This window comes from Podarcis pityusensis (genome assembly GCF_964106645.2).
Source record: "Podarcis pityusensis genome assembly, chromosome: 9".
In the NCBI taxonomy this organism is placed as follows: domain Eukaryota; kingdom Metazoa; phylum Chordata; class Lepidosauria; order Squamata; family Lacertidae; genus Podarcis; species Podarcis pityusensis.
The window spans coordinates 29,709,274-29,781,362 of record NC_138034.1 but is presented as its reverse complement, the minus strand read 5'-3'; the positions used below and the strand labels follow the sequence as shown (position 1 = coordinate 29,781,362).

The 72,089-nt window shown below is 40.6% G+C and overlaps 1 protein-coding gene and 1 long non-coding RNA gene across 4 annotated transcripts; one reads left to right on the top strand and one right to left on the bottom strand.

Moving 5' to 3' along the window:
• Positions 1 to 29,137: 29,137 nt before the first annotated feature.
• VEGFC (vascular endothelial growth factor C) lies at positions 29,138 to 69,958 on the bottom strand. 3 transcript variants are annotated; one of them, XM_081021734.1, is made up of 7 exons: positions 69,024 to 69,958; positions 44,293 to 44,515; positions 39,162 to 39,352; positions 37,023 to 37,174; positions 34,866 to 34,975; positions 34,282 to 34,615; positions 29,138 to 29,661 (listed from the first exon to the last, which is right to left on the bottom strand). In XM_081021734.1, the coding sequence occupies exons 1-7, from the start codon at positions 69,168 to 69,170 to the stop codon at positions 29,547 to 29,549; spliced, it is 1,272 nt and encodes a 423-aa protein (XP_080877860.1). In that variant the 5' UTR covers positions 69,171 to 69,958; the 3' UTR covers positions 29,138 to 29,546. The 3 variants fall into 3 exon arrangements, with proteins under 3 accessions (XP_080877860.1, XP_080877861.1, XP_080877862.1); XM_081021735.1 differs by having other exon boundaries at positions 44,293 to 44,512; XM_081021736.1 differs by lacking the exon at positions 69,024 to 69,958 and adding an exon at positions 66,422 to 66,475 and having other exon boundaries at positions 44,293 to 44,512.
• LOC308485780 lies at positions 29,658 to 51,994 on the top strand. Its single transcript, XR_013990767.1, has 3 exons — positions 29,658 to 30,323; positions 32,635 to 32,741; positions 50,890 to 51,994. It is a non-coding gene; the product is annotated as an uncharacterized lncRNA (long non-coding RNA).
• Positions 69,959 to 72,089: the final 2,131 nt, after the last annotated feature.

Here is a 72,089-nt window from a genome sequence, read left to right as displayed (position 1 = left end):
AAAGTACCAGTGGGGTTGCGCTGACCTAGGGTGTGGTGGGTGGGGGGCTAGTGGGATTAGAGTGAGATTTGGGTTAAAGAGTAGGGGGTAAGTTGTAGGGAGTTTCCTATATGTAGTCATATAGGTGTTTGTTTGGGGTATTTTGGGCCATCTGGCATTTAGCCGGTTGGTCCTAGGTCTCAGCTGGTGTGGAAGGCCATGTTCAAGGACAGGCCATCCCCCTGTTGTTTGCGATAGGGGGTGATCAGCGAGACAGTGTGAAGTGACTTTGTATTTTTTTTTTTAAATAATTTTTTATTAAGGTTTTAAACAAACAAAAAAGAAAAACAACACACACAAAAAACAATACATAACTTAACAATAAAAACACAAAACATAACAATTAAAAACAAACTCTCTTTTCCATTTCCAATTTTAAATTACTTATTTTCTGGACTTCCTCATACCTCCCTCTTTTGTATTCCAATCCACATTATTTGTCCAGCAGTTTCTTTTCCACTTTTTTAATCTCAATCTTTAATTTAATAAAACGTTAAAATATATAACTTCAACTTTTTTAAACCTAATCCTTGATCTTAATGTCATATAGCTTTAAATTTTTCCCTTTTATTATCAAATTTCCATTTCTTTAAACATCTTTAATCTTGATCTTTAATCTTAATCTATCCTTAACTTTAACCTGTACAGCTGGAAACCACTTGTTTTCAATCCAACATCACTCTAACATTCCTTAATTTTGCAGTGTTTCTGAAGATAGTCTTTGAATTTCTTCCAGTCTTCCTCCATCGACTCTTCTCCCTGGTCACGGATTCTACCAGTCATTTCCGCCAATTCCATATAGTCCATAAGTTTCGTCTGCCATTCCTCCAGTGTGGGAAGTTCTTGTGTCTTCCAATACTTTGCGATGAGTATTCTTGCTGCTATTGTTGCATACATAAAGAAAGTTCTATCCTTTTTTAACACCATTTGGCCTACTATGCCCAGGAGAAAGGCCTCTGGTTTCTTGGGGAAGGTATATTTAAATACCTTTTTTAATTCATTATATATCATTTCCCAGAAAGCCTTAATCTTTGGGCACGTCCACCAAAGGTGAAAAAATGTACCTTCAATTTCTTTACATTTCCAACATTTGTTATCGGGCAAGTGATAGATTTTCGCAAGCTTGACTGGGGTTATGTACCACCTGTATATCATTTTCATAATATTCTCTCTTAAGGCATTACATGCTGTAAATTTCATACCTGTGGTCCATAACTGTTCCCAGTCAGCAAACATAATGTTATGACCAACGTCCTGTGCCCATTTAATCATAGCCGATTTTACCGTTTCATCTTGAGTATTCCATTTCAGCAGCAAGTTATACATTCTTGACAAATTCTTGGTATTGGGTTCTAACAATTCTGTTTCTAATTTGGATCTTTCCACCTGGAAGCCAATTTTCCTGTCCAATTTAAATACCTCCATTATTTGATAATAATGAAGCCAGTATCGCACTTTGTTTTTTAGTTTTTCAAAACTCTGCAATTTCAGTCTATCTCCGTCTTGTTCCAAAATTTCCCAATATTTCGGCCATTTGACCTCCATATTGACCTTTTTCAAGGCTTTCGCTTCCATTGGTGACAGCCACCTTGGGGTTTTATTTTCTAGCAATTCCTTATATCTTATCCAGACATTAAACAGCGCTTTCCTGACAATGTGGTTTTTAAATGCTTTATGTGCTTTGACCTTATCATACCATAAATATGCATGCCATCCAAATACATTATTAAAACCTTCTAGATCCAAAATGTCAGTGTTTTCAAGAAGTAGCCATTCTTTCAACCAGCAAAAGGCTGCTGATTCATAGTACAGTTTAAGGTCTGGCAGGGCAAATCCACCTCTTTCCTTTGCATCCGTTAATATTTTAAATTTTATTCTGGGTTTCTTGCCCTGCCAGACAAATTTAGAAATATCTTTCTGCCACTTCTTGAAACAATCCATTTTGTCCACGATCTGCAAAGTTTGAAACAAAAACAACATTCTGGGCAATACATTCATCTTTATCGCAGCAATACGGCCTAGCAGTGAAAGCTTCAAATTTGACCAAATTTCTAAATCTTTTTTCACTTCTGACCAACATTTTTCATAATTATCTTTAAATAAATTCCCATTTTTTGCTGTCATGTTAATCCCCAAGTATTTAACTTTATTAACCACTGTTAAACCTGTCTCATTCTGAAACCTCTCTCTTTCTAACGGTGTTAAATTTTTCTCTAAAACCTTGGTTTTTGACTTGTTCAATTTAAATCCTGCCACTTGACCAAATTCTTGAATCAGTTCTAAAACCCTTTTTGTACTAGATTCTGGCTCCTGTAACGTCAATACTAAGTCATCTGCAAATGCTCTCAATTTATAATGTTTAATTCCGACCTGTATACCTTTAACCATCTGGTCCCTTCTAATCATATTCAGCAGAACCTCCAGGACCGAAATAAAAAGAAGTGGGTGAAGTGACTTTGTAATGTCGCTGTCAGGTATAAGGTTCATAAGCAATGTTGCCAACGTTATGAGCAACATTGTTGGTTTGTTGGGGTGGAGATGTGGGTGCTGGTACACTCTGGTGCCACCATAGTGCTGGTTGGGTATCAGATTTTAGCCTGATTGTGGGTTGTGTTATTAAGGTTGGAGGAGCTGTTTTTTCTTAGTATGGAGTATGGGGATGTTGAAGGTGTGGGTGATGGGGAATGTGGTTGAGGTCGTCTGGACTGGTATTGGGGTGGGGATTTCTGTGGGGGTGCGGGGCTGGGGGGGATGTTGATGGTGTTAACTAAATCTATGTTTTGGGGGGGAGAGAGGGGGAAAGGAGGAGGTAGCAAAGTTGAGCCAATATGCATATTTCACATGATTTATGAAAGAGCCTGCTGACTTACAAACTATGTGTGTAGGTTTCATCTATGTGACTGGGAAGCTTGCCAAAATTTGGGCAGAGCCAACATGCAACAAGTAGGATCTTTTGCAAATTATACTAAACTTGTATAGGGGTGGGTGAAGGGCCAGTGGGCGCTATCATACTCCCCTCTCTTTCTGTGATTAGTGTCATGTGTGTACTGTTGGCTCATTCATTCTAGAACAGTGGTTCCCACTTAATGATTTTTCTGCCTCTTGTAGCAATTGTAATGTACTGTGCTGTATGCATTTTAATTGCATCTGTATATCTTCCTTTATCTATTTGTAATTAACAACAACAACAACAATTTCATTGTTTATACCCCGCCCATCTGGCTGGGTTTCTCCAGCCACTCTGGCTGGGTTTCAGCAAAATATTAAAAAATAATAAAATGTCAGACATAAAAAACTTCCCTTCAAATGTTTTCTAAAAGTTGTGTAATTCTTTATCTCCTTGGCATCTGATGGTAGGGTGTTCCACAAGGAGGGCGCCACTGCCGAGAAGACCCTCTTCCTATTTGCTTCCCCTCATTCTGTCTTTCTGGCTCCTACTCCTCTCCACTCCTCTCAAATCACTTCCTCTTGCTCTGTCACATTGTTTATCTTCTCCACTCCATTCAAGTGGCTCCCCTCCCTCCCCCAGCACTTCTGGTCCATCATGCTTACTTCCTGGGTGAACTGCTGGGTTTTTAGGATGATGCAGCCACTGCATCCAGCTTTCATGATAATGGGGAGTGAAATATACTTTGAGTCGAGAGTGGATTTCATGCTCTTTATTCAGCTCATAGCGGTGAGGAGGAGTGAATGTCCCCTCAAAGTATCTGCTTTATATACATTATTTACACAATGGGCTGCACGTGATTGGCTAATTCCAGAATTCTCCTGTAGGCCAATCAGGTTGTGGATCCACTTGAATCTGGAGCCAGATTGAGTGGCTCCTGCAGACCAGTCATACTGCTGCATTGTTCTAGGACCAATCAGACTGCTGCATTCTGAATCCTATTGTTCTAGGACCAATCAGACTGCTGCATTTTGGATCCTATTGTTCTAGGACCAATCAGACTGCTGCATTTTGGATCCTATTCAACTCAGTACATAACAGGGAGTCAGGGTTTTTTTTGGGGGGGGGGATTTTTCATTAGGGTCTATTTTTCTTTCCTTTAAGCACTTCCCCAGAGATTGCTGTGCCATGCTAATAAAACTGATAGGCTAAAGGGCAGGAGCTCTGGCTAGAACACAGATTGACTGGCATCATAGCTGCACCAATACTCAAAGGTTATTTGCTTCAGCAGGGATGGCTAGCCTGTCACCCTTCAGCTCTCGTCAGCCCAAGCCAGCGTGGCCAATGAACGGGGATGATGAAAGGTGTAGTCCTGCAACTTCTGGAAGGTCACAGCTTGGCTTAGCTGCTCCTGTGGAACATCATGCAAGGGACACAGTGAGCACCTGTAGCAAGAACCTTTTGCATTTCAAAGAGGAAAAGTACATAGAACATAAATGTATGCATTTAAGAAATTCTCTCTCTCTCTCTCTCTCTCTCTCTCTCACTCTCTCACACACACACACACACACACCCTCTATCTCTATCTCTTCAGAGGACCTTGCTTTATTTCCACCAGACTGGAGCTGTTCCATGAATATGCAGGCCATGTATATAAGGCATGCACTGCATACCAATCTCTTGCCTGAAGAATAAACACTCTTTAAAATAAGAGGGTTAGGAAAGATGTAAAGAACCCCGTGGCCTTTTGAAACATAAGCTTTCCCTCTTAAGGGCATACAGAGCATGAAGTGTGCTTTCCTGTTCCCTTGACAACTTGAAATTAATTTTCTTTCTTAAAGTTTCTTTTGCATTTCCCATACCAACCGGTATCCTGGAGAAAAGTGTTGCCAGGACTACATTTTTCATGGTGTGGTGAATGAGGGACAGGATAACTTTTTGGCAGGTGCTTATTGCTTCTTTTCTATCTTTTCTCCTGAGCACACAAGGTGGTTTGCAATACATTTAAAACAATAAAAGTGAAACCTAAAGTTAAAAACAAAACTAAAGCACAAACACACACATTGCACAAAAATGCATTTAACACTATAAAAAAATATAAAAGCAAACTTCAGGAAGAATCAATTCTGAGCTAAGAAGGAGCAGGAGGCAGAGGACCACTTAAACGGCTTTCACCCTGTGTACCTGAAAGAGCGTTTCCACCCCCATCGTTCAGCCCGGACACTGAGGTCCAGTGCCGAGGGCCTTCTGGCGGTTCCCTCTCTGTGAGAAGTGAAGTTGCAGGGAACTAGGCAGAGGGCCTTCTCTGTAGTGGCACCCGCCCTGTGGAACGCCCTCCCATCAGATGTCAAGGAAATAAACAACTATCTGATTTTTAGAAGACATCTGAATGCAGCCTTTTTTGGAAAAGCGCTTAATAGTCAATGTTTTGGTGTGTTCCTTTATACTTTGTTGGAAGCCACCCAGAATTAGTCAGATGGGTGGGGTACAAAGGAATCATCATCATCATCATCATCATCATCATCATCATCATCTCTTCCCACATTCTCTGCTTGAAGTTGCCTCCCAGTCTCTTTCCCAACAAGATTACAAACATGTTTGCCCTTGTAGCCAGGCCTCCTGGGCTTCAACATTGGTGCAGCCACATTCAGCATTCATTCTAAATCACCTCTAAGACACTTGTGTAGTTATGGCTAGCAACGCAATGTCTGTAATGGTGGACAAACTTTATTGGGAAGCTAGTCTAACATCAGTAGCATTACTGGATTCCAGGATTCCAGGATTCAATGAATACTTTGGAAACTTTTGCCATAGGGAAAGACAACCACTGCCCTCTTCCAAGTGTGACTAGCCATCACCATTCCTTAAGTATTAGAGAACCTAGACAGGACACAGGTCTAGTCCACCTGTAATTCTGTCTTCATATGGCTGCCCTTGATGCCCTAAAGCAGGGTTAGCCAATGTAGTAACTTCCAAATGTTGTTAGACTACAGCTCCCATCAGGCACAGCCAGCATGACCTGTAGTCAGAGATGATGTGAGTTGCAATCCAGTGACATCTGGAGGGCACCATGTTGGCTACCACTGCTAGAGGCACATTTCCTTATTCCAATGGACACAAAAACAGAAGCTCACAGGATAACCTTCATAAATGAATCTAGTTCTTTTGATCTTTAGTTCATTTTGCTGACAGTCTAACAAATTGTGCTTATTCTTTTTTTAACAAAATGATGGGTTAGCCCTGGGAGTAACACTGCCCTTGTGATTCCTCATGCATGTTGATCCTACAGTGCTTCATGGTGCAAAGGGTTTTTTTGGCTGTCTTTGTTGTGATAATAATGATAATGATAATCATAATAAATAATTTATTATTTATACCCCGCCCATCTGGCTGGGTTTCCCTAGCCACTCTGGGCGGCTTCCAACAAAGTATTAAAATACAGTGATGACAACTACACATTAAACGGCCATGTTCTGTATGCTGATAGTATTGGGAGTTGGTTTGGTTTTGCTCTATTGCCTTGGTGACTGGATAGAATAACTATTTCATCACATAACAATTCCATTTAGGAAGTCTTTGGCTGTTTTATCCCATTTTGGGAAAAGCCTAGTTTGGCCAACAGCTAACAGCCTGCTGGATCAGGCCAATGGCCCATCTAGCCCTGCATCCTCTTCTCACAGTGTCTAACCAGATGCCTGTGAGAAACCAGGTGGGCAGAACCAGAGCGCAAGAGCACTCTCCCCTCCCAGCAACTGGTATCCGGAAGCCTTTGCTGCCTTCAGCTGTGGAGGTGGAGCAGAGCCTCATGGTTAATGGCCATTGATGGTCCCTTCCTCCATGAATTTGTGCTTGTGTTGTCTGGTTGCTGCTAGGTTGTGAGCATGATGGCAGGATTTCTCACCCCCCCCCCAATGATGTGAGCTGTTTTAGGAGACCATGAAAGCAGGATACGAATACTGAGAACAAATAAATTTGTGTACCGTAATTGTCTTCCATAATGAAGCAACATCTCTGCAATTTTGACATCATGATTTGTTACACTCTGCTAACTTTGTCAGAGCTCTCCCCTCTCTTAAGAACTTTGCTGTAACATTTTTTTCTTCAAAAGAATGCTTAACAAGAGCAAAACTAACCTACCTTACCATTCCAGATCATATTTGTTGCTTTAGACTTAATAAAACCACCCAATATTTGCTGTCTATGTTGTTTTATATAGCAAGAAGAACTGTTTTTGATTAATGTGAATATAGTTCAATTTGGTAATTATATATCTTGAGCTACTATCTTCCCTCTCCCTTTCATCCCTGTGCCACTAACTGTGACTAAGAGGGAGTATTTCTCCTTCACAATAAGAGGAAATCTCATTTGTTAAACTTTTAATGTTATCTCTCTGAGCACTACTTAAAGATAAACGACAATACCAAACACTGACTTAATGGGAAAAAGAAGTTTGTATTTAACATGAGAAAATGCAATAAAGTGAAGATGATTTTCTTAAACTGTATTGCTTTTACATTTCCCATCACTTTAACAAAATGTTGAAGAAATATTATTTTCATTGCTAAATTAAATATATTCTTAGGGAATGTTCATGAGCATTTCGTCTTTTTGTTTTGTTTTTAACCAGTACTAAAACTGATTCAAAAAGGTTTGGAAACCATGATGTAGGCATTCTGAATGGAATTCTGAATCCATAGATTCAGGGGATAGGTGTGTTTTTTTGCACAGTTTGGGGACCTAATCTGAATTTTGCTCCAAATCAGTAGTTTATGGGATGTCTCCTACAGGCTGCACATGCGGCTCTACATCTGTAACTAGTGTGACTAAATGACAGTATTGTGTATTAGCCTCTAGAAACCTCTGTGAGTGTTCATGGTCTGCATGCTGCAAGAGCTGAGACTTCTATAGGACCTCTGTTGGGTGTCCCTTTTGTGAAGTTAGTTTAATGGTGGGGAGCTGGCGGAAGCTCATTTAGTACTGGCCAGAGATGGTTATTACTATCACACATGATCAAAAACACTCAAGCTTCTGTGGTTTATTAGAACTAAAACATGTTCAGGAGCATTCAGGGCCTTGCCCTGGCTATAGTCAACACAGTGGTGACTGAGCCTTACCTGATGCCCCACTCCTGAGTAGCTCCATATAATTGGCAAGGCGAGCAGGAGAACTGTTGTGGTGTCTTGCAGCTATTACCTGCTCCAGTTAGTGCTGAAAATGGAAAGAACAGCAGCAAGAATACAGGATCACGGTGCCCAATCAGCAGCCCCAGGTCATAGAATCATTGTAGGAAAGTTAGGAAAGGACCATGAGGGTCATTAAGTCCAACTCCGTGCAATGCAGGAATCTTTTGTCCAGTGTGGGCTCGAATCCATGACCCTGAGGTTGAGTCTTATGCTGTACAGACTGAACTATTACAACCTTGGGAACATTCCAGAAACAGAGCTGTCCCAAAATTAATATAAGAGATTATTTAATATCCTTAGAGCAATTGCAGTCAGGTCCCTCCTTTAAAAACACATACAGAGAAACCCAGCGATCACTTGAATTATTGTTTCATAGATGTTCACATTCCATCCTGCGCCCAGCTAAGCAGTGACTGAGTCGCAGAGAGAGGTTGATATGCAGCCTGCTCTGCACTCTTTAAGCTTGCCTGCTGCCTTCAGGTATAGTGGAGGATCCTGGATCCAATGTGGATCCAATGTGGAAGTAAGATTCACCTGTCAGTCTGTACATGGAATGGGGGAATGGATGGACAGGACCACCTTTCCTTTCCTTCAGGTAGTAAAATATCTTGTACTCTGTATGACTCATCTGTGCCAATGGCTATCTAGGTTTCTGCACAGTGGTCTTTCCCAGGCCTAGCTAGAGATGCCAAGAATTGAACCTGCTTGCAAAGCATGTACTCTACCACTGAGCTATGGTGTCATGGGCCAGGAGTCAGCTTTGCCTGCTGAACAGCAGCCTGATGGGGGAGAAGGTGGAGTGATTTCACCTGCAGCTAATCAGCAGAGGAGAAAGCACTGATGAGAACCAGCTGGTGTCAGCCTTCTTAAGCAGAACTTCCAGCAGCAGTCAGATGCTGCTAACAACGCTTGTAGTTCTTGGCCTTACCTTGCTGCTTCCTTCTCTTCTTGACCCTTGCTCAGTATCATCGGATTCACTGGCCCCAGGACTGTCTGACCACACAGATTGCTGTTTGCCCAGCCCTCAGACTGGTCCTGACTTTGGATGCTGACTCTGCATTTCAGGCAAGTTCATCTCAGAGACTCTTCTCTTTGATTGGCCTCCCACTCCACTGAGCTCTACACATTGTAGCTCAGCAATAAGACTAGGACACATTGCTGTATTATATATAGAAAGTTGCCTCACACCAGGCCAGATAATTTGTCCATCAAGCCCAGCATCAGGTGTGCCAACTCTAAGGGACTGGGCTGTCTTCAGCCCCTGAAAATATGTTGTAATGGGGCTGGGTACCCTCAGTATTGAGGGAATGGGACATGCAGTACAGTATCAGTGGCCAGCTTCTCCAGAGAGCTTGGCCTCTTCTAGATGATGTGACATCACATGCGCGTGATGCACGCCAGATCCCCTCAATCATGGGGGCAACCTGGTGCCTCTGCTCAGCATTGTCTACTCTGACTATTTAATGGGAGATGCAGAGGATTGAACCTACCACTGAGCTATAGGCTCTACTGGGCCATAACCAGTGGATTTTTGTCTGGAAACAAAATCTGTACTGTTTTGAAAGACCTTTTAAAATGCAGGTATTTTGCATGAGTTTTTGTGTTTCTAAAGAACTATGCAGATCACGTCTGTTTTTACTGATGTGCAATCAAAGTAACTTTTTTTAAAAAAAAATATCTATAGGATTGATGAAATCAGTGTTTGGCCCTTAATAGCCCATTCACGGAGGTTCGTTTTTCTTGCAAGCTACCATACAGCACCTTCAAGTTACAAAGGAAATAATTTCTTAAGATAGTTTCTTTAAAAAATACTCTGTATTTTCTGGCTCATAGCTAAATCAGTAATGAAGAGGCAAGCAGGAAACGCAATGAAAATAATACAAGGAAACCTTTTCATCAACACCCATCCCCAAAGCTACATCTCACAGGTCATTGTTTGACTTTTCCAGGACTCCTTGCAACACAGCCTATGTGAGAATTGCTGATCAAAGACCAGGCAACTAATAGTTTTCTCATATTGACATAAGTATGCTAAGTACTGCCAAGCAAGCAAGCATCAATTAAAATCTAATTTTCTTTTTTCAGGAACTGCATGTTTATGTAGCAAACTCCCTATCTCATTCTTGCACTCATCACATGCTCTCTCTCTTTTTCATATGATTGAAAAGGCACCAGATTAATTCATCCAACACATATAGTTTTTGCAGCATAGCCATCCAATTTGAATCATTTTTTTTAAATAACCTTATGCTTGAAATCATGTTGTGCTTTAACTGTCAGGTCCTCTGGCATAATGGTTGTTAAATGGATAGTATTTTATTAGTGCAGTGATATTTTGCAGAGGTACTGATTTTGTTTCAAAAGCCTGAAGTGAACACACCCTAACCGTTCATTTTAAAATGTTTATAATGTGTCTTCTCATGTGAAAGGAAATATGGAAAGGATTCTAATTAACCTTAAGGAGTGTAAATCATATTGCACTTTTATTTGTTTAGGTAGGCAATTACGTGATAGGGAGGAGGCAGGATATCCTATTCATCATACACTTTTCCTAGATGATGGGCCCTGCGCAACATTTCTTGCTTGCAATACTCCCATTAGACTCAAATGAGTTTTTAACTATAATAAGGAGTGCTGACTAGGATCCTCTAAAAGACAAATGGACAAAAGGCAGTTGGACCCAGCAAAGCACTTTTTAATGAATGGTGGCATACTCAGAACCACATATTTCAAATTTAACATTAAAGTGAAATGTTCCCCACCCCATTCCAGAATCCCATGCTTGGGGTGTGACATCAGGGTATTTCAGGGATTTTCAGAATGGCAAAGCATGGGGCAAAATTCCCTGCCAGTGCTGCACCACCCCCTGGGCTCCCAGCCACTGGTTTTTGTTTTTTTTAATGTCACAATTCCCTAAAGTGAGGCACCGTCCTTTCACAAGCTGGTTTTAGAACAATGCTCTATAATGGGATATCATTATTCTGAAACGAGTCAAAATGAGAACGGTGCCTCCTGCCTTCATGGTAAGGGAATAATGGGGAGGATGATGGGTTCTTGTTCACTTGAAGATCTCCAGGCGAAAGCTGTTTTGGGACTACAATTCCCCTCCCCTTCTATTATTCTAAGGGTGCAGCCTTATCCACGCTTACCTGGGAATAAGCTCAACTGAAATCAGTAGTACCTGATGCTGAGTGAACATGCATAGGATTGCAGTGTAAGCCAGTTAAAGAAAATTATTGTGGAATCTTGTAAATGTGTCCAAAACATTTTCACACAATATTTTGAATTTCAGTCAAGACTATTGAGACTTTACTGTGAGCTAACTTAACCACAGCCTTTTCAACATAGCTCGAGTAGCTTTTGTGCATATTTAGGCAGTTTGACAGAATCAGTTATCGAATTATTTGTATGTGGTTTATATTTAAAGATGAGGTCTTGAATGTGCAGACATCCAAATTGGGGTTTGTGTGCTAAGTCCTATAAGGAGTCTTGTCCCTGCTCCAGAGGGATGGTGAACGTTCCTACATTCTGATGGTATGGAAGGGTAAATAATGACAAGAAGAATAACAATAATAGGAGGCTAGGAAGTAGTAATATAACTGAGTGAATGTCTGACTTTAAAGACAATTAAAGTATTGTGCTTAAATACAAACCCATTTCTAGCTCAGACACAAAGGCTTTAGGAGACATGGAACTATTCTGCATTTATTTCTTCTACACCAATCCGTAAAAAGGTAACCTTAAATTAAGCTTCCACAAATCTGGATTTCATGGTTCTACAATACCTTCACATATTGTATTCCACAACATCTGGAGGGCACCACGTTGACTAGTAGTGACTTACTGAAACAGTTTGCTTTTGGCATGACAGAGTAGGCAGTGAATCAAAGCTAAATAAACAAAAGCAAAACCTCCTGTGTAATTAAAGGGACTAATAGTAGTGTATTCCTGTACACATCTATTCAGAAGTCAGCCCCATTCTGTGCCATCAGACTTAGTCCTAGGTGAGTGTGTACAGAATTGCTGTCTAAGTACATTTTTACCATGCATAAATGCAAAGCATGCATACAATACACATTGGATAGCCTGCAAATAAAAAAGGACAGAAGAGAATAAATAACAGGGAAACAAGGGACAGGCATCAAATGAGAAATAACAATGTTTCTTACTGTGCTATTTCAGTGTTAAAATATATCATAAAATTTAAGGGACTGACAGTCTTCCAGGAAACTGACATGGCTTCAAAATTTGTTTGCAGAGCATGCGTGAGGAAAAGGGTTTGGCAGTTTTCAAGCTTGGGAGTTTTCAAGTGTGCTGCATTGTAGTGGCATCTTTTAGCAAAACCTTCATTTTAAAAATAATCTTATGGGCTTAATTTACTTTTATGTGCCCTGACCCCTGATTACTGTTTTATGGTTAATTTATTTGTGTCTGTGTTTTCAGGGGAATAAAATATGTATTTGCGTGTGTGTGCACGACCCTTCAACTTCCCCAAAATAAAACTTCAATGACCTCAAGAACTGTAAATAAAACTTCTAAAACATAGCTAGATTTTACAGTGCAGGAGTATTTTTATAAGGACTCAGCTTTTCCACATAAATTATATTTCAGTTTGTTCACAAAAATAACAGTTTTGATTGCCAGACTTTGAATACTCTCTAGAGCAGGGCGGTCCAACTTTTCATACCAAGTGGGCTGCAAGAGCACTTTGACATGGAACCCGCGGACCACACACTGCCTTGTCATGCGTGTGAGGGGGGGCAGGGTGGGAGGCCAAAATTTGATGCCCCCACAAGCCCTTGTGTTGCCTTCCCAGAGCTTGCTAAGTGAGGCACCAGGCTTTGGGAAGGAAACATGAGGCTCTGGCAGGGTCCTAGAGCCCTCCCACCTCCTCCTCAAATCTGGGCTTTGAGAAGAAGACAGGAGGAATCTAGGATGCTGTCAGAGGCCTCACGCCTCCTTCCCAAAGCCCAGTGCCTCGCTTACCCAACTTTGGGAAGGCAGCACAGGGGTGGGGTGGGGGAGGGGGATCAAAGGTTGTGGAGGGCTTACAAAAAAGGCTTTGAGGGCTGCATGTTGGATTTCCATGTGCTAGAGCCTAATGGAATGCTCGAAACCAGCCAACTTCTGACAAAAATCTGGTTAACTACTGATTGCCCTGCTCTCATCATTTTTGCTTTCTTTATTTCTCCCTAGTCATTATGAAAAGGACTATATAGTAATAATGGCATAACACTAAGCTTATTCATGGAACATGTCTTTGTATACCGAGCCGTGGATGGGGTGGGGTGAAAACACCACTAGCTGGCTTCAATATGTTCAGCTGAAAGGCAACTGCAGATTCTGCCTTCTACCGAGATGTGGGCTCTGTTTGTGTTGTGCTCACCTCTGTAAAAGGCAGTGTCCCCAATTGCTCTTTGGCTGAACACATGGTGGCATCCCATTCCTCATACTCCCAGGCATGTTGTTATATTACGGATGGGGGAGAAATTAGATTTTGTTCACATTTAAAATTGAGCACAGCTAATTCACACTTTTCAAAACAAGATGGAAACCAAGACGTATGCATCCTTTGAAATTTCACACTTCTCTGAAATTTGAAACTATTATTCATTATATTTATTACATGCTTTTTCTTGCCACAGGCGACTCAGAGTGTCTTGACAAAAACAAAACAAACAAACAACTGCCCCTGCCAAATACCGTAATTCAATGAAAACCAAGGCAGGGGTAAATACGTTTTAAACATCCCTTTCAATATGGCTTTGAAATGTGGCATGTACTATACAGGGGCAGCGCACCTGGTTTCACTGCTTGAAGCAAAATGGGAAGTGCAGACCTGCCCTACTGCTCTGCCTCTGGGCCCCTTACCTCAGCTGGCACTGCCACTGCACTACTCAGCTCTGCCAGCAATGCTGCCGCGCCCCCTCTGCCACCAGCACTGGTGCCGATTTCCTTTTGATTGACTCCAGCAAAACTCACAACATCTTGCGAGATCTGGGCATCCCAAATAGATTTAACAAACATGACCTAAAATTTAAACTCAGTTTTTATGTTTTCAGTAATGTCTCCCTACCCAGGTTAGGTACTCCTAGACTCCTGGTATAGTGGGCCCACTGTATTCGCATACATCTCCCATGCTTGGGCACTCTGAAGGGCTCTCACATGTGGTATTATATGTGTGAAGACAGGAAGGCAACCCCTTTTTCCTTTTTGCATGTAGGGCAGCCAGTTTCACCCACCTATGAACTGGCCTCCAAACAACTTGAATTGCTTCCTATAGTCAGTGGATCCAACTTTGAATACTTAGAGCTCTAAAGGGAAGGCAGTTCCTCCTTCACACTATCCAAGAGATCTTTATCTTTGCTATGACGATATCCAAGGTTATTAAAACCAACTGCCCTGAGCAAGTATAATGGGCAGTAAGGATGTTATTGTTTCCTTGACCTTGACTCATAGTATTTTATCCTACGTCAACACATTTTTAGTGCAGTGTTTCACTTGAAAAAATACAGAGGCAGTAAAGAGTACAGTGGTACCTCAGGTTAAGTACTTAATTCATTCTGGAGGTCCGTACTTAACCTGAAACTGTTCTTAACCTGAAGCACCACTTTAGCTAATGGGACCTCCTGCTGCTGCTGTGCTGCCGGAGCCCGATTTCTGTTCTCATCCTGAAGCAAAGTTCTTAACCTGAAGCACTATTTCTGGGTCAGCGGAATCTGTAACCTGAAGCGTATGTAACCCGAGGTAGCACTGTACTAGATCTTACTAAAGGCATCTTATTGTACTAGCCAATAAAGTGAAAAACGTCACATTCCCATTTCTTACAAAGAATTCCTGTGGAAAACAGAAGGCTTGTCCACATACACCTTTACTCTGCTTTTTCCAGGCACTGTCTGCAATTTAAAGCTCCGTGTCCAAGTCCACCCCCCCTTTTTTTTGTTGCTCCGGAGCTTTCCCTGTGAAAACCCCCTCTTTAAAGCTCAATCACAGCAAATGTCAATCGGTGAAAAATCTGAATTGATGCCTGTCCCAATTCAGCTTTAAAGAGTGGGTTTCTATGGAGAAAGCTTGGGGCAAAAAGAAGAGGAAGAGAAGCTTGTACACAGAGAGTTAAAGCATGGACTTCTGTCTGGAAAGAATGGGGGGAAATGGTATGGTGCAATTTAGGGCCAACTAGACATGACGTTGAAACGTGTGAAAGCAGTTAGTATGCATATTTAAAAAAATGTAAATAGCAGACAAGGAGAAGCCTGAGCACCCTCAGGACCTTGTGAGGAGGGGGCAATTGGAGGTTTCTCCCATGCAAATTGCCTTTCCTCCATGCCTGGGTCCCAATATGAATCAAGGCCAGTGCTAGCTATTTCTGAAAGAAAAATGGCAGACTCAGAGACAAACCATGTGATTAACTTCATGTGTAGCTTGGCTCTCAGTTTAGTTTCTAAAACAATCTTAGAGCATTTTCACTCTAAAGTCAAATTATGACGTTTGTATTCCTCCTGTTTGTTTTTTTAAGGCAGGTTTATGGTTGCTAGAAAAAGAAGCACCTATTTCTGGATGTATATTTTACAAGAAATGGAGAAGACATAAATTTAGAGAGCAGTATTGCAACACACTAGGTGGTGCTGTAATCCTAACTGCATCCTTGTGAATGAAAATGTAGTATTATAATAAAAAAATTGGAAACACACCTGTTTAGTTTGCATTATATCATTACAAAATATTAGTGTCCCTTTAACTCAGTTTATTGGCAGTAATACTAAGCATATACCGAGTTCCTTTGAGCACCCAGAAAGCATGACAATAGGGTTCTGGGACATGCATTGAGATAATTCTTTGAAGTTCTAGACTAGAGGGTTTACATTAAACAGTAGCTGGCCACACACAACATAGAAAGAGTGCTGCGTGATAAAATTATAAGGATGGTAAAGAGAGATGCCGCAAAAATGGTGTAGAATATTTGGAGAAAATTCTACAATGTGGTCTTTTTCTACTTGGGGTGAGAAAAAGAAAACTCAGAAGTTTTCTCAGAAATTTTGGCTCACTCTGAAAGAAAGATACTAGAATTCTGGCTCAGTTAATGAAGTTAATTAGTTAGGCTCAGGCTGGACTAAATAAGTTCTAAAACATAATTATATCTTGAAATTCACAACTGCAAAGATGTGGTGATAAGTTAGATGGCTTTTAAAAAGATTAGACAAATTTATGAAGGGTATGTCTATCAATAGTAATTAGCCATGATGGCTAAATGGAGTCTCCAAGATATATTTCTCCAAGATATATTTCTCCAAGATATATTTCTCAGTACCAGATGCTGGACACAATCAACAGGATATGATCACCACCTTCATGACCTGCATGTGACCTTGAAGAAGCATCTGGCTTGCTGCTGTTGGAAACTGAATGCTAGAATGGATAGACCTTAGTTCAGTCCAGACAGTTATCCTTTTTAAATTACCTGGAATATTTATGCTCTTTACTACGCTATATATGTTACAAGCTGTAACCCAACAAGGCCAAAATATTCTACTAAAAGGTTATCTCACATTTTCTGGTAATCATGTCTACAATAATAAATTGCACTGGTTTTCCAGCATAGCAGCAGATGCTAAACACAGACCTTTTTCAACAGTGTGTGAGAGTTCTAGATGGATGCAATGCCAATTGCCTGGAGAAAATTGAAAAAGCAGTGAGGTGCCAATTCAGATTTTTTATTGTCTTCTCCATTTTGACACAGAGGGGGATAATTTGATTGGTCAAACATTTTGGAAACTCTCATGAAAAGTGGCAATCTTCTGTAGTCCTTTTCTGAGCAAATTCTTCAATCATTTACAACTTGGAGGCAAGTGGGAGGCCAAAAGCTGTTTGCCAGGGATGAATAACTCCATCAGGGCATTGTCCTTTTTCAACTTCGGCTCGGGCTTTCCTTGCTCATCCCACCTGATCTATTTGGCATGTGAAGGAAACATTCCCGCTGAAGTAAAACATTTTATCATCCTCTGTATCCTTTAGCAGCTTCCTTATCACAGACCTCTTTGTCATATTGAGTTCTCTAGCAGCTGTGTTTATACATGGGCACATGATCATAGTGTGCACTCTGTTCTTTCTATTAGATTTCTCTCACAGCTTTATGTGAGTGAAAGGTATCATAGGGAGTGCAGTGAACTTTTGTGATGTGTGGTGGTGTGGGACAGAATGGGATAAAGCTGGCATTCAGAGAGTGTGGAAATACTCCATTTAGCTGACAGGCAGATATTTGTTAGTGATGTTTGAGGCATCCAACATGCCTAAACATCAACAACTATGATCAGGAAGGGGGATTTATATATATATATATATATATTTTTAAAGATACTAAACATATTAGAAGGTATAGAAAGGCACTGAATGTTACGTAGAACAGAGGAAGTGTGAGAGAGCTTTGGCTGGTTTTGTTTTTTGTTCTCTCATCTGCTGGAACATATAAAGGTGCACATTTTGTAGAAATATGTGAAGTGTACGTCTGTGGCATATTCAGGTGCACATTGGAGAGATGCTCTAGTTTTTATGTAGCAAACTATACTGGAAGTACAAAAGAGGAGGAAAATAAAGGAAAGCTCATCATACACACTTCCTTTGATGCCTTTCTTCTTAAGTCAAGTCTCCTGAACAGTCATAGACAAACTGAATTAAACCTGAACTACTTCTGTTTCTCAGGTCTAGAGTTCATGAAATCCTTACGGATCAAAGGAAATGCAGCTTGGTGTAGAACTTCAAAACTGCTGCATAGCTTTGCAGTCAGCCATTAAATCTGCGGCTAGCTGTTCTGTATTTTTCAGGCATGTCCAATAGCCACTGAAGCTGACAAAAATGCTTGGTCCCTCCTCTGCACCCAGAATGGAAATGAAGTGAGCTGCCAGAGGTGGGACTCTTGCACACAGTAGGGATGGATTCTCTCTCTCCCCCCCCCCTCTCCTCTGGCAGACCCCAGGAGGCTGGCTAGCTACTTAATTATTTATTTAGCAGGTTTGTAACTTCTGTGGGATTATTTGCAAGACTGGTAGCAATACCTTGCCTACATTCCAAACAGTTGATATTCTTATTTCAACTAGGCTTGCCATATTTCAAAAAGTTGAAAAAGTTTTGGAGCTATTTTTGAGGAAATCAGCCAAAATCTACACTGCCGACATGGGTTGCCATGCGTCCGCATTTCCCCGGGCATTTAGGTGATTTCTGCCCAGGCACTGTTTCCAACTGCCTACTCCTGGGTATGCCCAGGAAATTCCGGACGTATGACAACCCTATTAACACTTTGTGTTAGGGATTTTGGTTTTCCAACAACTCAGAATCATGACAAATGGGTATTAGAATGGGTTAGAAAGTTTGAAGGACCTTTGACCTGCATAATGGCATTGAGTAAATTTCCTGAAAGGCAGAGAGTCAAGGAGACTTTCTCATAGATAATAAATGTGATTCATATTAGCACGTTGCATTTTTCTTCCTCTTTATTTTAATGGGGACTTGAGAAAAAGCAAGCATTTTAAACACTTACTTGAATAAAGCTTCCAATCTTAAAGTTAGGTTTTCCACTTTTTTGGTGTACGCTCTGTTTGCCTCTAGAGCTAGATGGTTTGTTATTTCAGCAGTCTTCAAACATGTAATAAATAAATTTCCACTGGGTTGGCACTTCCTTTTTTACTTCCTTGTTGCAAAGCTTGATTGTTCTTTGGAACTCTCTGGGGATTCCAAGGGCTTTCTCAAAATGACCAAAATGGTCAGAAGATTCAGTTATCAGATTCCTTGTGCCATTTTCACACAGAAAACTCAGCAAATGCAATTTGGTAGAACAATGGAGGTATGGCCAAGCATTGCGATCGCAAGTAGGCTGAGGTGGAATAAAAATCAAACATTGATAGGCATATGTTCCTTCTTGGATTCATTACTCCTTTCGGCTAATGTGCGAACAAATGAAGACTATTAATGACAGCGATTATGGCTTCTTCAAAAAATATCCCTTACCAATTCATAATAACAAAAGATGAATAAATAATAAAAATCAGTCTAGGCAATATTGTATAAAACAATATAAATAAACTAATCAAATTTAATAACAGTCCTATTTAGGACTTCTCAAACTTCACAGACTAACCTGGTATAAATCACCCTGTACCTTACATGCAGAAGTAGTCGTGCAGGTTTCTCTGTCCTGCATTGCTAACTCGCACAACAATAGTCTGTATGTTTGTGATTCTGTTCTTCATGCTCTGCAGGCTGCTATTATTACAAAATTATGAAAAGTTGGAAATATGGTCACAAGTGGTTACACTCTGCTGCTGCTTTAAACTATGGCAAATTCTAAATGAATAGTAAACAAGGTGTTTTCAGAAATTCAACTATAATAGAGGTTCCTTTTGGGTTATTGCTCTGCTGTGCACAACAGCTGGCTTAAATGATATTTCAGCCCTCTTAGGCATCCCATTGAATAGGTGTTTATTATACAGCCAGTCTATATGTTGTGGCCATATTATCATGGCTGCCTGAAGCAGCCTCACTATGGCTGTTGCTCCACACTTATAGCCATAAAATCAAGAGTTGCTCACTATCTAGGTTGCCCAGTTGCCTGTCATTCCCACAGTACTACTAGATATTGAAGGGATAGAAATTCTCTGCACACAGCTGACACATGGAGCAGCTGACACAAGAAAGCTGTTTGAAGAAATTCCAGATACAGACCATGCCTTAGGTATCTGCCGAGAGGTCTTTGGCACTTCAAAGCTGAAAATGATACTTGCGTAGGAAAGAGAATGAAAACACAGACACACAATAACTACTATGGATGCTCCAGGAAAATGTCAGTTCTGATATGAACAGATTCTGATTCAAAAATCCCATTGTTCTAGGCATGTTTTGCAACAGGGAACTTCATAAACTCAAGCTGTTTCTGAGCTCTGGGTGCAGTACTGCACCTAAGCTTTCAGATTAAAATTGCCACTGTTACTCAGAAGTAAATCCCAACCAAGTTTAATGGGGCCTCCTCCCAAGTAAAATGTGTATGGATTGAGGACCTGAAAACTTTTTCTTTTCTTTTCTTTGAAACCCAACATGTTTTGTTTAGGTTTTAATTGCCTTGTTTAATGTACTTTTAATGTATGATTAATTTGAAATATGCTAGCCAGTTAGTTATGATGGTTTCAGTAGTGCATATTAAAGTGTTATCTACTTCAGGCTCTCTCAGAGATGCTTAAAATCAAAACATATTTTGGAGTGGGATCATTGAAGGACCCTTAAGTCTTAGGTTTGTAAACTGGACACGCAAGGTGGGTGTTTCTGCCATCAGTTGTATAGGCCTTTAATATGTGTTAATTGTGGTGCCAGAAAGATATATTTATATCAAGGAAAGGGGGTGTAGCGATAATCCAGGACTTGTCTGCTAGGTGGAGGGAAAGGAGGACCCTTTCCTGCCTCCCCACTTCCAGCTACTCTATGAAGACTGCAGAAGGGATCCTCTTAAGAATACTAGGGTGGCAGGCAGGCGAAGCATGGCTTGGTTTTTCGAAGTCTTCAGATGTGGACTAGACCATGTGAAAAATGAACATAGGATTTTAGCTGCAGTTCATTCATTTTCAGCTTTGTATTCTTGTTATAGAAAACCACACCTTGACGTTCTGTTGTTGTGCCCATAACCTAGGTTTAAAGTGCCTTTTAGCACCTAGCTTTCATACCTCAGTTTCTAACACTGGATATGAACTGACCTGATCTATGCTCTCTGGTTTAATGTGTTCATTGGATTGGATTCCACACTTCTTTGAATTTTGCAATACAGTTCTCATCTCAAAAAAATGTACTGAAATGCATTTAAAATATGCATATAGATATATAGATAACATATATAATCAAATCAGTGAGCCAGTGTGGTGTAGTGGTTAAGAGCAGTAGTCTCGTAATCTGGGGAACCGGGTTCGTGTCTCCGCTCCTCCACATGCAGCTGCTGGGTGACCTTGGGCCAGTCACACTTCTTTGAAGTCTCTCAGCCCCACTCACCTCACAGAGTGTTTGTTGTGGGGGAGGAAGGGAAAGGAGAATGTTAGCCGCTTTGAGACTCCTTAAAGGGAGTGAAAGGCGGGATATCAAATCCAAACTCCTCCTCCTCCTCCTCCTCCTCCTCCTCCTCTTCTTCTTCTTCAAATCAAACACAATTTTGATATGAATTTTCATGCCACTGAAACATAGATTAATGGGAAAAAATGGAGTTATGAATCAATACATGACAGAAATTGGAAATAGATTAATCGGCCCAACCCTAGCATCTACCAACAGCAACCACATTTCCACATTATTATTTTCTCAAAGATGACTGCAGAGGCCACTTGTGCTAGATAACAATGATGTAGTGAGGTAAGGCCCTCAATAGATGCTACACACTGTTGCATTCAATTTCCCCCCTCATTATATTTTACAAACTGGAAACAACTTTGGGAGACCATGGATTTAAATACAAAAGCTCTTGGAAGGATTTTAAGTGAGACAGCAGCCAACAGGATAATGGCTAAGTAGGCCACCCTTCTCTGTTTGTAGCTTTTCAAGGCTGCATTTGAAATTTAAAAAAAACTGAGAAAATTGTATATATAAGATACAGTTTTTGTCTAACTGGTTCATTTAGTACCAATCTGATACTGTAATACTGAACAAGGATGTTAATTATTACAGTCACTACTCTCTGGCTTTGTTGAGCTCAGAAGATTTACAAAACTTGTATAGACACAGTAGCCCTTTTAAAAATGATTCCAAGGTAGCCTGAGCTTGTGTCTATTTTGTTTATAGTGCTGGTTGGCTGCTTAAGAATCAGTGTTTTTTTCCCCTGCAGTTATTATGGTGTAGAAATATGCAAGGGTTAAAAAAAAAACCCCTGTACATTATTTACTTGCTACAAAAAGCTGAAATTAATATTGTGACATTTAGCTCTGAGTACGTAAGGTCTAGTAAAGTAAATAGCAAGACTGCTAGATTGAAATTTATAGCTGCATTAGGCCAAAACAATTAGAAGACTTGCCAGAAAGTGTCCTTGCTTGAGAGAGACTAGTGGCAGAAGAATTCTTGAGTGCTGCCTGCAAAATGTAATTGATTGTACAAACATATGCACTGTTGAAAGAGTCACAGAAAATGCATTTGCTTGTTGATATGAGCCAATTCTTCCAAAACATATTAGCAGCTTAATGTGTTTGTGTGTGTGCGTGTGCATGCGTGCGCACACATGCATGGATGTATTTAACAATGTTCAGAGTTGTTCTGTACTGTTCCATTGCTGTATGGTTTAACAATCAGGTTGTTGGGTTCAAATATGGGAAACACAGAATAAAAACCTTTATAGACACAATGAAGCATATTGGGTGGTACTGGGCAACCACTAGCTCTCAACCTACCTTTGTTGTGAAGTGAAAATGCTGTTTTGTGCTTTTGAACAATACAAACTTGAAGAAATTTACACTTCTGTTGTAAACAGTTTTCAGGATGTTAAGATTTTGGGAAAATGACGATTTGAATTTCAGTGCTGTGGTGCAGTCAGTATTTGTTATGAAGCTGTATAAGATTGCTTTGATGGTATTGTTTATTCTATTAGCGAAAGGCCTTAGATCTATTTGTAAAAATAAAACAATTTTTTTTTCATATCCATGTTCTAGAAGTAAGTACACCATGTTTCTTTAGTACCGGACTATATTCTGTTGCACCAAGCATGGAAAGGCTCATAGCTCTGTTGCAGTGCATGCATTTTCCATGCAGAAGGTCCCAGTTGCAATCTGGGGCATCTGGTTAGGGCAGGAAATGCTCCTGTCTGGGAGCCTGAATAACTGCTGCCAGTCAATGTCGTCAGTGTAGAATTGATAGTACTGTGTTTAATGGACCAATTGTTTGCCCGGGAGTAAGGCAACTTCCTGTGTTCCCATGGAAGGGCAAAATAATGGAATAAACTATTTTAGGAATGTCTTCTTTGATTGTCATGCATAGAAGCAATGAGCAGAACAGCCCAGATATCTGCAGACCCCCAGAGCACATTACAGTCTTTTTTTGCTCATAGTGCAGCCTTAGCAGAAGTGATTGAAAACCCCAACCCCCAGTTATTATTCCCATATCTGGGATTCAGATGCTCATCAAGAATCTGCCCTGGTGAGTAAAAGGGTGGAGGCAGTGCTTAATTTGCCTAACTACCAAGGACTTCCTTGTGACTTTTGTTCCTGGATCCTTCAGTGTATTTGTCTCTTAATTAGCCAAAGCCAATAGTTTCTGCAAGTCATTTATTACATTTTAATTATGGGCAGAAATACAGCCTCACATTTTTAAAAGCTGGGAACTAGGCTAGGAAGGAGAATATGGTTGTTAACAGAAATCAAAGGACACCTTTCATAAAACACTTTTGCCACCAAATGGGATGGATCCTATTAATATCATATTCAGGCACTGAAAATATTCCAGTGCAGAGTTAAAATAACTTGATGAATAAGTAAATTTTATATGTGTGATAGTTGTGCTTATCAACCACATACAAATGAAATATTGTTTCTGGAGTTGAATTTATTTCTGAAGAATCACAATATAAAACAAAGAAGGCTTTGTGTTCAACTAGAACATTTAAAATATCATTTTGACTTCTTTCCAAGAATCACGGAGTTTTCCCTTTCAGTTTGTACATGACAGTAACCAGCTCTATGCTTTCAGAGTTTTGAAGTGTAGCAATAGTTGAATTAATGTCAAAAAACTAGAATGCAAAACAGCAAAAGAGACCTGGAAAGGATGTTTAGGACTGTTTGACACTTGGCCCTTTTTATAGCAATGTTTCTGGAACACAATTCGACAATCCACGTAATGACCTGCACTGTTTCAGGGTATCACATGTTTCCCTGAGTATATGAGAATACATGTATGGTTTCTTTGGAAACCAAGTGCTAGCTTGTTACTTCTCAAAGAAGGGACATACTGAAGCAGAATTCAGTGAATGAGATGCTTCAGAAGTATGTATGTATGCCAATGGCAGTGGTAAAAATGGAAACATCTGGATTTTTTCAAGACTCTCTGAATGGCTGCATTTTTGTGTCTTCCACTAATACCAGAAAATGTGTGTGAAGTTTGTGAATGGGTTTCGACACGACAGTGAGCACTGAGCTTTCCATAACTTCCATTATCAGAAATCCTGCATGTAACTTTTCTTTTTAAAGTCTATTTTAAACTGGCTTAGTAAGTGAGAAGTCCTGGAGCAGGACCAAACAATGTCTAATTTAATCCTTAGCACCCGATCAAAGCATCCATGTGAGAGAGTAGCTATAAGAAATCACCATTTGCCAGTAGTTCCCACAAAGCAATATCTGAGACACCACAGTCATTTCCTATCTCCAAGTATGGGTAAGACTGTGGTGTCTTTTATATGAATGTGTGGTTAACGCTGGCAAAATGTGCCTTTGTTATGTTGACCGCTAACTCTGATGGAAACAGAAGATGATCAAGCCCAGAAAACCAATGTACTATTTTGCATATTAAATTTTCCTCCATGTTAGAAAAATGTTTTGTTTTTGTAACAGAAACACAATAACATTTTGGGCTGTGTATGCAGGGTGCTGTTCCATGAAGTGGCCTTATAAGCTGTGCCCATGTTTCTCTCTCTCTCAATATAATACTGTCAGTGTGCATGGTATGTTAAAGCTATCTTATCTATATCTGTCTGTCTGTCATCATCTGTCTCTGCATTCTGAAGTTTGACACAGGATAAAAGAGCAGAAAGAAAGGGGTAGCAAGGCCATGGTGGTCTTTGAAATTAAGGATAATTAAGGAGTGGAAAGGAAGCCAGTATGGGAATTTAAGGTAGGGCACCACCTAGAGAAGTTAGAGAGGTGAATGGTTTTGGAGTTGAGTGCTGAATAAACATGGTAAAGCCAATTTGAGAAAGCCAGGGAAGCGAAGATTGAATTAGTTTCAGGCTGTGGACAAGAGAAGGACCATAACCAAGTGGTAGAGGAACTGCTTTGCTTGCAGAAGATTTCTTGGAGGAAACTTACTTTCTAGATCCGTTTCAATCAGGTTTTGGCACGGAAACTGCTTTGGTTGCCCTGTATGATGTCCTGTCTGGAGATAGACAGAGGAAATGTGTCCCTGTTAATTCTCATTGGTGTCTCAGTAGCTTTCAATACCATTGGTATTTTCTGGAATGGCTGTTAAGGGTAGTTGGTATCACTTTGTGGTGGTTCTGGTCCTACTTGGATGGTCGTTTCCAGAAGGTGATGCCTGGGGAGTGCTCTTAGGTTCCATGGAGGCTTTGATGTGATGTTCCTCAAGGTTCAGTTTTATCCCCTGTGCTGTTTAACATCTACATGAAGCCGCTAAGTGGGATCATCCTACTAGTCTAGGGCAAAGCATTTCATCACCTCTTTTGTGGAGAAAAAGAGAGAGGATGAACAGAAACCAGGAATGGGACACTGTATATGGTTTTTGAAAATCCTGAAGTCCAATGCTGTTGGCTTGGGTTAGAGGTGGTTACTGGGTTTGAAAAGATGACAGTATATAAATTCTAGAGGTTACTGGAAGAGTAAAAGGAGCAATGCTCAGTTTTGTAAATCCTTTTTGAAATGCAAGATGTTGGCCTTAATATCATTCCCCCCCCCCTTTTCAGTGTACTGTCAGCTGAAAACCTTTATTAATTTTCCTTTGTTAAAACAGGATTAATAGTATTGGACCCATATTTTTTATTACACAACAACTTTGAAACATGTTCAGCACAATTTGTAGTTAAGAGTCCCTAGAGTACAAGCATAACATTGTTTTCAGTGATTTACACTGACATGGGAGGGAGATTAGGTCTTTCACTTAATTATGTGACGTTAGGCAGATTCTTAAACTAAATGGGCAGTGTTAAGAAATAAAGAGAATGGAAGAGAAATATATTTGTTTGAATGGCTCAAATAGCCGACATTCCCTGTTCCATACAATGTTAATAGTTCTCAATAGCCCATTTAAACTTTCTGCTTATTACCTAAAAAACTTGTGTAACAACAACCAATGGGTAAAAGAATGCAGAAGGAAATCTGAGTGATTGTTTATTTGGAGATCTGGTTCTAACATACACAAGATACTGATACAAAGGTTGCATGCCATACAAAACAAAGATAGTTGATATATATAGCAATATTTTTTTTCCAAGACAAACTAGAGATAAGTGGATTTCCCCAGTTTTGTTTGTAGGTTGATTCTGTTCAGCTTCACATTTCTTCCAATTTTATGTGAAGAATTTTGAATTAATTTTAGAATTGGTAAATGTATGAATTGCTTCTACTTGTTTACAGTGTTTGTCTCCAAGTAATCCATGCAAAGCAATAGTGGATGATATCCTGTGGTGTCTGTCTGCTGACAGAAATAATCCACCAGCCTTATTGATGAGAGGTGTTTTTCAGCAGTTCTCCCTCACCTCTGAATCTGCTTTAGGTCTTCCAAACCTTTGCAGAAGATTTAGGGGGACACAGGGAACTGCAAGTGCACGGGAGGTTAATCCAAAATTGTCACCTTCTCCCATTCCATCTATGGATGGACATGATTGGATACTGCCATGTTAGGGCCGCAGGTGGCACTGTGGTCCAAACGACTGAGCCTCTTGGGCTTGCCAATCAGAAGGATGGCAGTTCGAATCTGCATGACAGGGTGAACTTCCACTGCTCTGTCCCAGCTTCTGCCAACCCAGCAGTTCAAAAGCATACCAATGCAAGTAAATAGGTACCACTGTGGCAGGAAGGTAAACACCATTTCCATGCTCTCTGGCACTCGTCATGGTCCTCTGTGCACTAGAAGTGGTTTAGTCTGGCTACATGACCTGGAAAGCTGTCTGGACCAACACCGGTTCCCTCGGCCTGAAAAGCAAGATGAGCACCACACTCCATAGTCCCCTTTGACTGGACTTAACTGTCCAGGGGTCCTTTACTTTTTTTTTTTTAACCTTACTACCATGTTCTGAAACAGCAGTTTTATTTTTTTAGAATTTGATTGTCTGCATGAGTCCATATCTACAGCAATTAAAAACCATGGGTCTGTTTTAGCAAGTGAAACAAATCTGCACCCCTAATTACAACATTACAACATTAGCAAATATCTGTATTTGCTAATATAGCAGTTCCTCTTTTGAGAGGAAGGTTCATATAAAAAATATAGTAAGTGAATTGTATATATTTATCAACAAGTAGAACTGGATCAGGGTGCAGGTATATGAAGCAAGGGTCACAGATGGTGTGTTGATTATCCACAACTGGCGTTCCAGAACTACATTCTTCCTTCCGGCGACAGCTGTTGAAGAAGTACTTTTGCTGTCAAAAGCTTACAGATTTTGTAATAGCATTTGGTGCCAAAATCTTAAGTTCTTGGATGTTCTCAATGATTTTTTAAAAAACAGCACTACTTATTTATAGACATTCCTGTTGTAAGGAACACTACAAACAAAATAGAAATATGCACATTCCTGTGTTCATGATGATGCACAAATGCATTATCAAAAGGTTGCACACAGTATTTCAAATACTTTTGTGTGTGAATGGTATAGCAGATAGGAGCAGAAAGACCGAGCAAGAGTAAACTGTATATAAACAGGGATTTCTACAATGTCTGAAAGTCCTCTTTGAACTAATATTGGATTAGTAATGCAATGATGCAGCTCTTTCAGACACAGGAAACAGAGAAACTAAAATCCGAGAAAAATTCAGAAGAGAACGCAAGCACTGCTTTCATAAAGTTATGAAAGTTTGCAGCCCATTTCTTGTACAAGTAGGCTTGTACAATTACCTCAGCAGAGCTGTGCCACCAAAGTGTACTGAGGACACAAGTATAAATAATTCACTCTGATCCAGAGCCCATTGTGCAATGTGCAAATGGATTTCCAGCCAAGTACGGGCTTACAAACTTCATATGCAGGCCCCTTTGAGTTTGTGGAGTTGCCTCCTTAATGGAAGTTACTGGCAATGCTTTTTGCCTACAAGGAATCTGTGGTTCAGGTGATTATGTTACATTATGTAATCAGATGCATGAACGCTTCCTTTGGAAGATGTTTTGCATACATAATTGACTATTGAATTGTCTGTTTCATACGATACTCTTAAGGTTTTTGTGTTAAAAGATGCACCATGACAGCATTAGATATATAGATGTTCAGAGTGCAAAATCTACCCAAAGATTCTTGGGGGCAATACTTCTAGGGAGAGAAGTAGAGCCAAGGGGATGGCCTCCAACTTAAAAGGGGAGTGGTTTACAAACCTTGCTAATGCTATATCGCCAGCCTCAAACTTGCATGCTATAGTGGTAGGGCAACAAACTGTTCTGTTAGTCCAAATGACATTGAGGGAGGTTGGACCTCCTTTCCATGCCAGATCGGGTCAATGGTGGGTGTGCAGCAAGCTGTACAGCTAGCCTGAATCTTTGGATTATAGTGTTGTAGGCAAGGCTGAGCAGTACAGAGAGAAAATATGTTAAGCATCTTCTTCCTACAGTTTGGGAGAGTGGGGTTTTGTCCTGCTGAAGTGTGTTTGTGTGCAGACTGTTCTGTTACTCTAGCACTCTAGTCCCATTTCCCCCCATCACCAATAGGGCACTGAGCTGTTTCAAATATTCTGTTCCTATGGGAGGATTTTGCACATGTGCAACCCCTATTGGGCAGGTGTTTTTTTTTTTCTGGGGAGGGGTGGTCTCTTTTTAAATAAGTAACATTTTCCTGCATACTTGGAGAGTCCTTTGAGTGTGTCAAATTCTGTCTCTGTATTTGGTCCCATTTCACTGATTGGCACAGGACAACCAAGTTTGCTCTTAGAGAGACTGGTGAATAGACTCTAAATAGCATAAGGTCAAACTCTGAAGTTTCATTGCTCAAAATATAACTTTTTTCATGTTCAGTGTTATAATAATTATGTATTGCTGCCTCTAGCAGTCTTCATTTTATCTGGATTCCAGTAGAATACTTAAAGGTGCCATTCATCTCCCCCAACTGCAGCTATAGATATTAATTAATGAGATAGTACAGTGAACATGGTCAGCAGCATATAATACAATTTCATTTTATTTAAAACATATTTTGCATAATATAAAAATATTGATCACAGTGAGATTTAACAATTGTTACTGCTATAAACAAGAATGCAGTACAATATTTTTAATGGAAATAAATTATATAGTTATTATCTTTTTAAAAAATCACAAAGAAGAAAATGTAGGCTGTTTGGTCATTAGAAAAAAAAAATCAAGTTCTTATTGAGTTCTTTATAATGAAGAAAATCCCAGGTTTTGTTTTCTACATTTGCTTTCCACACGTCTTAAGAGCACAAATGAGTCTGTGTCCAATAGTCCTATGATGTCTCTTTGCACAGTAAATCCAAAATGTTAGAAGTCTTTTTTTTAAAAAAAAACAACAGGAAAAATGTACACCAATTCATCAGATGGTATCTTCTTCACTAATTAATAAGTGGTCTTTTCCAATATGTTGGCACACAACGGCAAACTTCTTCACTGTAATAAAATCCAGGATCACAGCGTTTCGTTCGAACTGTACACGGTGGTCTGTAGCAGCTGAAAGAAGTTGGGGGGGAAAAACAGTTGTAAAACTGACATGAGAAATTATTCTGCCTATTCTGAAATCTACAATGTGCTCTTGGAAAAAAGCAATTAATCTATGCAAGGATTCTCTGTAAGGTGTGTGGATTCAAGTGGCCGGCAAACAGAACTGGATACAGTTATAAGTCTTAATAAGTGCTCCGCCTACAGCTGCTTCTCTCTCTCATGTAAGCTCTGCATAAATGGAAAACACCACACAGAGAGGAGCAAGGAAGAGGTGGGTGTAGTTGTGTGAATGATAGTTTCTAGCATCCAATGACGGAATGGATTTACTAGGGCTCTTTTTACTTAGTCATGTTGCTTTCGGATTGGAATAGAACATATCAGAAGCCATTTCAGTGCTTTAAAAATAAATAAAACTCAGCTACTGTTCCGCCCCTCCCCCCCCACCAACTGCCAATTTTCTGGCACCAATGGAAGACATGGTGGTTTTCCCTGGTCTTTTCTGGATTTTCATGCAGGATGAATATTTATTTTATTGTCGCTTGTTGTAACTGAATTGTGAACTGTTCTGTTGTTGCTGTTCTAGTGTTGTTAATGATGCCTTGGATCCAAGGTGAAGTGTGATGTCAATATGAACCATCAAGATGAGGCAATCGTGTATCTGACTCGCTGAGGTGGGTTCTGAAGCAAATACTTCTTCTGTGCACAGTGCTAATAATTACTCATTATCAAGTGACTATAACTATGTAACAACTTTCAAATATTTGAAAACGTTCTAGCTATTTACACAACTACTAACTTTTTCTGGTGCTGAGCTTCTAATTGCAATATCTTCTAGTCCGAACAATTTGTCTGTAATGAACTATCTTACAGATCAGAGTTATTTTCTTTCTTTAAAAAAAAGCCAAGAATTTCTCTCTGAAATAGTCTAATTTTAAAATTACCCAAGCCGGTTTTGCTCATGTAGAGTTCCTGTAACATCAGTGGAAGCAATGTGCAGGTTCAGAGGCTTATATGTATAACATTATGAATTGAAAATGGGATGGAAAGACATCAGTAATTTATAGCACTTCAGTCAGGGAAGTAAAAAAGTACTTTACTAACCAACACTTCATGCTTAGAAGATAAATATTTTGCATCAGTGGATAATTTGTTTCTACAGGGATTGCAGGACAAAGGCTATAAACAAGTTTGTCATAGCATGATAATTCCTTATGGTTGTTTTTAAAACAGGTTGACCTAACATAACCTCACACTGATAGTGCCAAATAGCCTCTGGTGTGTAATGTAGACAAAGCACTAGTCTTTTGCTATTTCAAACACTGGCAGCAAATCAAGAGCGAAAAGTATACGTTTCAAGTTTCAACACAGCTATATTTTAAATTTGTTTTAAAAATTGTCTCTGTTTTATAAAAGATAGTTTAATGATCTCAATTAACATTCCTCCTGATTAATAGCTTATGCATTTCAGTTTACAAATAAAATATTAGATGTCTGCACAACAAAATACACGGGGGGGGGGGGGGAGAGACTTCCTGGACAGAGGGAGGACACTTTCTTTTGTCTCTGTCCCTACATGCCTTTCCCTGCTCCCATCTAACTTGAACTCAGAAAAGTGCTTCTGTATCTGGATTTTTAAAAGTAGATTGGTACACCTACCTCCATGGACCCAGCTCTGGGGACAAGCCCCATTTCTTGAGCTGGAACTGCCCTGGTTGGGTTTGCTCTGAAAATGTGACTTTTTGAAGACATCTGAAGGCAGCCCTATATTGGGAAATTTTTAATGTCTTATGTTTTTACAACTTTTTATATGCTGTAAACTGCCCAGAGTGGGTGGGGTATAAATAATAAAATTATTACTATTGTACTCACGAAGCACATGCCCTTCAAGGTAAACCCAGCCCACCTTGCTGTATTTCTTTTCCAGGCAAGTGCCCGCCTGCTTTTAGTGGTAGAAGTATCCTTATTGTGTGTATGTTTGTGTGTGTGTATGGGGTGGGGAACAGTGTTGAGGACATACATCTCAAGGCACATGCCCTCTAAGTCTAATTCTCTTTCCCCTTGATACCCTGATCCACTTTCTTCCTTCAGCCTTCTGTTGATTATATATGCACATTACGCTCTAGTGCCAATATTCAGTATTCAGTTCTGGACCCATGTCTGTTTTTAAGTATGTAGGGAAATATTCACTAAAACACATATATATTAGTGAAAGCAACATACAGAACTGCATTAGGGGAACTAGTTTTGCAAAATGTGGAAATTTATCAACATTTAAATGGGAGAATCTGTTGCATCCTGTTTCAAGGTCCAAAACACAGCAGAGTAATGGCATCACCAACAGTTCCCTTCCTAATAAATAAGGGACATTATTGGGGTTCAGGCATTCTATGGAAAACCCATGTGAGCATATCCCTCTTTGGGAGAATATGCAAACAGCCTTAGCTACTTTTGCAGAGGTTATTCAGGGAGATGTGCCATACTCTTTTGTACAATGGACTACATATCATGCTGTTTTCCTCACAGTAGAATCACATTCAGTTGTATGGCTTATTCTAGGTTGCTCTTGGCTCTGCTTTCTACAGCAAAAGTAATATATATAGTAGGCAGATAACTACTGGGAAGAAAAATGCTAGATAATGCTCATCATATGAAAAACTATGCTGGAGTTAGTGTTGTGGCTCTTCTCTGCATGAATCATACAGAAGTTAAAGAGGAATAAGTTCTTACAGTGCATTCATTTAACCACAGTGTGTGTGTGAACCTACATCCAACAGTGACAGCTCGGTTTTAAGGACAGGAACAGGATGTAAGTTGGATTTGAAATCTACTAGGATGTAATTTTGCTAGTATATTTATTAGGATTTTCAAATACAGCTAAGGATGGCACATGCAGAGAAATGTGTGTACCAAAAGGTTGTGTTTGAAACAGGAGATTGTATTCTATAAAAACTAATTCGATACTGTATTATATGTTTGTAACAGGATTATAGTTACACTGGAGCCAATTCTTGCAACAAATTAGCACAGCTATGAGGAAATCTGCAAAGAATGAGGAAGAAACATCCTGGGCCAACCTGTTCCATCTTGTGGTGAGCTTTGTTAAAATAACTTGTCACACTTGTTCAACTCATTTGTATATAATACACAATTCTAAATCTCAAGTTACACAACACCTACTGGAAACAAAACAACCTGGTGCACACATAATCCTAGAGAATATATTTAAAATTAGATTATAATGGGAAATAATCCATAATGGAGTAATTGTTCAACTATAAGTTTACTCCTGAAGTTTCTTCCTATTAAATTAATCCCCATAACCATATTGTGGTAGGTCTTCCTATAATATCATTTTTCTAGCAAGTCTTTAATTGGCTTAAGGAGAATAACCTTGTTGGGCTGGATATGGCCTGTAGATTCTACATTGTCTATGGTGTTTCCCCTTGAAAAAGCTTAAAACTTGCTGTATAATCTTAATACACTTTTCTCCAGGTCCTAGATGACACTGTAAATAACAACTATTAGGTGACTTCCATAATTTTTTTAGGGATAATATCTGAAATCAATGCTATCTGGTATGTGCTGAAGAAAATGAGATTATTTAGTGGAGGGAACAGCATTGTTCAGAGCTCTGCTTTTGCAAACATCTGTTTCATCAATGATGCAGTTGTATACAGTAATATTCTCAAAGATGGATTACATGGGCAATGTAAACATACATGACTAGTGTCAAATACACTTTCTGTTCAGGTAGTCCATTCTGTATGACAAGTAACATGTTTTATCTCCAGACTAGTAAAGTACTTTAACTCTGATAAGCATCAGACAACTGCTAAAGATCAAATATGTAGCATGATTATTAGAAAATTTGAGAAACTGTTACCAATGTCTTTTATCAGGACAAAAATAACATCTACTGTATTTTTCGCTGTATAGGACGCACTTTTTCCCCTCCAAAAATTAAGGGGAAATGTGGGTGCGTCCTATAGAGCGAATGCAGGTTGCGCGCCTAAGCCCAAAGCCAGAACAGGGAGACGGGGTGCTGCACAGCGCTCCGTCTTGCTGTTCTAGTTTGGGGTTGGCTGTGCAAAGCCTCCACAGGGCAGCGGGTTGCCTTCACCCCGCTGCCCTGCGGAGGCTACAAAGGCTGTCCCTGAAGCCTCAAGCCTTTGGAGCGCAGCGTGAGTTCCCGCTGCACTCCAAAGGCTTCAGGGATCTTTGAGGCTGGCGGTGGGGGGAAGCAGCGCTTCCCCCGCCAGCCCCAAAGAGCAGGTCGATAGGAACCTGAAGCCTCTGGAGCCCAGCGGGAACTTCTGCCACGCTCCAGAGGCTTTGGGTTGCCTTCACTGAAGCCTGGAGAGCGAGAGGGGTCAGTGCGCACCGACCCCTCTCGCTCTCCAGGCTTCCAAGGTAGCTGCCTGAAGCCTCCAGAGTGCAGCGGTAACTCCCGCTGTGCTCTGGAGGCTTTGGGTGAATGCACGTTGAACGCACCTTGTTTTAGAGGGGGAGAACAAGAAATTTTTTCCCCCCCTGTTCTCCCCCTCCTATGGTGTGGTGCGTCCTATAGAGCGAAAAATACGATAATTTAATAGAAGTTGCAAGACAAAGTATTTCAGTTGTTTTACTTACCTGCATGTCTGGTGATTAAATCTTTTTCCTTTCAAGAAGCACTTGTTTGGAGATTCTACACATTCACAAATACACTTTGCAGAATTTAGTGGCTGATGTTTAGGACATGTTCTTTTACATACACATTGGCACTTTTCTTCATCAAAATCCTTGCTGGGGCCACATGAGCTAGGCAGCAGTTTATTCTTACATGTACACTGGCATGATGTTCTATCCAGTTCTTTCTGAGGTCCACAGCTGGAAGGCCTCACTCCCCCTTTACAGACACACTGGCAGGTTTCTTCATCAAGCTCCTTATTAGGTCCACAGATATCATGGTATCCTTCAGCAGTGTCTATAAACACAACAAACATTAGAAAAATAAATAAATTTTGCTTCAGGCATTGAAAAAAGTGAAACATATCTGCTACTTTCACGTTTTTCATACCCATGTCTAAATCACTGAATTTGTAATGTGGAGTGAACAGCCAGTTATAAAGGATTAGAGAATTCTTAATTTTAAAAAGTTTATGTGCATATAATTTTTATTTTGCTTGAATAATGCCACGTTAAGTGAATGCAACTTCTCGAGCATATTTGCTTACCGGTATCCCCAAGGTAAGAAGAAAAACTGAAGTCATGCTGAGCCAGACATCTGCAAATCTGATTATTCCAGATATGATTTTTTGGGCAAGTTTTGTTTGCCACATGACACCTAGGGATAAAATATTGCATTATTTAGTACACTGAAAATGCAAGACAAGAGTTTTTGTGCATGGGTCACAGATGCAGACAAATGAAACCTAAGATATATTTGATTGCATTCACATTGGATAGAGAGAGATTTTTCTTCCTTCCTCATAATACCAGAACCCAGGGTCATCTAATTAAGCTGAAGAGTGGGAGCTTTAGGACAGACAAAAGGAAGTACCATATTTTTTGCTCTATTAGACACACTGGACCATAAGACGCACCTAGTTTTTAGGGGAGGAAAACAAGAAATAAGAAAGCAATGCAAAGCATCCTGAGCTAACAGGGAGCGCTCCTCCATCTTCGCTCAGGAGGCTTTGTGGGTCTATCCCCTATTGCACTATTTTAGTGTTGTTAGCCGCCCTGAGCCCGGCTTCGGCTGGGGAGGGCGGGATATAAATAAAATTTATTATTATTATTATTATCCCTGAAGCCAGGAGAGCCCTCCTGGCTTCAGCGAAAGCAAGCCTATTGGCTTTCCCCCTACCTCCTGCAAGAGCCGCACACTCTTTAAAGGGAGCACTGCTCTTGGGGGCTTTTCTGGGGGTTGGGGGAAGGGACAGAGCCGCACACTCTGTCCCTTCTCCCACCTCCCACAAAAGCCAGGGATAGCCACGCGAAGCCTCCGCAAGGCAGCGGAGCTTCTGCTGTCCTGGCTTCTTGCTTGGCCATGCGCAGCCTCTCCCAGGCAAGGGGAGCCTTCATCCCACGCCCAGGAGAGGCTGCGCGTGGCTAAGGCTCCCCCAAGAGCCGCGCTCCCTTTAAAGAGCGTGTGGAGTGTGTGGGCTCTTGGGGGCTTTTCCTCAAGGAGGGAGAAGGGCAGCTCTTCTCCCTCCTCGGGGAAAAGCCCCCAAGAGCCGCACACACACTCCACGTGGCTCTTTAAAGGGATCGCTGAGCCAGAGCCTCCTGCCTGCATTTGCTCCATAAGACGCACACACATTTCCCCTTACTTTTTAGGAGGGGAAAAGTGCGTCTTATAGAGCGAAAAATACTTCTCACAGTGTATAATTGAACTCTACAAGAAATAGATATGAACATCAGCTTGAATGGTTTTAAAGGGGTACTCGACAAATTCAGAAAAGGTAAGAGCTATCAATGGCTACTAGAATGAATTGGGATTTACAGAATTAGTATTGCCTATTACAGCATGCATTTGTTGTAAAGTGAAGTGGCATTGTTCACTGCCATTCCATTTCCACCCAATACATGCCGCATCCTAAAAACCCCTGCAAAGTCCTGAGGGCCATAGTGGGATATTGGGAAATGCCTATTGCATCAATTAATCCAGTAAGTCTGTGGTTTAAACTCAATTTGCAGACATTAAAACACTCAGGGTAATGAGCTCTAACATATACAAAATGTCTCCTCTGGAAAATTCCCCACAAACTGTTTTATGATTTTTGTGTGTTTTTTCCCATTCTTCTGTATACAACTCAGTATGTTTTGAAATAACAATTAAAAGAATTAAGCAAGCACAGTCTGAAAGAGCACACCTCAGACTTCAAATTGATTTATAACACATTGAATTTACATGCAATTCACAATAACTAAACAACTGTTGTATTGTTGCTTAAAAGTTGAAAAACGAACTCCCCGCCACATTCTATGATCCTTATTCAGTATTCAATACTCTGGCAAACGGTTGTGGAAGACTGTTCATAATTTAGGTTGAAAATACTTCTTAATATCAAAAACAATTGTTTATTTAATTTAAAAACTAGCTTGACTAAATATCTGAAGTGTTGCAGTCCTTTCATGACTCAAACTGAGTCACACTTTTTGATGTAAGGTTCACACTCTAATACATGAATCGGCATGAATTTTTGCATAAAGCTAATGATGGCATAACCTTGTCTTCTGATTTTTTTTTAAAAAATCAACTAAATAACTTTTTCCTAAAATTTTGTATAATTTTATAATACACTTGTTTAAATATTTGTCACCAGGAACCTGCATTGTATTCTAGAGTTTTTAAAACAGAGTAAGAAATATGCAAATCTAATACTTACTGTGTTTGTGTAACTGACAAGGACCTTCTAATGATTGAATGAACTTGTCTGTAGACATCAAGTTTGGACATGCATCGGCAGGATGTATGATTCGCGAAACTGATTGTTACAGGTTTGGGACCATGAGACAGTGGCACAGTTATTTCAAATAACTGCACAAAAATAAAAGGGGAACAAACAGAAATAAAAGTTTTTATTAAAAGCAAAAATGAGAGCAATGTGTTAGCTTGCTGCTTATAATGTTTTTAAAATGTTTTAATTACTTAAACTGTTTCAGAATTCTTAAATAAACCTGTGGATGTGTTTGATGCTCTGGGCTCCTTTGGGAGAAAGAACAGTATATAAATACAATAAATAAATCTATCTCTCTTTTAATTTGGAACCAGCGAAGGCAGTGAATGTCTGGAGGTGGTTGGAGGATGGATGGCACCTAACAGATTGAGGTTGAATCCTGACAAGAAAGAAATACTGTTCTTTGGGGACAGTTGGTGGGTGGGCGTGGGGGACTCCCTGGTCCTGAAGGACCAGGTGCGCAGCCTGGGAGTCATAGCTGTTCATGGAGGCCCAGGTCAATTCTGTGTCCAGGGTAGCTTCCACCAGCTCCATCTGGTACTCAAATAGCAAACAGAACTAAATTATATGACATCATTTCCATGCAGCAGCAAATACATCCAGAGGGTGCCCTGGTTGTGGTGGGGGACTTTAATCAAGCTTGTCTGAAGACAGTTTTTCCTAAGTTTGAACAGTATGTGAAATCACCCACTAGAGGGAAGAATATCTTGGATCGAGTGTACTCTAATCTGAAGCAGGCGTACAGGGCAATCTCCCTCCCCCCACTTAGGTTCATCTGACCATTCCTTACTCTTTTTATGTCCGAAGTACATCCCCCTTAGAATCTGGCCAGAGGGGGCTCTTAGTCAGCTCCAGGACTGTTTTGAAAGAACTGATTGGCGTGTGTTTGAACATCAAGATCTGCACAGATACACATATGTTGTACTTTCCTATATTAAAGTGTGCACCGACAATGTAACGGCAGAGAGGAGCATTAGAGTTTATGGGAACAGCAAACCCTGGATGACTGCTGAAGTTAGGTCACTCTTGAAAGCCCGGGATACTGCCTTTAAGGCAGGGAGCATAGACACATATAGAGAGGCAAGAATAAAGCTTAGGAAAGGCATCAAGGCGGCAAAGCAGCAATATAAGCTCAAGGTTGAGAACTGCTTAGCTGAGAACAATATGAAACAAGTGTGGCAAGGATTGCAGCACCTCACCAACTATAAAGGCAATATGACAAACATGGTCACGGCCAATGATATGTTGGCAGAGGAGCTGAACATCTACTTTGCCCGCTATGAGGCAAAAAGTGCAGATATCTTGGCTCCTGTCTGCCAGCCTACAAATTCACAGCTGCTTGTTTTATATGACCATCAAGTGAAAGCTGCATTGCGGGCGGTGAATCCCAGCAAAGCTGCTAGCCCAGAAGGGGTGCTGGAAATAGTGGTAAAAGATTGTGACGATCAATTAGCAGGGGTCTTGACGAGGATTTTTAACATCTCTCTGCAAACCGCTTGTGTTCCATCATGTTTGAAAGTGGCCACCATTATCCGAGTCCCAAAGAAAACAACAATTAACTGCCTAGTTACAAAAAAAGCAGCCGTACAAGGCGAATTATGTAAATAATGTCACATTATTGGCCCTATTTGGACATTCTTCTCACAATTAATACTAACATGTGGGGAAGTGGAACCATGCTGGGAAACTGTGCACAAAATGAAAACATACAGGAAATGTATGTTTGAAGGCTTTCCCTTTCCTTTAAGTGTTTGCTTGGTCACATGGTAGCCAGAGGAAGGGGCTACTCAATGTGGCCCTGCTTATTGCTTGTGTGTTATTATTAACTAATAATAAAATTAGGCTCTCGTTTGGTCCCAAAATAATGATATAGTGCTGGGAGATTGGGACAGAATGTTGGGATTCTTATAGTTCTACAACAAATGCATTCATATTATATTTTACAATGTAAACAACAGAACAATGTATTCCTTTTAAAGCAGATCCAAATTTCAGCGCATATTTCAATCACATGCAGACACTGAGAGCTTAAAACAAACCCAGAATGTAGCTGAGATAACAACCTACCGTTTTACTGATGAAGCTTGTGCTGATATTCATACACTGCAGCCCTTCACTATTGCAGCAACCTCCACATCTGTAGATGGACACACATGGAGGTTTAAAGAAGGTGTTTGTTGTTGCTCCATACTCTCTCCCCACATCTACACATACCTCACGTGGCATGCATTGAGTTTTTCTCCACTCATTATCAATACCTGCCAAGTTACAGGGAAAGCTCATAAGTTATAACACAGGTTTTCTTAATAGTTCAAAATCAGATTCCCCTGAAAGTAGTTAAAACTTGCTTATTAAATGGACCATGTTTATATAGAAACTGAGTTCTGTAAAAAGCAAACACAACAGCAGCAACGACAATATCAGGGTTCTTTAATGCTAGTTCTCTAACAGTAGTCTTATTACCAGGGATTATCCACACTAACCTCCAGAGCTTTCCCCGTGCAAACCCGCTCTTTAAAGCTGAATTGTGGAAAACCTGGATTGTCATTTGTTGTGCTTCAGCTTTAAAAGTGGGGAAAACTCCAGGGTGAAAGAAGAGCACTTGGATATGGAGCTTTAAAGCATGGACCTGTACATGGAAACAGCAGGACAAAAGGTAAGTGGGGATAAGTCCTTAGGTACACTTGAGCCACTGGTGAAAATGCTTTGTGGAGCAGGCTAGAATAGTCTCTAGAAAAGGCACTGGGGATCTAGAGAAGGGCAGAGCAAGCAGGGGGTGGGGCTTGCAGGTGGATTTAGGGAAGAATAGGAAGAAGAAACAGGAGCAATAAAGGAGAGAGAGGTATGGCAGCTAGAGACCAATGAAAGAGTATCAGAAGGCAAGTCACATAAATTAAGGGAAGGCCAAAAAGGAGGATTCTGAGAAGGAAAGAAAATCTGACAGATGGAATGGAAGAACAGAGGTAGATATGCCTTGGAGCATTAGAGGTGAGGAATCACCTACTGGCTTGAAATAACCAACCAAATATTTGCTCGTAGGTTTCTAGCACTTATAAATGATTATTGAATGGTTCCTTAGCAAGGTTCCAATAGTTGTGAGAAAACCTAGCTGGAAAAAATCTACAGAAGAGAAGAAAACTGATGTTGCTTACCTTTAACAGATGTTGTTTGAGTGGTCATATATGTAGTCACAAAAAGGGGATCTGTGTCTGTGCAGAGCACCATCCTGGAACTTTCTAGAACTCAAGCCTGAGAGCTGATGCTCATGCCCCTAACCCTCAAAAGGGAGATATATCTCTTTTACATATGCCTGAAGGGGCAGTACGTGCACTTCTATTCAGTTTCTTCATGATTGTTGTGAGAATATCCCACCAAAAGAAAGGAGGCACCTGCAGTGGGAAAGGAGGGTGGATTGTGACTTCACAGATGATCACTTGAAGAACATCAGTTACAGGTAAGCAACGTGTTTTTCTTCTTCATAGACTCTGTGCAGCTACACATATGGAAGACTAGCAGCCAACATACATGGAAGGAAGCGCTGGTGTTATTATGGGGGGGGGGGGGGGAGTTGTCCAGAAGAGCTCTCCCAAAGATTGAGTGAGAGGTTATTTTCACTTCCAACACACAATGCTTTATTAAAGTGGAAATATAGCCACTTTGCAGAGTTCTGGTAATATTGTTGGCATCCATCTGTCTCAAGAGACAATGGAGTGGACTTCTGGGGATGAAGTCAAACTGCTACAATAGCAGCATTGAAGTGACCTACCTGGGGCACAAGCCTGGGCATTGTGGATGGATACCCTGGGCTGCCCAGACGACAAGAGCCCTCTCTCGCTTTGCTGATATAGTCCAAAGGAAAGCAGAACAATATGCTTGGGGCCAGCTTGGCTGCAATAGCTGCCAGAAGGAGGCGTACAAGGCGCCACCCCTCTTAATGTAATGAAATACCCTAGAAAAAAGGTAGCAGCATCTGGGGAAATGAACGCTATTGGGAAGAAACACAAAAGGCCCTTTTCAGATTCTCATAGCAAGAAAAAAAATGCTTATGTTGTTGTAAAAAGCAACTGTTCTGTCCAGATAGAAAACTAAAACCCCTCCAATCATCTATGTACAGACAAGACTGGAACAATTAATCCACATGACTGGAACCATCAAGTCCCTTTGGAGAATAAAATGTGAAACAATCTAAAGGAGGACAAACCACAAACTTTTCTCTGTCGCCATTCAAATAAGTTGAATCAAAATGCAGAGCACATTGTTCACCAAGTATCCTTGCCAACATGTGTTCACCAAAAAAGATTCTTAAGAAGAACACATCCTGAAGCTGAAATGAATTCAGGGAAGCTCACACCAGCAGAGTAAGAACTGAGGGAAACTCCAGGACTGGACACTGATACTGGGAATTGTAAACTGTTAAGACCTTTAGAGGAAAATGTAACAAATGAATAAGCAAACACTTAATATTACTTCTAAAGGATGGTGTAATGAAGAACCCAGATGTTAAGAACAGCTAAAACCTGAACAGCAGGTTGAGCAGATAATCTGAAGCATGATTAGTGGAGTTTGCAAAAGCAGTAAGAATTGAATCTATTTCATTGTATAGGATTGCCTCATGGAAGAATATCATTTTAGAGATCCCTAAGAAAGCTGTATATTCAGGCTGTTAGGCTCATCATTAGTGCATTTGGGTGCACTATGGTCAGTGGGGATGCAGTTTGTCCCATTGAGTGACACCATACGTAGCACTCTTGGAATGATGCAAAAGTGCAGGAAGATATGTAGAGAGGTTCTTTCAGTGGTGGGGATCTTGATCTGCTCTGCTGCAGAATTAATGGTATTTAGAGATGGTGAAAAGGTCCATCAGGGGATAACCCTAGAGACTGAAGCAGATATCAAAGGTTCAAGGCCTTGAACAAGTTTGTGTCAGCTTGTCTCTTTCCAATATTGATTCCAATATTAATAGGGAATAGGGAATAGGGAATGATGATGTTGAAGCCAATACCATCAGTACTGGAAGTTTATAGAATTGAAGGAATAAAAGAGGATACTGTTGCAGGAAGTGGCATTGATATTGAAGCTGAAGCTGTAGTCTCAGGGTCCAGAGTTAGGGTTCAAGATGAGATGTTCTGAACAAGAGCAGTCAGCAGGTCGGTAGGAGTTTCAGCAAGGTCAAACTTGGAAGTGGTGCAGGGCTTGCTACTTGTGTTGAAGCAAGTGGTTTAGGATGATAGTAGTATAATTGTAATGCTGCTTTTCCTTTGATTCATGAACGGGAAACCTTTTTTTGGATGAAACCAATTCTATGGGCTCAATTCTTTCCTTTTCAGTCTTTGTCCTTAAGTCTATTGGTAAGCAGAGACTGATGAACTGACACCTGGGTCAGAAGGTTGGTAGGGACAGTGGATAAACTGAGATTGGGGACAGATATGTTGTCTCTATGTAGGAAGTCTTGGGTACCATACTTTTTGTGGTCTGCAAAGCTCATTCCACATAGATAAGAACAGCAATTCCTATGAGCTTGCTTAGTGCAGTTTTGGCAATGAACAGGAATCAACTGTTTAGCTTCCTAAACAGATCAGACAGCAGTTATTATCCTGCTTTAAACAGCTTGCTATCAGAGGTGGGAATCTTCCACAATTTCAGCACTTTTTAAGAGAGATCAGCTGCACCATAGGTGCATGGGGACAAAATGCAAGGGCAATACTACCAAATATAAATGTAGCTAGTGGTTATTTTTTAAGGAAGTTAGAAAGAAAAAGAAAAAAGGAACCTTTTTTTTTTTTTTTTTACTAAAATAGGGTGAAAGAGCAATTTCCTGAGAAAATTTTCCGTTTTGTTGCCTTTGTGGTAGTCAAAAGAGAAATGAGTGGGAAGGCACATACTCAAGGCATGCATGATTAGAAAACATCTTCTGATGAATGGGTGGGGGTGGGCATGACACCAGCTTCTGGTCATGAGCTCTAGAAAGTTTCCAAATGGTGCTTTACTCAGCTGCAGAACCCATATATGTGCCTGCACAGAGACTACAAAAACACAGGGCTGGAATGAAAGTACTATAGATCCAGACCTATTTCCAGATAAAGGCTTCCTTGTCGTAACTTTCCACAATTCTAAAGCTAGCTATCCAAACTGGAATGGGATGCTAAATCCTCCTCCTAGTCTAGGACTGGGACACAAAACTAAGGCTGCAGTTTTAACCCCTTAATTTTGGGCTGGCTGGGTGGGTGGTTGTGCTTCATCAGCTGGCCTCCTACAAGTGCAACCTCCCACTTCTGTCCACAAAACTGCTGGTAGTATCCCTGCCAGTGGGCCCAATTGCTGTGCCAGCCTGCAACTGGAGCATGAATAGGGCCCTATCTGACTTTCCTATTTCCTTTAACTGCTACCACCAAGAACACACATGGCAGCGGCAGCAGGGAGTTAGGATTGCTCTATTGAGTTGTTACATCCAGAGACTGCATCAGGAGTTACACCTGTCAAATCATGTGAATCAAATGACTCCTAGATATCGGCAGATAATACTTCCTGCTTCTTTGGTCTGGATAATTTGTCAGACAAACTGCCAGATGAGCATATCTGTACTTCACATTTGGTCTGCCCTCCTTTTTCCTAGCTTAGATTTCCCTCTGTCTGCTATGCCTAGGTTGCTGATCTTGGTCTTGGAAAAAACCTGCAAACCTCACCTATTTTTCACTATGTACCATATTTTTCTGTGTATAGGGCAATGTTTTTTGCAAAAAGAAAAGAAAAGTCAAAAATGGGTTTTTCTTATACATGGATGGTGAATGCACAGGGAGGTTTTTTCCTCCCCCAAAAGCTGAACAATTTTGGATGATCTTGGGTGTTGGTGGGGCATGCTCCACTGCTGCCAAAACATGCATGCACAGACCCCACCACTGGGGGTTGCTACGCTGGTACCGGTGCTTTGAATATTTAATAAAATATCAAAGTTGCTTTGTTTGATGTTTAAAAGGAGGGGGGGTTGCCTTATACATGTGGGCATTTTATACACAGAAAAATATGGTAGCTCAAAAAGCTGCAAACAGTTATGGAATTTCTTGTTATTAGTGAGGGTTTGAGGTTCTGACTATGCTAAATTATGCTTTAACATAACATTTTAGCAGTTTTTCCCCCCAGAATTTAAATTTTAAAAAACCGATTTACAGTATCTGGTGGACATTAAATTTTCAACACTTACTTTTCAAGATCTCGGGATTGTAATGTGCCGCAGCAAATTTTACTGGATTTGAATCCTCTGATCTTGCATCGAAGCTGGACTGTTCCCTATTGTGTTGCCAGCTCCCTTTCCTCAACTGACATTTGAACATTTTCCAGTATTCTGGATAAAGTACTGTCATGAGTTCATCCACACTGGATACAGACCGCAACTGCTCTTCCAACTCTTTACTTGCATGAGTCTGCTAAAAAAAGAGCAAAAATAATTACTTTCCACATTATACAAATGTTTATATATATATTAATATGATCAACGGCAAGTAAGGAAGTCTCTTTCCCTATAGAGACTTCATTATCAAAAATGCATTCAAGTCTGTCTAACTATCTACCTACCTACCTACCTTCTTAGTTTTGTTAAGGCTGTTATGAAAGTACAAGGAGGAAACAATATATTGACTTTGTTAGCCCAGTATATTGCCATTATTGGTCCAAACAAACTGCCATTGGGGACACTTACAAATGAACACCAACACCAAAACTAGTTTTAGGCAAACATGAATAAACTACAAACAAAGATTCTTCGTTCAATATCACATAGGCTGCAATTCTATGCATGCTTATTTAGAAACAAGGCAGGCAATGTCAGCTAAACTTATAGAGCCTTCAAACACTGATTTTGTGTCCCACTATGACAATGATTTAGCATAAAGTAAAAACAGTGCACTTTAATTTGATGAAAAGAAACATTTAAAAATTAATTAAGAACCAGGGGGGGGGGGCAATGCAGTGAAAAAGGCAGCAAGGGGAGGAAGAAATAAAAGCAGGTTAATGATCTTTTCTGAATTTCATTGTTCCATTTTCTATAACTATATCATTGTATACTTTTAATACAGTGGTAACTCGGGTTACAAACACTTCGGGTTACAGACTCCTCTAGCCCAGAAGTAGTACCTCGGGTTAAGAACTTTGCCCCAGGATGAGAACAGAAATCGCATGCTGGCGGCAGCGGGAGGCCCCATTAGCTAAAGTGGTACCTCAGGTTAAGAACGGTTTCAGGTTAAGAACGGACATCCGGAATGAATAACCAGAGATACCACTGTATATATATATATATATTAAATAATAGTTTTTAAGAGTACACATTTACAATACACCTTCTGGATTATGTTGAAGCAGTCTTTTTGAATTTGCAGTATGTTATGCAATTAACGTGAGGAAAAAATAAAATAATTAACAACATACTTTTTTCAAGATAATGGTCTCAAATATTTAATGCCTTCACCCTAAAGGAATTTCAGTCACATGAAATTCTCCTTTATTCTATCTTGTCATAATATAATAGCCCTGCCGGCTGATGAACTTAGAATGAGATTTAAGCTACTTCAGGTGCAAGGAAGTTTATTTTGCATGAATAATTGGGGAAAGTATATTCATTGTATATATTGTTACCAAAAAAAAACACCCCAGCAACTGTAAAAAAAATAATCCTCAGTTGCTTAATGAAATAAATGCTCAAGCATCTGCTCAATCTAGCAATACAAACTAAATGTAGTTTATACTTTCACACCATGGCTTTTTTCTTTAAGTCATCCCTGGTGCCCATTATTAATTATAAAGGTCAAAGTACTTAATACTTGGCTGAGCCTGAAACTCATAATTGATGGTGTGACATGCAATAATACAACTTAATGGATTTATAGTGATCATAGTTGTCAGCACATTTCATTTTCAAGGATTTGTTGTGAGAGCTTTTAATGGAAAAGTGATGTCTATAAACCTTTGTGTTCATTTACTTGTATGCAGGACAAATTGGTTAATGGAAATGTATCAAGAGGGGCCAAAAGATGTGTTTATATGGTTGGCTGCTGGTTAGCAGAGACAGAATTATAGCTGTTGGTGCTTGGGGTTTGTGGAGTCCACCAGAAGAAGACAACAATGATAGAATAAGGGCCTTGGAGAAGAAAAGGAAGGCCTGAGAAACAGGCTTGGTTGCTGGCTTAGTCACAGACAAAGGGAGAACCTGTAAATCATGTCCTGAAAAGGAGCAGTACTGCACTGCTGGCTCTGAACTTCCAATGCCACCCCAATTTTGAAACTGCAAAATTCTGACAAGGCCTCTCCTCCTCCCGGAGGGGAGCTGTTGTGAGCGGGAAACGATTCCCGCATCACGCAGGGGGCGTTCTGCCCCCTGCCCCGTCGTCATGACTGCTGCGCCACGCCCCCGGCTGGGCACCCAATCCGGATGCACAGCGGGGGCGTGGCTTGCCGCTCAAATGCGACTGCGCCAGCCATTCTCTCCATTGCGCCCGCATTTTCACTACGATTCACCCACCCACCACTCCCTTTAGAGGTTAGCTTTTCCCTTGACTTTGCTATGGACCTCTGGTTGGTCGCCCTGGTTGCTCGGGGGGCCTGGTAGGAGTTCTTTCCAATTGGCAAATTGGCACCGACCTCTTGGTTTTTTCCGCCTACCTCGTAGCAATCGTCACAACTTTCATGGTATTTGGCGGTTAGGCATTGGAATGTGTTGTTGGTGTGTGGAAGGGCAGGTGTGGCCATCACCTACCCCTTCAATTTTGGGTATTCCGTTAAAGGAATCCGGCGGTTGTGGATCCTGTCCGATGCCTGTGTGGCAGGGGGCCATGGCACGACCCTCGGTGACATCAGGGGTGAGCTTATAGTTGTATTAGCATCAACAGGCTCCCCCGTCTGGTGGTTAACCCCTCTTCAGACTCACCCCTCTCCGAGTGAGTGGAGTCTAATTTTCCGTGGTCCAGTGCCTAAGCCAATACCTTCTCACATGCTATAATCAATAAAGTTGTGGCCTTTTCTTGCCCATTAACCCAATATACCGTGTCCATGTGTCTTTATTCCCCAAGCGGGGATCGGGTCCTCAAAATCACAACCATTTTATCCAATCATTATGTTATTAACAATTTTATGTAACAATGCATTTTTAGAAATGGAATGTTTTCTGTGAAAAATGTTCTGCCACATATTATTCCCCAATTACAATTCAAAACTCAAGCTATATGCCTGGTCTTCTCCTTGCCTACAGAGACACATACTTGGGAGGTAAAGTGCCTTGCAGCGGTGAGATGGAAGGCTATCAGTTACTTGACAGAAGGCGGAATGCAAGTGCTGTTTAAAGCTTTAAATAGTAGCTTGTGTTAATGAAAGGGAAGCATCTGTTCTTCATTAATTAAAATATTATCTTTCATATAGTTGTATTATATTTTCATTATGATAATATCCTTATTTACTATATAACATTTTAATTTGTGATAATTTAGTGGCCCACATCTCAAATGAATGTTGCTCATCTCACTTCTTACCACTGTTTATAATATGCTATAAATTAATAAGCAACATTCTTTCTCTGGCATATGTTTGAATGGTAATAACTAGAACTTTTGACTAAACAGAAGTAAACTATAGCCCAAATGTTTAACAAGAGACGATCAAAGTATGTGAAGTAAGCAAATATAAAGAGCAATTCTGGAGAAAATCCACCCCCGCCTTAGTCCATGAGTATCATGCAATAAGTTCCAATGCAAATGCTGAACTTTATTCCAAAACAAATGGAATAATGTCATAAGGCATGGATTCAGAACTGTTAAACAATCCTTGTATAGTTTACAGATCTGAACAGAAATATTAATCGGAAGACCACCTACTTTGTCATGTTGCCTTGTTCTAACAAATATTTCAAATTTAAGCATAGTAGGCCATGAAGAAAAAACCTACATAAAGGATTGCCAAGCCAACAAATGGCTCAGTTCAAAAATAGTGAAAAGAATAGTCAATAATGACAACATAAATTAACTCCCAATAATTCAGTGCATAAATAACATCTCAAAAAGTAAGAAGGAATGTAAAGGTAGTGATAAGCCAAGCATAAACATAAAAAGGAAGACATTTTATTGGATTTGTCTTTTGCTGTAGAAGGCCCTATGTCTGCGGAAACATGGTGGGCTTCACAAGCCTGCAGGTCACCTTATAAATAATCAGGAATGGCACAGTGAAAAAATATTTTTGCCATTTCAATGACATTTTAACTTGCAATCCACAGGCCATTTAGAACGGATCTGCCCCTCCCACACAAATTAGTATCAAAGACTCCCACAAGCAAAACCAAGTATTTCACATGTCAGTTCTGAAATGTGGATCACGAGTGTTATTGGCTTTTCTTTCTTCTTGTAAATGTACCATCTGCTGCAAATATTGAGACTGCTGTTTATATATACATTCACTGTAAAATACTCTGATAATACAAAGGCTATTAGATGAAGGAGAAAACTGGTTTTAACATAGGCATTTGTAATCGCCACACCATACAAGATCTGCATAAGGAGGCATGCAGCCATGGCTTCCAGCTGAAGGAAAACCAAGTGAATAAAATTTCTCTAAATGAGATTTTACTGCCTACATCATTGCTAACCCAAATATTATATAATACTTTTTGTATGGAAATCAAGTTCTTTCCTTTTAAGTCATTTGGAACCTTTTCTTTATCTTACTGCCAATGGATGGAGAGTGGTCTGCTGTATAATCTGCGTTGGAGAAATTGCCATTTTGCTACAAGAGAGTAAGAATCTCTCTTCTAAACCTTCCTCTCCAACAGCACTGTCCTGTAATGGAAAGTGCTACATATCCTGCACATTGAAACATAAGCTAGGCAATGTTTCTATTTACATTCCATTAACAGGTAGCTATTTAATAATAGCATTTCAGTATTAAAAATTGGCACTCTATTTGCAATCTTACCTTTCAGTGTTCAAAGAAAAATGTTTTCTGAAGAAAAAATGTGAGAAATTCAGTTTTATTTTACTATTTATTTCAGTTCAGATTACCAGTATTTTCACTGTAAAGGAACATGCAAAAGGTAAAACTGAAATATTTTAATATGTTTTATTTTTATTTCATGACTGTCTAGTCCAACATTTTGATATTTCAAACAACATATCTTTCTTTGTAATTCAGGGTTATAAGTATTATGGGTGTGTGCAAAGTTTCAGTCAAGAACTAATTCTGTTTAAGTGTTCCACTTAAATATGCTATAAGCTGCATGATTTATCAAATCCAGTATATAAACAGAATAGTCTGGTCTTACGTTGAGAACAGTTAAATATGGTTCTTGTGTAACATGTAAAAAAGTTCAAGAAGCAAGTTAAGATGAAATATTTCCATGAGAATTTCTAACATTTTACACAGAGAGAAACTTCCAGGCAGACACTAGAAATATTATAAAAGGTCACTGGGTGTCAGTTGTTAATTTACAATGGCTAAAAAGTCCAATTCCAGATGTTAATAAGGTCTCACATTGAATATATTAAGTGGTCACTGTGCTTCCTGCATGTAATAACCAAAATGATTTAAGAAACAGCTGAATTCATTAAAAAAAATTCTTCAATTTTCCATAATTTAAAGCTCTGCCCATCATACAAACCAAAGAAAGAGTTTGTGGAAAACTTTTAATTGAACACCATGTTTACTTGCACACCCAAAATAAGAAAATAATAGAGAAATGAGATATGCTAATATCTTCAACCTAGTAGACCTAAATCAGAAGTACAGCATCTCATTCTACCTGCATAGTCACATCATATATTCCCCTCTCTGTACAGATATGTAATTTCCCTACTTTATAGCTGAAAGCATATCCGGCAAACTGTAGAATATAATTATTATAATCAGATGATATACAGGTAGCTCACATCTTATGCAGGGGTTACGTTTCTTGCCATTGAATGTACAGTATAAGCAAAACTGTGTAAGGCCGGAATACCCCCAGATACCATGTGAGACCAGCATAGAAAGGTACCATCTGGATCCAGCCTTGGATAGAAAGCTACTCAAAAAGGAAGTGTCACTCCTGGATCTTTTCAGCATTTCTTGAAAGTTTTATGGTGATTTTTTACTTAAGGTCATTCTGAACACAGAAAAAAGTAAGGTGCATTGCAGCGTGGTGCCAGGGATTTATTTATTTTTTAAGCTACATTTGCCTCCAGGCTTTCTCCTGCAAACTTTGTTTGCACATTATTTTTCCTAAATGCACTCATATTCTTGTGATGTGTCTTTTGAAATAGGCATATCAACAAGAAGTAACTGGAACGGAGAGTATGGCCATATAAGGACATCTTTTAATCCTAATCTTCCTTTAATGTGCATTTCAAGAAAAGAAAAATCCAGGATCACTTACTAACTGGAAATCGGATACTGGTATGCTGACAATAAGCACTGCATTGCATTTGGTCTTAATTAATTAATTAATTAATTAATTATGTATGCCACCTTAAACCCACGGGTCTCAGGGCAGTTCACAGGACAGAATTCCTGTTTTTTTTTTGTCTTCACCTGTTCTTCTAAACCCAATCCAAACTGTTTGGCCCTGCTTTGTTCAAAGTGTCATTTGCCAGTTTGGATGTAACAGCAGGCTATCATACATAACTAATTGATTAATATTATTACTAGTACTACTTGTACTTTCTTTTTAACCACCCTATTTCTGAAGATCACATGACCTTGTAAAGTTGGTTTGTTAGTGGAAGAAGATCCAGCTGGCCTCCTGATTCAAATTTGCTTTTTTTCATTCTCCCTCCCTCCCACCTCCCAAAAGGGATGTTGTCCTGCAGGTCTCAGCCAAGGATGAGCAGCCAGAGCATGAGATGCTGGCCAACAAGATATCATAGAATCACAGAGCTGAAAGGTGCCCTGAGGATTATCTAGTCCAATCCCCTGCAATGCAGGAATATTTAGCTGGCCCGTACAGGGATCGAGCCTGCGACCTTGGCATCACAAGCACCACACTCCAACCAACTGAGCTAACTGGCAGGTATTCAATGGACCATAAGATGGAGCAGGCCAATTCGCTCATTGCACTGCTAAATAAACAAATGGTTGTGCAGTACCATGTTGTGCTTATGTACTTGGAACTGAATGGATGCTAGTAGTTTGATACCCCCCAGGTGAAATTCTGCTCTGGTACAGAACTGGGCCGCTCTCAAGTGAGAGATAGGAGAGGAGTATTAGATGGCCCGGTGGGTATGGGGCATGAGCCCATTAGTGCTTTAGAGATGGGAAGAAAAACATTCTTTGTATGTGGGTTGTAATCCTGTTGAGTATGAATGGTTTATGTGTGAATAGGTAGTATCTGAGGTAGTGAATAGTGAATGACTGTAGTGGTTGTGTGAGATGGATAGTAAGATTGGATGAGTAATTGTATGAATAATGTGTTTGATTGTAATTTCATACTGCCTTGTAAAAGGTTAAAGGTAAAGGGCCCCTGGATAGTTAAGTCCAGTCAAAGGCGACTATGGGGTTGCGGTGCTCATCTTGCTTCAGGCCAAGGGAGCCAGCGTTTGTCTGCAGACAGCTTTTCGGGTTGTGTGGCCAGCATGACTAAACCGTTTCTGTTGCAATGGAAGCCAGAGTGTGCGGAAACACAGTTTATCTTCCCGCTGCAGCAGTGCCTATTTATCTACTTGCACTGGTGTGCTTTCAAACTGCTAGGTTGGCAGAAGCTGGGACAGAGCAATGGAAGCTCAGCCCATCACGCAGATTTGAACCACCAACCTTCTGATTAGCAAGTCCAAAAATCTCAGTGGTTTAGACCACAGTGCCACCCGCGGGCCTTGTAATGCTCTCTGAATTTACTTGATATTGTTTTTATGTATAGGGATATTGCTGCTGTGTTTGTGTTTTTTCTTATGTAAATCATTTGACATAGTTTTAATGTACTTATATTTTTATGATTGCAAACCACTTCAATATCTTCAGATAATATAAGCTGCCTATATATATATATATATATATATATATATATATATTGGGGGGGATTAAGTTAAATTAAGCTAATCCAGAGAGTCTTACCTCAGAAACTCAAAAGACAATATACTCTGACGTTTCAACTTCCTCCAAAGGCTTGAGTAAATAAATATGTCCTTAAAAGAGGCTGGAAAGAGCAGTGAAGGACCCAAAGTGAGGGAGTTCCAACCAAGATATAGGTTGAATACACCTTCATGTGTGTGAAGTTGAGAAGAAGCAGAAACAGATATGAATCACTTGAGCTTACGGTTCATTCTTAACTCTCTGAACTATAGAAACATTTGCATTCAAGCTTTCCTTTTCTGTCTGAATGCACTCTCTGTTTTATTCATCTTATGCCAATTGTAAGACCTACTTGTACAAGACTGTGTATTTTATGTATTCTGTAAATATAACAGGGTAACTTCTGAACATAATGCTAAACCACCATTTGACACTATAGGAATGAGCTGAGTAAACCTTGTAGGCTTTCCTACTCCAGCACAGATGAGGGAAGGATATTTAAGTTTTTGCTTTTGTTGTTTATTGTGCAAATTGAGAGAGTGATGAGTGTTCACTACAGTTTAGGGCAGAGGTTGTGAACCTGTGGCATTCCAGATGCTGTCTCGTTAGCCACAGCCATCAAGGCTAATGGCCTTGTGTGATGGAAGTTGCAATCTAGCAGCACCTGGAGGGCCACAGTTTAGCTAACCATGATTTAAGGAAACAAGTCAATCATGAATTATGGTTTGAAGTTGGCTTCCTTCCTTCCCTAAACCTTCACCAGCCTGATGTCCTTCAGATATTTGGGACTACAGCTCCCATCCAGCATAGCTGGAGCGCACCAGGTTGGTGAATGATGCCTTGAACTATAGTTAAGACAAATCAGAGTTTATCTGGCTTCAGACACAAAGAGTAACTGCAGTTAGTTGAAGATAGACGCAAAAGCTTCCTATCTCCTTGCAGCAGTACCAGAGGAAGGGGGGGGGGAGCACATAAGTTTGGAAAACCTTGCATGTATGCTAAGCCATAGTTTAATATTACATGCAAACTAATATTAAATAATATCTAATTTATTTGCTAAACTACATACATTTCTATTGTATTTCCATATGACTAAGACTTCTTGTTGCTGTGAATGTCACTTCCACAAACCTGTTCTAATTTCCCTTATTGAGTTTATTTTGATGAAAATATTTTGCATAGATGCAATGTACCCCTCTCAAAAAAATGAAAGTGAACTTGAAAACGGAGCAATTAATTATCATGTCAATAGTAAACCCCAAAAGGGATTAGATTTAGTGTTTTTTTTGATAGATAAAATAAATAAATGCAAGGGAGAGGGGAAATGAAATACATATGGACACAAATGTATTTTAAAAATGCAACTTAGTAGTTAGCCAGAATGTAACATTTTGAAGATCAAAATATATTTCTTTAATGGTTTATAACATCAAAACTGCAATGCACCAATATTTTCCTTTCTTTCCACAACAATCAGATATAGCCATTACTCAAAATATTTTGACAAAGAAGAAAGGAAGTCTTTATTACCATGAAAACAGATTTGAGTCAACTAGTATATTAGATTTATGCCACCTGCCTCCTGACATTTGCTTGGCATACATAATGAGTCCAGGAATTCTAGCTACCATGGCTGTTATGAAATGACAAAATAGATTATGGGTGCCGCAAAAATGATGTCTATAGTAAATGTAACATAGCACTTGTTCTCTTTGTGCTTAGCTTATTCAGGAATTTTTAGAAAAGTGCAACCTGTGCAGTTAATCATACAGTGCAACTCATACAGCACGTTGGCAACAAACATTCACACAGTTGTTCCAAAATAATTTTACACCATTTATCAAATATGTGAGAAAGAGACAATAAATGCCATGAAAACTTACAAACTGCCTAAAATAAAGTGAACTTGCAATTTCAGATATTACTAGGTTCTTACAAATTATTGCCTCAGTTTTTCGTTTTTTCTTGTTTTTTAAATAAGTTCAAGAAGGTTCAAGAAAAGGGTAAGTTCAACGTTGTTCCCGGTAGCTGTGAGGTGCTGATGAAGCAGCATATGAAGTAATAAAGAAGACAGGGTGCCAGCGTTTCGCCCTAGCAGTCCATGCAGTTGAGAGGCTGCTGCTGTTCTTCAGTTGTCTCGTGCCATGGATGCGTCTACTAGTGCTAACTGATAATAATCCAAACGGAATCTTATCAGAATCAACACAATACACTTCTAGGTGTTCAATTAAATACAAAGTAAATATAAATTATCCCACTATATACAAAGAATTAATTTTGATGCAAAAGTTCATAATTATGTCTCTGAAGAGACAATTTCTTGATCTTAAATTGCACGCATCGGGTTTCAGCAATGGATCAATACACTATTGTGTGAATATTTGTTGCCAACGTGCTGTATGAGTTGCACTATTCAGGAATTGTGGCAGAAGCATCCAGTGCATCATTGAATGAGAGCTGGTGAGTGCTTAGGGGCCTGTGCTATGAGATGGAAGCTTCTAGTGTCAATCTCAGGTCTACCGTGAACTTTCTGGTTGTGCTTCAGCATGTCTCACAGGCTCTACTTTATAAGAAAGAATAAAATTAAGCAATCTTACAAGAGTGTTGCAAGTTTACCCTGATAATGAATATGAAATGCTTTGATCAATTATAATTATGTATAAATATGTATATTTGTATGTATAAATATTAAGAGGCTATACAATACCTGTATATAGAGGATTCCCCTAGGACTCAATAGAATCCTGTTGCCTGGGCTGTCCATTGACCAATGTATGTAAGAGAATGCTTCTAGGAATGGAAGCCCCTCATCTCTCTGCCATGCAAATTATTTGTGCTCCAGAGCAGAAGTAACTTGTAGAGTACAGAGAGAGACAGTTAGATGGACATTGGTGTTCATAGACATTTCATTCCCTGCAATGACATGGGTTGATATGCAGGAGAAGAGAGAAAGAGAAACTTATGTGGATCCCCATGCAGAGGACTTGTACCTGTACTCAGAACGGATTGGGCCCTAACCCCTCCCAAAACTGAAAACACTATTGCAATGTGCATTGCAATGTATTTGATATGGGAAGTTTTATGTCTGGTAAAAGTTTGTTTAACTGTTGCCTGGGGCCTTAACTGACAGCTGTGCGGAAGGACTGGTGTATGCATATTTTGATTGATGGGTGCAGGTTTAGAATTTTCAGTTGGATAGCATGATTGGCTGGGACTGGAGTAGAAGAGCCAGAATAAGTGTATGTAACAGCTGAGTGCTGGTCAGCAGAGGGAGAGTTAGGGTTGTCGGTGCTTGGCGTTTGTGGAGTTGGTCAGAAGACAACATCAAAGGAAGAGGTTTGTTAAAGAAAAAGGAAGACCTGAGAGGCAGATGGATTGGCTTGGTGGCTGAAGACTTGCTGAGTATGGCTGAATCATTTGGCTTAGGTTGAACAGACAAGATCTCTAGGGTAGTACAGGAAGACCCACCTGCACTTCAATAAGTCAGTAAAGGGTTTGGGGAAAAGGCTTCTGGCAAAGTCCTTGCTTATAGTTTTGGTGAGGCTTAACTGAGATGGAGAGATTAAAATGGTAATTTGGCTAAAGGGTTTTAACAGGATAATCAATACCTTAAACAACCTTAGTTGTTTAAAAATTTCTGAGAACAAGCATTCAGAACAACATGAAATATGTAAACAAAAGGATCATTTTAAAATGTTTTTAAAACATGCAATAAAAATCACATCACTTACGCACTTCTTAGAAAGTGCTTGATGTTTGATACAGTCCCATGATTATATCTGATGTTCCTGTGTACTCCATTTGTGAATATTTTTCCAAAATTTGCAATTCAGAGATCAAATAGAATGCTAGACTGTTATTATTTTCACCATAACTAAATGAGAATGGAATTTTTCATATAGACTTCTAACCTTCCTTCCATTAAAGGACAAAGAAAAGATTCCTAAACAATGTTGCAGAATAACAGGGAGAAGCAATAGAATAAATCTCTACAGAATGTCTGAGGGGATCATTTTTAGATAGGTGAAAGCATCGAGCTCTTAAAGAAGTAAGGCAGAGGTACTAAATAACAAAAGAGTGGGTTGCTTTTTTCTGATTTTTGGAAACTCTTCTCCATCTACCCCTAGTGAAAGAATAGGCTGTTTTTCTATCTCTTTAGAAAGGTGGGGGTGGAGTGGGAGAAAGAATGAGAAAAATTCTGAGATGCATGGATTTGGTATGGCATTTACCTTTTATTGATGATGAAAGGTAGGTGAGGGGTGTGTTCTTCTTTTAACAACAACAATAGGCCCCCACCCAAACACCCCTTGCATAGATTTCTGTAGCCTCACTGGCTGCCACACTTCCTGGAATGCATTTCCTAACGGGGAAACTAATGGGTAGCTAAAGAGGCTCCCTCTGGAACACCTAATGGTGGGACAATTTTTCTTCTCCCTTTTCTAAAAAAAGAGAGAGAGATGTCCATAGTTCTGCCAGGTTTGGGTGGTTATGTCCAAAATCAGTGCAATTTTCATAATAATTATTTTAAAAAATAGTTAGAAAGAAGATATTCACTGCCGAAACGAATGAGTGTCATTAAGAAATGATATCTATGTCAGTATCTTATCCTCCTTGTGACAAGGCAGAGTTCCATAGGATGACAGAAATCTACATTAAAATTCCAGACATTTTATCCCATATCTGGAAATAATTAGTTCACTCTATTTTCAGGCTGTTGAACTGGATTTCTGTATCTCCAGTTATTTATAGGAGCTGAAAGAAAACAAGAGACATATTATAGATAGTTTTAGGTTTCATGTTCACAAACTCTTACAATGTGAATAGCTCTCTCCATTTAAAATTCCTTTGTGTGGAATATGAATTTTTGGTCTGTACAGACATGATATATTTATCTTTTTGAAACCCTGAATATGCTTGTAAGAGGCATCTGATATTTAAAACACCCACAAGGAACTCAGAATGAACAACCCTATCCAAAGTTTGTGAACATGATGTACTACACGGTAAAACTAGCTGTATATTTATTGAGGTGGGTTTTCAATGGTGCAATGACAGTGTCAAGATTCATGGGTTTCTTAAAAAAGGTGAAAGCTTCTCAACAAAGCAAGGAAGTCTGCTAGCCACAATCAAAAGCACTTACAGCTACCCTCTGTAAGTCAAAATCATGCCACATGTTAATTTTTGAAGGGCACATAGAAAAAGTATATCTTATGCATAAGCACATGCAGATTCGTGCATGTGAAAAAATGAGAGATTCTATGTCTTTATGAGAGGACAGATCTGTGTCCTTGGGTAAAGCACACAGCCCAAGAAGAATTGGCTTACCAAACTCCTTGTGAGAAAGGTTTTCTTATTAACATCCCCCACCTTTCTGCTTTAATTTCAGTTCGTGATATCCAATATGTCAATAACAAGATACAATATTCAGGATGAGGTCCAACCAGTGAGTTTACAGCAAGGGGGAAAGTCAGAACTACATAGCTCTAAGCTTACATACATCACTAAAATCTCATTCTACCCACACTCCAGCAATTTAAGATAGTAATTTATTGACAAAGACTTATTGCTTAAGAAAAGGAAAAAAAATTCTCAAAACTAATGTACTAAGTTCAATTCTACCTCTTATTTTTCACATCTGTTGAGACAAAGGATAATTAATTAAAGTTAAAAATTTATAAAAACCTGTTTTATAAATTCTGTTCTAGTTTTAGGAGCACTATAGTCACAAATGGCTGTTATGGAAAAAATGTCTTTGGGAAAAGCTGATATAGGCTTTACTTTCCACTGCAGTTTTCGGAACTTCCAGTTCAAGGCAAAATGTCTATCAAAGCTGCAAGGAACTGCTTGTCTGAGCTATATTTCAGTTGTTTTAGAAGTACACAGTACTGCTAAGTATAAACAGTCAGCTGACAAAACATATACAATGTGATATAAAGGAACTTAAAATCATAACATTTCAAAGCAACTTTTATTTATATTGAACATCTGGGTTGGTGTATGCAACCTGTTCAGCTCAGAGAACCATACTAGAAAAGTATCCTCAGTTGGGGGGATGCAATTAATTTACACATCAAATTTCCATTAATGTGGTAAAAAAAAAAAATCACAAAGGGCTGGAATGTCACACATTCTTTTTAACCATTTGAGCAAAGCTAAAAATGACTATTTATTTAAACATTTCTATCCCAGCTTTCATTTAAAAAAACCCAAGGCAGCTAAATAGAAATAAAATAACAGAAATTATATAAACTACTAAAACACTGGAGAGTCACAGTTAAAGCAAAAGAAGTCTGGCTATTCTATCAAAGCTGTGATTTTCTAGATATTGTTGGGCTACATTAGCCTCAGCCAGCCTGGCCAAACATCAGGGATGATTGAAGCTGTAGTCAGCAACCTTATTTATGGTAAGCCACCCAGTGAACTTTATGTCAGGAGGTGGTATGCGAACACCACAAATAACAAATGAGTATCTCTGAAGGGCTACAGGTTCCCCTACCCCTACTCACACAACTGAAGGCCTTCTTAGAAAGGAAGGCTTTTATACTATGGTGGAAAGTCATCGTGGATGGGACAAGATGACACTCTCTGGGCAAGAGCCTCTAGAGCCTAGATCTACCTCAGAATCCATAAAAGGCTCTATCCCTTCCTCCAACGAAAGAGGAGTTTGGGACAGATAAGAAGGCCTCTGCCAATGATCCTAATGCACAGGCAGAAGAATACATTTCAGATGCCGGTCAGTTCATTGAGATTTCCACTAAATAATGAAAATCATTGTATATGCGTATATATAAATTTACATTCTGCAAAGTTAAGAAGTTAAAGTGCTTAACTGGACAGGGCTGGGGCAGTGTGGCAGGGAGATAGGGACCATGTCAGTATAACAGCATGAATGCTGCCACCAGTCTGGCATTCCCAACAGTGCACCCAACCACATCTGTGGAAGTAGAAATGATCCCAATGTTAAGAGGGAAGCTTTGGGCTCCACCACACACATTACTATTGGTTGCTTTGCACTCAAAAGCCCAGACTCAGTAGATTCTAGGTAGGTATAAAAACAACAACAACAACAACTGTCTACAATCCTAGAAAGATGCTGCCAACACTGAGCTAGACAGCCCAATGGTCTGATTTGGTATAAGGCAAATCCAGTATTTTTATATTTTCAAACCTTCTTTGTAATGATGAGCACTAGATGCATACTTCTGAGAATAATTCTCAGTCTGCAACAGCAGTGAAGAAGAAGAATAGGAGGAGGAGGAGGAGGAGGAGGAGTTTGGACTTGATATCCCACCTTTCACTCCTTTAAGGAGTCTCAAAGTGGCTAACAATCTCCTTTTCCTTCCTCCCCCACAACAAACACTCTGTGAGGTGAGTGAGGCCAAGAGACTTCAGAGAAGTGTGACTGGCCCAAGGTCACCCAGCAGCTGCATGTGGAGGAGTGGGGAAGCGAACCCGGTTCACCAGATTACGAGTCCACCGCTCTTAACCACTACACCATGCTGGCTAGAGAAACACTGCACCTGCCTGAACAAACCCAATCATAACACAAAAGATGTATACACTCCTGTTGGGGTTCTTATGCCCTTGACCATTCATTTCCAATTCATACCTTGCTCTGTTTCTTAAATCTATTCAAGGAGTCATCTTTGCAGCTGTGCATCAACAACAATGATGCATATTACAAGTGACTGCAGAACAAGAGGACATGATTCTGAAAATTGAGGCAGACTAAATTATCACACAGTAGCTTTAATATTGGCTTCAGCCATAAATTAAGTTCAACTGTGTTGCTTTCTGTAACAACTACAGCAACTAATGGGCTGTGTTTGACTTGTTGGTTGTAAGTTTGGCAGTTTTGTAACAGCAAAAAACACACGCCACCCATTACACTATATCCAACACAAAATGGGGCAGGGGATAGCAAAACAGAGAACACTGTAACAGTAATTACTATCTTAATTAATAGTTTAATTAATTTAATTAACTTAATACCTATAGTATTAAAAACTGCTGACATGATATAGCACATGGAAATTGTGTTAATAAGAATACCACTTTATGTTATGATAGTTTTCAGTTGTAAACACAGAGATACCTTTGAATTTCAACAATTAGCAAACTATCCACACTGGCATAAGTGAAATATTACAGAACAACCTTGCTACTAAGGCATATCAGCTTCATTGTTCTAAACTATTTCGCCTTCTTTAGCCAATTGCCACCAGCTAGCTGCATTGGACCCACTGCACCTGATACCTATTTTGGGAGCCTAACATTGCCCTTTCAAGCCAAACTGGCAACCACCATAGTACTTTGCTGTGCTTTCTTCCAAGATAAACGCTGCACAGCACTATCATGGCTGTGCTTGCAGCTCTCTCTCTCTCTCTCTCTCTCTCTCTCTCTCTCTCTCTCTCTGTTACACACACATTTGGCCAACAGTTGGAAAGAAAGCCAGAATTGGCAGCCACCACTGCATTGTGCTGTGCTGTGCTGTGCTATATCTCCTTGGACAAAGAAACACAGTGCAATGCAGTAGAGGTTCTTAGCAATCTAGCAACACAGTTGATCCAATAAAACTAACTATCCAAACAGTTTTGGATCTCTCTCTCTCTCTCTCTCTCTCTCTCTCTCTCTCTCTGCCCTCCCCCTTCTCTGGAACCAAAACAGCAACTTCTCTTGTAACTGCTACATTCCAGAATGATGAAACGAGTAAAAAACTTACACTATGACACAAATCAAGGATAAAGCCAAAATATCTGTTGAATATTTAGCCAAAAAACAAGAGGGAATTTCATTCTGAAATGTGTACAGAGGTGTCTGGAGTTATTAAGCAGTGTCCTGCTTTTTTACAGGATACTTTTTTGTGTGTGTGTGGAATCACAAATATATTACATAAAAAAGCTTATGACAAAAACCCTCCCAACAGCTAGATTTAAGGATGTAAGAACCACCCCACTGGATCAGACCAAGAGTCCATCTGGTCCACCATCCTGTTCCCAGGTATGTGTAGATGAGAATTTTAAGATGCAAACATATGACATCTGCACTGCACACATCTACTATAAGAAACACAGGTGTAACAATTAGTAACAGTGTTTCCCAAAACCATATTCTGCTCTAAGATGCATCTCCAATGCAGCCATTATGTCTTGAATGGCCACCAGGGGGTACTCCTGTGGCAAAAGAGTATGAGTCAGGAAGTACTGTTTCAGCAGGTTTTTTTGCATATGGACAGGGAAATCCCTAGGTACCAAACTTCTGAAAGCTAATAAAGATGCGGCAACCTAGAAATGTTGTAAGTTGGAAATGCTATTTTAGGTAAAACCTGGTGTGTGTGTGTGTGTGTGTGTGTGTGTGTACATGTTTGTATAAGTTATTGTGTAGAAATACAAAAGGACTTATTCTAAGTTCTAAACCCTTTTGTGGCAGGAACCTGTCTATTTATCTAATTACCTAATTCTTACCTAATTCTGTAACTTCAATGTACAGTGGTATGCTCTGTAAATAAATAATAATCATAAAGAATAAGTTGGTGAGTGGAACAATTAGGGTGTTGCAACCGCAAACTGATAATGGATGTTTCACAAGGGTTCATTAATGACAGAGAAGAGGTAAACGTGCAACTGATTCCAGAGCCCGAATTCTTGGTGGTTAACACTTAATTAATGAGATTTTAGAAAAGTACTGTGTGGTCTGGACTGGGCAACACAGAAAAAAGTTCACATTTCCTGGGCTATAATGCAATGTGCAATTGCTCTGATAAGTGTAGCCTGATATTTTTATAGTTAGTGAGTGGGGCAGCCTAGGGAGTGGATGGGACTTGAGTCCAAGGCACCAGGCAGAAAGACCTGGAGTGCCACATTCCTAGTGTAGGGCTTTGTTGGACTAGATGACCTATACATTCCAAAGAAAATAAAACAGAATATTGAAACTGATGGTGTAAATAAGAAATATGAATGCATAAGCATCTCTACATGCACCCCAAAGTGGGGTTGATATTTGGCAAACACTGCATCTAACTGCTCAAAATGCATCTCTCCTGAAAGACGCCCTTGGTGGAAACTAATTTAAGTCGGTTAGTGGGCCCTTGGGAAGGGATCAGGGACAGGCAGGGCAAATAGTTGCAGGCATTTGAACAGAAGTTCTCCTAAACGCTCATAACATTCCAAAGCAAAGTAATATAATATAATTGCTCACATTGGCCATAGGACCCAAACGTTTTGGCTTCCGAAGGATCATATTATAACAGAATCAATGAATATACTTAAAATAACTAAGAGCATAACTTGCCCCATAATGTTTTAATGGAAGTTTGCTGGCATTTGAAACTGGGAGCCTCCACACTGGTTGTCTGCTCAGCAATGTTTGCATTTTCAAAGATTAACAGAAATAACAAATAGATTATCTGTATAGCATGCCAGAAACAAGCCTAATCAAGGCAGCTATTTTAAGCTCCCAGACAGAACGGCTGAGGGTGCACTTGAAGCTACGAACCTCACCATCCACTGGTAGAAATGGAGTTCTTGGACAGAGGAGTTTCACTGCCATGGGCCTCTTTCTTGCAGTGGTGGAAAGCTCCACCACCGTTGCTCTGATGGCAGAAGACATTGAAAAAAGGAGTGCTGAGTGTGGATCCACAGAATCTAAATCCACCCCATTTCCCTGGCATCTCCAACATGGGATGAAAAGCTGCAGTGGCCCTGGAGCTGGTGCTTGTTATTTTCCCTTCCACTGAAGATAAGCCAACCCTTACCTTCTGCCTTGACCACTGCAAGACCAGAAAGGTTTAGGAACTGCCTCTCCCTGACCTCCATAGAATTACTCTGCCCTTTATTTCTCACACAAGTTTATTAATGATTATACTTTCTATAATTTACATCAAGAAACAGCCTAATAATACTACTTCTCAATCTTTATAACAATAAGCGGAAAGAAGCAAGGGAAGGAACAGGTTATATCACATATGATTTGGCCTGCTCACATGTGACTCAGTTACTGCAAATTAAGATGTGTAAAATAAAAGCTATCTGATTATATTAAACATTAAGATTTTTTTTAAAGTGCTAATAGAATGGTCTGCCTCTACAGTAACATCAACATATGAGCACCAAGGAAGAACTGCTTGTCCTACTCTAACCTTATCAGTGACTTTCACATGTTGCTTTGCTCACAGATGTTGTTGCACTGGGGTTGGGTCCAAGGCTTCTAGCACTGGCATTATAGTATCTGTGTCTTCATGGATGAGCAAGTTTCCTTAAGTGTAAGCCCATGCATGGGCATGCTAATAGAGCAGTTTCTAGAAAGAGACTGCAGAGCACTCTAAATTCCATCCTCCATTATAATCAGCGAAGCAAAAAAGTTGGAAAGGAGTAGTATTTGTCTTAAGCCTCGTATACTTGGCCAGGTTTTCCTTTTCTGTATATGAAACCCATCATACTGAGTTGTGAACAGGTGTACTCACACATAATAAATTTAAAAGTGAACTAAAATATATATTCCTAGCAGATGATGGTTCCCTCCTTCCAACTCCAAGTTTTTAGGATTTTGAAGGCCACATGATCATAAATGTAGGTACTTATTTATCTGTCTATCAATTTATACCCTGCCATCAGGTCTACCACTCCCCCAAGAGTTTACCCTAAGACAGGCAGAGATATCCTAAACCCTGGCTGGAGAAAGCAGAGCAGCAGATCAATTGACATACCATTAGCCTTGCCACTTACCCCAGGCAGGGTGAGCTGGTATATGTGCTGTGTCAGCTCCAGTCCAGGAAGCTGTGTAATATTGGAGCCCACCCTACCACCACTAGAGGTCAGTGGAAAGACACCTCCATCATACCTCAACTCTGCCCAGAAGCAGGGATCAGGGGGTTAAGAGTACTCTGTTAGTAAACACATGGCAAATATGGAGCATATTTACTCAAAAACAAATCACACAGAGTTCAAGAAGACTAATTTCCCGGAAAGTGTCTTGGACTGCAATATTAGCCTAACAAAATTAACAACAACCCAAAGAAAAACAGATGCAAGATGCATAGAGGACAAGGTCAAAACTAGCTCCACTGTAATATAACAATTACAAGTTGAATGGCATGTTTAATTATATGTTTTATAATCTCTTTAAACCAGGGGTGGCTAACAGTTTTTGGCCCGAAGGCCATATTCACCCTTGGTCAATGGTCCTCATGCCAGTGGTGTGGATGTAGCTACCCCACACTCGTATAATGCACACTCTTGTATGCACAAACACATAGGACTCACATAGCTCCCCACCCAGCTGACCCATGTGTCCAATTATTTTTTTCAGCCTTTGATGTGTACACATCTACAGTGGTACCTCAGGATACATACGCTTCAGGTTACATACTCTGCTAACCCAGAAATAGTGCTTCAGGTTAAGAACTTTGCTTCAGGTTGAGAACAGAAATCATGCTCCGGCGGCGTGGCAGCAGCAGGAGACCCCATTAGCTAAAGTGGTGCTTCAGGTTAAGAACAGTTTCAGGTTAAGAACGGACCTCTGGAACGAATTAAGTACTTAACCTGAGGTACCACTGTATTCAAACAATGGATCCCCTTCTCTGCAGAGTGAGCCATAAAGACTCAGGACAATGCTAAATTGTGTGCCGTATGAAGCCATGTGTCTGGAAACTGGCCAAGGGCTTCTGGAAACCAAAGCGTGGCTCACCACTATAAAATTCTGGCTCCGCCTACATTTCAAGTCTGATCTGTCTTCTTTAATTTTCCATATGCTGGTGGCATGGTTAGCTCGCATTGAGAACAAAATCAGAACCTGTGGCCTATCACTCGAGTCACTGCTTATGCTCCCACAATTGGAAGCATTCCAGACAATCAAGCGTAAAATTCTAGAGATTGAATTCCAAACCCTTAGCAGCACAGCCAATAAAACCTTTTCCCCATTAGGTTTAGGAATTTGACCCTCCTTTGGCCAGGATACTCCATTTTTACATCACCTTTATGAGCCCCACCGACGCAGAGCTTCTTCCCTCACAAGATTTAATGTTTTGCTGCTGCAGTTTTGCAAGGTAGATTCTTAAAAACCCCATATACTGAAATCTACTGCTCTTGTGGCACAAAACAGGTCAAATCCATCACACACATTTTATTTCATTGTCCATTTTATGCAAAAATGTATGATAAGTATCTGGCCCCCTTATTGAAGGAGGGGAATCTATCACACTGACTCTTCCAGGGTATCCCGAATAATTGTAGGAATGACATTGTGGAGAAGGTGCAAGATTTTTTGAATGACCCATGAAATTACACCACCATAGGTCCTAAGAGCTGCTTTTGTATCTCACGACATCTGAACAGTTTTATCCTAAAGTACCTCCTACTATGTTTCGCTATCCGTGCTGTGTTCTGATCCATGTGTATGACGCACTCTTATTATGCCAATAAAGGAGATTGATTGATTGACTCAGGACAATAGAAAAGACAGAACTCAAAATCAACAACTACCTACAGTTTTCCCCTCCTTTTAATACAGAATAGAGCTGGATGAAAGTTTCTTTAATTTATCCTAAAACCAATAGGAGTCATACACCCATGCAAATAAGCTAGAGGGGGATTCTGCTTCAAAGGAATGGAACGACTTAAGGTGAGAAAGAAAACACCCAATGATTGGTCTGGAAGCACCTGTTGCTATGCCATTGTTGAAGCCAAGAAAGCATGGACCTGATTGTTTCCTGGATCAACCATCAGTGGAAGCTTCATGTCAAACTGCTCTGTGCTTTCTTAAGGAAGTATAAGAGGATGGAAGTATAAAAAATGAATAACAGCCGACAGGTTGGCTTGACACCAGTTGAGATACCCAACAGCAGGAGCTAAGTGTCTCCTCTTCCACCTGTGCCCCCACCATAGCCCCTATAAGAACTACTTGTGCTACCTCAGGTTTCCAAAAGTTAGAGGTTAAATAGGAAGACATGACTGTTCTGATGCATAAGGAGCCACCTTTCTTCCACATGTCTTTGAAATGTTAGAAAAACCAACCAATGTTATACTATTTCCATAAGTTTATGGCATAACACCTAGAAAAACAGGTCCATGATACCCATGCATCTTTGTATTTAAAAAGCTGCTGTCCATTTGAAGCTTCCTCAACACCACCACTTTAAATCCTAATAGACACTATGGAATCTATTAACACAAATGGAAACAAAATTTTCCGTCCTGTTTCAACTAAAAATATGGCTTGAATGAGGAAAAGCTAAGGAAATCACAAATTTCAAACAATCAGACTTGGCTCTAGAATACTCATTTTTATCTGAACTGGGGGAAAATGACACCATAATGGCTGCTCACCTGGTCCCAGGGTGAGCGGCATTTGCAGCCCACCACCATCACCCACAGCTCCCTGGGGCATAATGTTCTCACATGGTGATTAGCCATTGGGGAATTACCCTGGCCAGCTGCAAGGGATGGTGTGAAAGCCGGCCACCCTCAAAATTAAACTGCCCAATCATGGGCAGGTTGGGGGCGGAGTCTTGTGCAGTTTGTTTACACCTGTTGTCGGTCTTGCCTTTCACCCACCAGGGTGGGGAATAATGCATTGTGGGTCCACAATCGTACTTTCCTTGAAATGTTTACCTACAGTTTAGTTATTGAATTGTATGTTAATTCCTTCAAGAATTTCCTTTTAGCATTCTCTCATCACACAGGGACCAATATGCAGAATCAACAGGGACCAAATCCTTCCAACTGTTCTTACTTGAGCAGTTCTACTTAGGTCAATGATATTATTCATGCTCATGGACAGCAAAGGTAAGGGGGTAAAAATGTCCTATAAAAACTTGGAATGTGTGTTTAATTCCCTCCCCCTCCTCATACATGCCTAGATACACACATGGAGCACAGGTGCTCACCCCCAAAACAAAAATATATAACCTTCTCGATATCCACTGTTCATTGTCTTTCCAGTCTCACATATTCTTCACTTCCTTTGCTTTATTGTCCCAGGTTTCTCGCAGAGTCATGATACTTCAGTAAAACTCAGAGCAGACTGTGGTGGAGTATCTACGGCGGTGGTGGTGGAAGTTTAGGACTTCAAAGATGCAATAAATGCAGAAAGCACATACTTTGTTCCACACCATTCATCTTTCACCAAACTGTTTCCTGTGAGTGTATGCTCAATACACTGTAGAAACTATTATTACTGAACATAACTTGCAAACTAAAGGTCGTCATAATAATAAGCAACCAAGTTCAGCCTTTGTCAACTGATTTGCATGAGGTAAAACCAAGTGAGAAATATGTCTGCCTTTCAGTTTTGCTACAGTTTTGGCATATATTAGCTTTAATCAAATTAAAGTGATTACCAACTGGACTTGTTCTGTGTTCACACATTAGAAATTGAGGGTGGGGGGAGACACACAGCAAGCCAGCTTTTATCCTGCAGTGTGTGGGGATCAGCTGTTATATTTTAAAACTGTCAGCACCAGTCTGAAATGTCCAGATTGTTGTGGAAATATCCCATTAAAAGGGAGATGCAATGTGCAAAGAAACTTTCTTTTATAAACAGTTTTAGGTTTCCTTTGCAAAACATGGTATCCTTGCAATGCACATAATGCAGACAGAGGTAGACAACATATCCGTAACTGATATCTTCTATAAAAACTCTGATTTTGATATTTTTGATGTTATTCATGTATTCTACAAACATGAGAACACTATGTATGCCCTTATGTTTAAAGTTAATGCTGTCAAACGAGAATTATCCAGGCAGCACCGTCAAAGGTCAAGTTAATTTCCTGAAACCACGTTGCTCTTTAGAAATTATGACTTTCATAAATACCACCACAGACCTTTAGAAAATAGGAAGACATTCTAATGCAATTTATTTCTCTTTGTGGATTTACGCTGCAGTTGCACTGCCATGCACACCAGTCTTCCAAAAGGCTTTTAAAGATTTTAGCCAGCAGCTAGTCAGATCCCACTGGAAAGTTTCGAGAACACACACGTTTCACTCCAAGGACACAGACCTCCTTGCTTTCCACAGCTTTGCCCTTGATAAAGAAGCTAGGAATGCATACAGTCAGTGAACCACTTCTAGTAGGGAGGCACTAATACTGCATTCCCCAGACCAAGCCTGTCCTTTGACTAATTTGTAAACTAACATGACTTCCCTGAGAAGCAATGGTGCTCTGAGTTCTTATCTGTCTGTACAGTACTTAGAGCCCTGTGCAAGCAAAAGATAACAGGATAAACAACTAGGGTTACGGATCTCCACATCCTCGGGGCCAATTAATTCTGCATGCTAGGAATCACCTTTATAAGCTCACTGCAAAGACAGGAATGACCAGAAGTCATTGTGTCCAAACCCATAGCCCAGAAGCAATTATTATTGTTTTATTTATTTAATAAATTTGTATACTGCCCTTCGTCTGAAGATCCCAGGGCAGGTCACAACAGAAAAACACAAAATGAGAAGACAAAATACACAAGAAAACAAAAGCAACAACAAAAACAAACCAATAATTCCCCCCTCCCACAAACATATTAGGCTGCCTAAGACTTCAGAAGACAAAACTTTCATAGAATCCTTAAGCGTTCTGCCTAAATGCAACAACCAATCCCGGACAAGTGATAAACACACAGTGTATTGCATGTTAATCTGGAGAATTTCTGACCAGCCTAAAAATACCTATGGTGGGACAGAAATGCCGCTTCCCACCCCCCTTGCAATGGAAGAGGGGTGGAGGGAGGTGGGAAGACACCTTTCCCTCTCGGTTTCGAGCACCCTGGTTTTATGAGCGGCTGGTATGCATGCACTTCTTGAGGGGCGCTGCATCTGCACCAACCAAGCGCTCGGGTCACATGACGCTCGGGGAGCCTGAGCGAAGCGAAGTCCCGGCGGTCTGTGACCGGGCCGGGCCGGGCCGGGCTTTCGCCCCCCACCCCTGCTTACCTTGGCATCCCCCACGTCGGGCTCCTCTTCATAGTAGCCCTGCCCGGATTCATAGGCAGCGGCCGTCGCGGGCTCCCGAGCTCCCAGCAGCACCACCGCGCCAGCAGCCAGATAGCAACCCAGAGAGAAGAATCCCAGCAAGTGCATTGTGCAGAGGGCGGCGAGGCGGGAGCCGTGAAGGCAGCGCGTGGGCAACGCCGCGCGGCTCCGAGCGAGTCCCGGCGGCTCTCTCCGAGGCAGCAGCGAAGCGGCAACTTCCCCAGGATGGAGAGAGGAAAGGTGCGCAGGAGCCCCCCTCCCCTTCGCCGGCCCAGGCGCTCGCTCGCTCCTTCTCCGACGAGTTACTCGGAGTTTGTCAGGTTAAAATAATAATTAAAAAAAAAAGGCACCAGGAAACCGGACATCCGAAGCGGGCTCCCTCAGGAGCACGAGGAGGTCGAAGGAGTTCCCGGGCCAGTTGAGGGTAGTAAGGGGGGGAGGTTTCCTCTGCAGCCACCAGCCCCCCCGGGGGCTATATGCCAAGGAGGGACGAAGGCGGTGAGGGGCAGCGGCGCGGCTCCGTCTCCTCGCCGCTTCCCCGAGCGTCTGTCAGTGGCAGCGGCAGCAGCAGCAGGGGCCGGGGAGCGGGAGCCTCCTCAGCGCGTGGAGCGGAGCTGGAGCGGCAGCAGCAGCAGCAGCAGCAACCGCAGGGGGCGGGCATGGCTAAAGCGCCCTCTGCCTGTACCTTGGAGAGACTGAGTGGCTGGCGAAGGAAGGAAAGGGAGGGAAGGAAGGAAAGGACGGAGGGCGCCCGGGACGGACGTGTGTGTGTGTGTGTGTGTGTGTGTGTCCCTCCTTTTCCTCCACACACACCCCGCCACCGCCCGCTCAGCTCTTCTCCTTCCTCCCCTTCGGTTACATTTTTCCACAAGTAGCCGCTCGCCTCGCAAAAGCCCTTTCCAAGAAAGAAGACGTGGTGGAAATGTGAGACGGGAGGCGCGCGCGCGCGCGCTGCTGGGCCCCCTCGGGAAAGCCTGCCGGAAAGCCGGAGGCGCGCGCGCGCGCGCTTCGTTCGAGCAACTGCGCCTCGCGCGGCGCTGCCCCAGGCGCCAGACCTGTTGCCTCGCTTTCCCGCGCTTTCGCAGAGCGCAGGGCTGGCTCTGGGGTCTGCGGTGCCTTCTTCCACGCAAGATGCCGTGGAAGGCTTTTTGCAAAAATGATAAGCAGACGAGCCGAGGTGGCTCAATGCATACTTTCCTTCCACCCACCCTGTGGGAGAAATGTTTGGAGGGTGGTACTCAAGGCGCTGCCTATAGGGAGAAAACGCGCCAGCAGTTACGAGCTTACCGTCCAGAGAGAAGCCTAAATACAGTGGTACCTCAGGTTACATACGCTTCAGGTTACAGACTCTGCTAACCCAGAAATATTACCTTGGTTTAAGAACTTTGCTTCAGGATTAGAACAGAAATCGCACAGCGGTGCAGCAGCAGCAGGAGGCCCCATTAGCTAAAGTGGTGCTTCAGGTTAAGAACAGTTTCAGGTTAAGAACAGACCTCCAGAACTAATTAAGTTCTTAACCCGAGGTACCACTGTACTGTATTTCCTTGGTCTCCCATCAAAACTTGTCCTTCAAATTTTTCCATCTCTAGGTGCAACTGGCTGCTAAGCATCATGGCCTAAGCTACCTCTGAATTGCCACTAGCTGGGGACCACAAATACGGAGCTCATGTCTTGCTTGTGGGCTATTCTTTGTTTATATCCCGCCTCCCCCCCCCCCAATCAAGGCGGCTCACAAAAATGGAAACAAATACAGATTAAACAGGCAGAGCTAAAAACATATAAAAGGTTACAGTGCTACCTCGGAAGACGAATGCCTCGCAAGACAAAAAACTCGCTGGACGAAAGGGTTTTTTGTTTTTTGAGCTGCTTCACAAGACGATTTTCCCTATGGGCTTGCTTCGCAAGACGGAAACGTCTTGCAAGTTTGTTTCCTTTTTCTTAACACCGTTAATACAGTTGCGACTTCACTTCGAGGAGCAACCCATAGAACGCGGTGTGGTATCCTTTTTTGAGGTTTTTAAAGACTTTGGTGATTTTTGAAGCTTTTCCAAAACTTTCCCGACACCGTGCTTCGCAAGACGAAAAAAATCACAAGACGACAAAACTCACGGAACAAATTAATTTCGTCTTGCGAGGCACCACTGTATTGTGAAAAAGTAATTGAGCTATTTATGGAATTAAAAGGTAAAAAAAAGTATAGTTAAAAAAAAAAAAAGAACAGCACGCAACACACTATTAAGAGCCCTTTCGTTGAAAGGAGTCAGTTCCCAAAAGCCTGCCAGCATAATAACTTCACCTGTCATCTGAAGGACAACAAGGCCAGTCTGACTTTCTTAAGAGGTAAAGGCAGGGGTGCCAACTTAAATAAAATATTGGGGAGGGGTCAGGTAAGTCCTACCCACATAATGCAGTGCACGCACACCATTTGAATGGTGATGTCCATCAACTTTGGGGGCCCCTGGCCCACTCAAATATTTTATGGGGGGGAGCTGAAGACCACTCAGTCCCTAGGAGAACTCCAATGCAATTAGCCTTGAATCTATAGTAGAATCAAAAAGCAAACAAACACCATCAACCTGTTATTTACTGTAATACTCCAGAAGGATGAAGCTCTCAAAACATCTCATTACAATACATGGCACTGTACACACACTAGAAACAGCTTTGGTCCTGTGCATGAAAATTACAACCTAAATCACAATTTACTGAAATGCTTGGGGGAAAAATTCTATGTGCTGTACTTAACCAAGCATCTTAATTTGCTGGAAAACACTGCTAGGGCAACATGTCTCAGACTTCATAATTATATACTCTTAACTCACCTTATCTATGAGCCAAAAGATTTGGAAAGCAGACTATTAGATCTGATATAAAAGCTACTAACCTTCCTTGATTATAAGGGTTTGTTAACTCATGTTTTGTTTAGCTCCAAGCTGAGCATTGCAATGCTCCCTACGTAGGGCTGCCCTTGAAAATAATTTGGCGACTACAGCTAGGACAAATTATGTTGCCTATCTCTAAAGGCAA

Bases quoted from the DNA above. Each gene is read 5' to 3' on its own strand.
- VEGFC (XM_081021734.1), bottom strand. From the start codon at position 69,170: ATGCACTTGCTGGGATTCTTCTCTCTGGGTTGCTATCTGGCTGCTGGC. The intron at 34,616-34,865 runs GTAAGCAAATAT...TTGTGTTTATAG, and splicing joins TTCTTACCTTGGGGATACCG to ACACTGCTGAAGGATACCAT. The intron at 29,662-34,281 runs GTAAGTAAAACA...AACTTCTTTCAG, and splicing joins TTTAATCACCAGACATGCAG to CTGCTACAGACCACCGTGTA.